We start from the raw sequence: 72089 nt of genomic DNA, 5'->3' as shown, positions 1-72089 counted from the left end.
CTTGTCACAGGTTTCAGGAAGGCAGGGGCTCTGACTGCTTTTGCTCTAATTGTTGACCATTTCTAGCCTTAGGGCTTTAGTGGTCTTGGGTTAGAAGTGGCTTCTCCTGGGACAGCATGGTTGTGAAACCCCAGTAGGTGTTTGCTGGCTTTGGAAATGAGGAAGATTTTTCTACAAGTCAATGCACACCCAAGGCTAGAGGAACCTAGGCTGCTTGGAGGGGGGATGGTCAGGGATGGGACAATGGAAGCATGATGTCTGCAGGCCAGTCCCAAAGGCCATGCCTGTGAACAACAGTCAGAAGCCACCTGTGTGACTACTACAGTGGGAATCAGACCCTGTCGATACGCCTCTAAACCTGAGGAAGGCATGGAAGGCACCGAAGCATACTTCAGCACGGTGGTGCCTGAGGAGAGGTGAGGTGAGGAAAGGCTTGGCAACCTGCCGGACCTGGGTTTCTGTTCTGTGTTCGGTGGCTCCACAGAGCCATCTGAGAGGAGAATTTGACACAAAGTCTACAAACACTGCACTGCAAAAGGCGCTTTTTTATCTCCCTCCCCAGAACCTCCGAGAGAGCCAAGCTTGGTGGCTTGCCAAGCAGACTTCACTCGTTCCCTGTGCAATGTAGACTGTGCATTGCGGGCTAGCATCTTCCTCTTGATCCCATGTGCACAGCTCTAGATGTGAAATGAGGGGGACTGTGGGAAGGGGGGTGGGCTAGAGGAGAAAGGTTTGCCAAGTACCCCTTTGACAATGGGCCGCCAACACAAACAGACTTAGGTAGAGTAGAGGATTGAAAAAGAGAAAAACAAAAAGCCCAAAGGTAAACATTTCTTCCTACTTCCTTTCTTCCTGTGTACCTAATCTGTGTGGACAGAGCAGCAGGGAACTGATTACTGTTTGGGGGCCTCTGATTATAAACCCACTTGTGGAAAGATTAGGATCAAGGGACTCCGAAGTTACTGAACCTCCCCTCCTTCCTTGCCACCTGCTCCTCTTTCCCTAGCTCCGAGGTCCAGACTTCTTCTCTTCTTTAATCTTTGTTGACTGTTAATCCCTGTTTCCTCAGGTGGAGGGCTTGCTCTAAGAATTAAGGGTTGGGGACAAAATTCCTTAGCATCATGTCTCTAATAGATAGAGGGCTGCTGGTTCTAAAATGTCAAGAACCAGACCTTTCTGGATGCCCTCCCACACCTAATACTTCTGCCACACATCTGTCACTTTTCACTGCCACCCTTGAACTGCTGGATCCTTGCCAGTATGTGTGTGTGTGTCTAACCTCTCATTGTCTTATTGAGTGAAATGATGTCCTACGCCACTTCCAACTAATCCCAGGATCCTCCCATTTTGCGTAATTTTAGCACTCTGACATCATCTTGCTGACTTCATCTTTAAGTGTAACCAGGCCCCCTAAGGCCATGGCAGGCACTAATATGAGGTTACCATTACCACTGTCTTAGGGGTTTCTGGATAAGCATAAACATACCTCCTCCACTGATACCCCGAGGCAGACGACACAGAGGCCACGGTGCCACCCAAGCCCTGACAGGAGAGTCCTGCTGCTAAGCCCTGATAATAGGCCAAACAGTGGACGTAGCAGCGTTCGCTTCCTGACCCTAGCCGACAGCATTGTTGTGCCAGGCAACAGCTGTTTGGTATCAAGGCAAGGCCAGACTCCAGCTGGGGAGGGGAGCCTGATTTGGTTTGCCATTTAGATGCAGGGGCAACTCCACTCACAGGCTGTGTCAAGTCTAAGCAGGTGTTAAAATGATAGAGCCTGGGCATGTGAGAAGGCCCAGCGGGCAGAAGGCTCAGAACCCACAGCGGAAAAAGAGCTGCGACCTCTGACCTTCACATATGCATCTTGGCATGCCTCCCACCCCCGAAAATACATCAAACTAAATTAAAACGTTAGTGTGGGAAGGAAGCGGAGCCTGGGTCGTGGATGTTAGTGTGTATGGTCAGATTTGTGTGGTACATTGTATGTATGCATTAATATATGTGGATGTGATAATTCAATGACGGTGGTGCCAGAAATCACACCTAGTGCCTTGTACATGGCGAACATGCATTCTGCCACAAACCTACTTATTTGATTTCTATATTGGATATTTATGATACCAGTTTGTCTCATTATAAGGGATTAATTTAAAATTTTTTTTGTATGTGTCTGCCAAATTTCTCTTTTGTGAAGCTGGGGTTTTCAGTGGCACTGTGCCTGGCCTAGAATGTGTGTGGCCCAGGGTTCAATCCTCAGGGCCCAAATGATCATGTTTTTATACCTAACAGGTATCATGTGGGCGCTCTACAGTTTTCCGTTTCTCTGCAAACTTTTATCTGTTAGTTTTGCCTCTTTAGGTGGCTCTTGAGTTATTACTATGGTGAAAATCAAGTTGTCTGTTTTCTGATGTTATTATCCACATTTGTGGTCATCTTCCTGTTAGCATGAACCTTCTCTTCTCTCATTCATTTTTTTTTTGTCAGTATAGACTTAGGGATTACTTTTCGTTCATGGGTCACAATCTATTGCTCCCGTTGTCTCTTTTGGTGTTCAGATTACCCCAGGCTTCGTTGATATGAGTCCCTTCCAGATGGCTCCTGTTGAGCTTTCATTAGTCTATAGACCTTGTTGTAATTTACACACAGAAGAATCTATACTGTTGAGAATGTCTGGATGTTTTGGCAAGCATCCTCAGTAGTATAACCACCAGGATCACAGCCAAGGTGGAGAATCACTCCGTTGTCTCAGAGACTGCCCTGAGCCCCCTACACCCAGCCTCCTCTCTGCAACCCATGTTTCTGGCTGTCAGTGCTTCAATTTTTGTCTCTTTGGTCTGTTTTTGATAGGGATGTAGCTTAGTGGTAGAGCACTTGCAGAGCATGCTTGAAGAAAAGCACAGATTTGATTGTTCCTCAACACTGAGAAAAAGATGAGGGGAGAGGAAGAACGAGGGGAAGAGGAGAGAATAAAGAAGAGGAGAGGAGAAGAGAAAAAAGGACAAGAGAAGAGGAGAGAAGAGAAGAGAAGAGAAGAGAAGAGAAGAGAAGAGAAGAGAAGAGAAGAGAAGAGAAGAGAAGGTCTGGGGAGGGAGTGGACTCCAGGGCATGCATACTAAACAAATGCTTTACAACAGAGCTATGACCTAGGCCAAGACTATATTTTTTGTTTGGCCTCTTTTTTCCCCAAGTATATTTTGACATCCATCCGTGTTGTATATACCAACAGCTTATTCATTTTTATTGCTGAGTAGTGTTCTGTGGTATAGATATTATACTGACTAATACCTTTGTTCATTTGCTGACAAACATTGAGGCTATTCACAGGTTGTTTTTTTTTTTTTTTTTTTTTTTTGAGGTAGTGTCTCACTCTCTGTAGCCCAGCCTAGACTGGCCTCAAATTTATGGCAGTCCTCCTTCTTCAGCCTCCTGAGTGCTAAGTTTAAAGGTATGAGCCACTATGTCTGTCAATTCTCGGTTTTTTGATATTTAAAAAAAATGCTTTACAGGGTGGTGGCACATCATGCCTTTAATCCCAGCATGTGGGAGGCAGAGACAGTTGGATCTCTGAGTTTGAGGCCAGCCTGGTCTGCAGAGTGAGATTCAGGACAGGCAGGGCTACACAGAGAAACCCTTGAAAACCCTTGACAAGCCAAAACCAGGAAAAGAAAGGAAGAGAGCTGCTATGAACATTTGTGTATCAGTCTTTGTAGATACAGATGCTTTTATTTATCTTATGGCGTATGGTGATGGTGGCTGTATGGTACTGTGGGTGAATGTTTAGCTTTTAAAGAAGCAGCCAAACTATTCTTCAGAGTAGTGGTACCATTTTTTCCCCCATCACCACTGTGCCGGCATTCCAGCTACTCTATGTCGTTGTTAACATTTGATAGTTTTAGGTAGTTCTGATAGGTTCACTGTGCTATTTCATTCAAGCTTTAATTTTCCCTGATAGTCTTTGAGCATCATTTCACATTCTTACTTGCCATCCGTATTTCTTTTCCGGTGGAAAAATAAAGATTAAGTTAAAAATCTTTTGCTCACCTGAAAATCGTGTTTGTCTTCTGACTGTTTCGGAAGAGTTACATTCTGGATCCAAGCTTGAGTGTGACAGCAATCTTAGGCACTGCTTTATTGACGGAGAACATGTAGGTTTCAATAAAGCTTTATTTGTAAAGAGAGAAGAGTGTGTTTACCCAGTAGGCTGTGGTCTGCAAGCTCCTCGGTTTGGCTTTGATCTCCAGCACCAGACAGATTGGACTGAACCCCGCTTTCTGTGCAAGGTCTAAATAGAAACTGCAAGTTCAGGAATTTGATGATCAGGTGCTGGAACCCAACTCCACTTACACATCAGAACCTCGCAATATACAGGTAGGGTGTGCTGTGGCATGATGTTTGTTCTCTGAGTTACTTGTTTGGACCCCGCTGTCTCAGGATGCCCTGTCACAGGAGACAGCACAGCAGGGGAAAGTGTTTTTCCCGGTTCTTGGTCCCCATGCTTGAGAATTTGGTAGTGTTTCCTTGTACGTATTTCTGGACTCCACCAGCCCTCAGGATCTCCGGGGTGGGCTGGATTATACTTTCCTAGTTTTAAAGTGTTTTCCAGGTGTTGCATATGAAGACGAAAGAGGTTCTAAGGGAACTTAATCTCAATGAAGAGATAAGAACAATCTCAAATTACTGCATTGATTTCCTGTAAATAGCTGCTTCCAAACAGTTGACAATAACTTCAAAAGTTAAAAAGTAGCTAAAATGCTCGTTCATAAGCCCTTTCCCCAAACTTGATTGCTATTGGGCTTGTTCTTTTTTTTAACTACTAAAGTGTTTATCAAATTATTTTTAACACAAACTGAAAACAAAACAAAACAACAACAAAAACCAAAGGAACTTCAGAATATCCTCTGATGAATTAAAAAAAAAAAAATCAATTACTGGATTGTATAAATTCAAGCCACTGCCATTATTTACAAGGTTGAGTGACTCAACCCATCATACCTCTGGTGGATTAAATGTCTTTAAACAAATAGTTGGCTGTAATACTGAGGGATTCATATTTTTGTTTTTGTGTTTTGTTTTTTTTTTTCGAGATAGGGTTTCTCTGTGTAGCCTTGGCTGTCCCAGACTTGCTTTGTAGACCAGGCTAGCCTGGAACTCACAGAAATCCACCTGCCTCTACCTTCCTGAGTGCTGGGATTACAGGCTTTTGCCACTGAGCTGGGTGGGAAACACTGTTTTGTACTTTGCATTTTGACAGTAGTGCTGGAATACAGAATATGCAATTTGGTTTGCAACGCAAAAATATATTAGGCAAAACAATGCCTTGCAAATTGCCTTAGAATAAGATAGGGACTCTGCAGATATGTGTTTGTGATGTGCTGATAGAAGACCCTTACATATATATAATACATAATATATAATATCTATTTACATAATATTATAATATACATAATATTACGTATATTATGTATTATATAATTATATATTATATATCAGGCATTATTCTCCTTGTTTTTTTGAGGTCTCATTGGCTTGGAGCTCAGTGATTAGGCTAGGTTTGTGTCTGATTCCTTAGCACGGGGATTCTAAATGTGGGTTCTGGGGTTCACGTGTTCTTGGCAAGCACTTTCCTGACTGAGCCATTCCCCAGCACAAAACTGGGTGATACTTCTTCCTTAGTGTTCTGGAGGCTGGGAAGGCCGAGGCCTGGCAGATCTGGTCTGTGGTGAGGGCTCCCAGTTGCTATAAGTGTTGTTCCCCAACAGGGTGAAAGGATGAAGGGCAGAAGGAGCCTAGAAAAATGATCCTTCTCTGCTCACAGGACCTGATCACTTCTTCAAGAGCCCCGTTGATGATGAAGTTCCAGCACAAGAATGCTGACATTCAGACCATGACAATGACAAGGAAACAGGTTCTGAACTTGTGATTTCATCCTGGGGCCTCACCCGGTTGATCCTTTATGCTATATGCTCTTCATATCGTTGGTGAGGTCTCAAACACCATGAAGTAATGTGTTCACACTTAGACTGTTGTCCGTTAGGGAAGCAGATGGCTTCTGAACGGCGGAGACCTGGTGAGCGTGCCTCTACGGCCCTTGACTCCTTACCCATGTGATTTCTACCAGGGGCAACTTCACACACCTGCTTCGACTCACCACACGCTTTGGGCCTTGGGCTTCTCCTGTGAAACAGCTCTACCGTCGTTCCTGCTTCCCTTGGAGAAGCGCCCCACATTCATCCAGTTATTCACTTAGAGTCAAAGCTTTTACTAGGTCGCCCCAGACGGCCTCAAACTGGAGCTGTTCCAGCCTCCCCATCCCTGTGCTATCATCATAGACATGCGTCAGTGTGTTAGCATGCCTGGGTCCCATTAACTTTAATACATGCTTTGCCCTGTCAAACGTTAGTTTTTTTTAAAAAAAAAAAAGAAAAGAAAAGCTTTTTTGAAACTCTATGTCTTGCTTATTTCATCTTCAGTGTCCAGACAACCTTGCTGGTTTTGTTTATGAATGACTTTTGACCCTATAGTTTATTTTTGAGACAAGGCCCTGCTCTGTATTCCAGCTTGCAGCCCAAATGCCAGGAGTAGAAGCGTGCATCGCCATACCCAGCTTTCTGCTCTCTCCTTCCTGCTGTTGTTAACCCTATGACTTAAAGACTCTCCCCCATACATGACTGCAGGTTTTCAACTGTTCCCACTGCAGGTTACACAATTCTACATGAATAACATGTATAAACTTATGATCCCTGTGACGAAGTGGAGAAACTAAGGCACAGAAAATTTAACTAAGTCGCTAAAGGGCTGCCCACACAGGATGTGGTGGAATGAGGTTCAAAAGTGATGGCTCTGGAGCCAGGCTCTTAGCCATGCTAACATATGTCTCTAATTGAGGCAGCTCCCTGCCAGAGCGCTAACACACCCTGGGCAGGAGAAGTGAGGGTGAAAATAGAGTGCTTTATTACTGGAAGCGTAATAAACTCCCCAGGGAGAGCTTTCTCTGAGACTTGGCAGTGAGTCCGAAGTCACTGTAGCTTTTGAGGCCCCTCGCCTTCCATCAAAAGGCACAAGGGGCTTCTCTGTACTGGATGCTGAGAAAACATTGGAGACCATCAAGCAGAGAACAGGAGGCTTCCAGGAGGCAGGAGCAGTAAGGTCAGAAGGATGCTGGGACATCTGGGAGGAGAGACAGTACAGGAACTTTTGCCTTAGTCCTGTGTGAAGGCTCGCTCAGGTTAGCGCTTTTGTGGGCTTGGGAACTGAGGCGTAGGGAGCAAAGATAGCATGCCCTCTAGCCAACTTTTAAGTCTTTTATATATTGGGGCATAAGGAAGGAAGATGAACATCCATAAGCCGTAAGTGCATAACTCAGTAAACACTGCACTTGACCCATGACGAGGATGGAGACTCAAAGCATCAGCCTGGGAGATGGCTCAGTGGGCAAAGCTGCCCAAGCCTGGTGATGAAATGTGAACTCGGTCTTCTTGTTTTCTCTTTCCTTCTTCACTCTCAGTATCTCTTGTCCTGTTTCACTTGGTGACAGCGTTTCACTACGGGTGGTCTTGAACTCATGGCCCCCTTGCCTCAGCTTTACGTAGGATGTGATTGCAGATTTGAGCCACCACCCCAGGAGTCCATACTTTCTCTTACGTCTTGCGTCTCTCACGGTTTCAAGCTCAAGGTTTTTATTCTTATCTTTGTGGGGGAGGTGACATTCCTTCATTCACTGTGGCATAATGTTCCCAGGGAAATAACATTGTTCTGCGTTGATGAGCACTGAGGTATTTTCCAGTTTCGGGGCCTTTCTTCTTTCAAGGACTCTTAGAGAGACACAGGGTGAGGAGAACTGAGGGCCTTATATTGGTGGGCAGATGAGCAAAAGCTCACCGTTCTGGTATTAGGATTCAAAACCTCAGATTTGGAGGACTGTTTGGAAAGACAGACCACTGTAAAGTGCGGACAAACGCTGACCCATGTGTAAGGGGCTGGTTGCACATCTGCTTTTATTTTCACTTACTGCCTGGAGAGATCTGGGAGCTGTAGGTGAAGAGGTTTGGGAGCAGTATATGAAACACCTTGCCTGGCACCATATTGGCATTCTATAAATGGAAAGCTAGCCACATACTGAGTAGCCATTAACTTTAAATTGAATTTATTTTATGATTTATTATTTGGCAGGTCTGGGGAAGGGAACATATTATGCTGTGTGTCTGGAAGTCAGGGGACGAGTTTGTGGAGTCTGTTCTCCTCTGCTTTTAAATGGGTCTTGGGGATTGAACTCAGGTCATCAGGAGTAGGCGGCTATTTTCTTAACTTAGTGAGCCACCTTGCTGGCCCATTATTAGCTCTCCGATGCAATCTTTACATTTGACAAAAATGGAACATAATTACGAGAAAGAGGAAAATGAAAGAAAAGTCATCAAGAGCACAGCTGTGTGCTGTTAAAGATTCGTATTGGATACCACAGGGCCTTATCTTAGTCCATTGGACTGTGGTCAGGAAACACCACAGGCTGGGCGCCTTACAGAGAACAGAAATGTGTTTCTCATAGTTCTGGAAGCTAGGACTCCAAGATCAAAATGCTAGCAGATTTGGTATCTGGTAAGAACTTACTTCATAGTCTATATTTGTCATTTCTCATTGTGCTCTCACATGGTAGAAGGAGTGAGAAAAACTCCCTTGAGTGTCTCTCTCTCTCTCTCTCTCATACTCATTGTACCCATTTCTCATGTCTTCATTACCTCCCAAAGTCCTTTCTTCCTGGTATTATCACTTGGGGGAAAGGGTAGGAATGCAATCTATGTGTGTTGGGTACCAATACTCAGACCATAGCAGACCCACAGCAGGTCTTAGACCTTCAAGAACAGAAGAAAGTGAAGGGGAGCCCTGGACAGAGTCCCATCCACTCCCTTCGCTTTCAAGGTGCTCAGATGGAAGCCTTAGGTTAGAAAGGGAGGAACAGGGCTCCCAGTCAGGGAACAGAAAACAAAACGCCTCACCCAGGGACTCTGGAGAGCATGGGGATATCTCAGGGTACACATGACAATTCACGTTGTGACAATTCAAGGGTTGTGTTGGAAACAGGGTCAGGAATATTGCAGGACTTTCCATCTCTTGAAGTGGGTTCCCTTCTTAGACAACTTTGTTCCAAGCTGGAAGTAGAGATGCACGTGACCCTGGCATCTCCGTTCACCGCCAGAGAGGGCCAATGTCTCATCCATTAGTTCCTAAAACCTGGGGCAAGATGCTCACTGGTTTGGCTGGGCTGTATACTTCCTCCTGACTTGAGAAGAAATGGTAGAGTGTGTTTTAATATTCTTTAGACTTATATATTTCCCTTGAGTGAGGTGATAAATGGGGGATGGAGGGAGGGTAAGGGAAAGAGAGGGGGAGGAGGGCCAGAAGAAATTCCTAAGTATCCACTATTTATGCAGACACTCTGGGTTGTAAGTAATACACCCAGCCTTAAACTGATATAAACAATAAAGGCAAATTGCTGGTTATTGCACTAAAAAAGTTCAAGGGACACTCTGATTTCAGGAGCATTTGGTCTGGGTTCAAGTTCCTTTCGTCTGTGATTCGCTTTTGCTGGATATTTTCTATTGGTTATCTTGTTTTCACTGTCAAGCTAGCTTCCAGAACAGGAAGTGGTATTTATGTCTTCAGTGGACATTCTGAGATTCATTTTGACTGACTGGACTGGTTAGGTAGAAGCCTAACTGTGTGGCAATCCTCTTTTCCTTGTGGTCCAGGTCTCCAGGAATTAGCATTTTAAAAGGAGAAGCCACTGTGAACCTCATCCTTGACATGACAATGTTTTCACCAGCCATGACAAGACACAGAGGGCCAAACCCAAAGTCAGTGTGGCAGAGACCTGGCAAGGTTATCCAAGTGGGAGGGAATAGGTCAGGAGGCCACTCAGAGCACCCACCATAGTGACATACTTTTGTCCTCTTCAACAGAGCCTTTTATTTTATATAGGGTCATGCTACATAACCCGAGTGGGCCTGGAACTTCCTATGTAGTACTATGTAGTCAAAGCTTAAACTCTTGATCCTCCTGCCTCAGTCTCCTGGCCCACAGGTCTCTTTTTAAACTGTTTCCTCATCCTTGTCATCATTGTGTTGTCATCATCATCATCATCATCATCATCATCATCATCATCATCATCATCATCATCGTTGCTGTCTTCCTCCTGCTCCTCCTCCTCCTCTCTGTGTATGTCTGTGTGTGTGCAGGTGTACTTAGAGACCCAGGAAAACCTAGGGTGTGATTTCTCAGATGCTATCCCCATTGTTCTTTGAGACTAGCCTGGAACTTGTCAAGTAGCCCAGGCTAGATCTACTTGTTTTTGCCTCCTGGATCTGGGACTTCAGGCATGTGCCATCATGCCTGTTTTTTTTTTGTTTTTTTTTTTGTTTTTTGAGCTGTTTTGTTTTGAGACAGTGTCTCATTATGTAGCTGTTCTGAAACTCCCTTTTTAGACTAGAGCAGCCTTGAGTTTCACAGAGATTGTACCTGTCTCAGCCTCCTGAATGCTGGATTCAAGGCATGTGCTATCAAGTTCAGCCATTTTATTATTATTGTTATTATTTTAATGTGGGCTCTGGACTCAGGTAAGCACTCTCCTAACTGAGCTATCCCCCCAGCCCCTAATTTTTCTTTTCTTTGAAGGAAATTACCATTCACAATTAGTCTGCTCCCTGGATAGTGTCTCAGGGGAGGTCTGTTCCGTGAAGGACCTGGGGAGCTGTGACTTGCACAGCTACACAGTTGTTTCCACGGCAGGGTCTGCTAGCTGAGGGCAATTGCAATTTTCACTACTAATTGGTTTTCACAAACCCTCCCAGATGTACAGTTTGTAGCACAGGGTTTTATTTTTTAAAGCTAGGCCAAATGTGAGACAGTTTGACTTGGTTTCTCTCTTGGAATTTTCCGTGGTATGGTGCCGCACATTTTGTCATTTTTTTCTAGACACCCAAAGAATATGTTTACTTTTGGGCATTTTGCTGGGGGGGGGAGGGGAAGAAAGAGGGGGCAGAGATGCTACCTACCTGACCCACTCCTGTGTTTTCATCTAAGGCTGTTTGTGCTGTCAACTGGAAAATGTCTAATTTTTGCTTTCCAAAGGACCTGAGTGATCTGCTGTCTTTGACTAGTTTTGGGCATTCTTTTCCATTCTGTTGGTAAATTTAGCTGCTTTAAAATTAGCATCTTTTCCTTATAAAATGTACCGCCTTTGTTCTATTTTTCTCCTCCTCTCCTTCTGTGAAAGGAGTTTAAACATATTTGGGATTCTAAGCCCCAAGACTTGTCAAACCCAACCATCTTAACAGTCCTCTAAATTTTGTTTGAGGGATATGAGATCTCTTGTTTTTATTTTCTCTTTCCTTTAGCTTAACAGTTGTCTCCACTCAGCCCCACACACGAATGCTGTTTTAAGAACAGTAATTTTTTTTTTTAAACTATCTCTTACCTTTTACTTCAACTACCAATCTGGGCCACGCTCTGATTCTTTTATCTTCTAGCTTGGCATTTTGGAGGGAGTTTGTCCTGTGGTTGTTTAGCTATTTTTCTCATTTCATGGCTCATAAACAAGAAAAAAATTCAGAGTGTGGGCATGCCCGGTAAGTCTTTGTGGTAAACGTGTTTGTGCAAATACGCTTAGTGGCCAAGCACAACTGTGGTGTCATTCCTCATGTGTTATCCACGTTATTTTTTTTTCTTTTTTTTTTTGAGACTGGCCTAGCGCTTTCCAGTTCCAAATGATAACTATTTACAAACAGTTTGTCAAATTCCTATCTTTATTTAGAAAATACAAGTTGGATATTGCTCTCTTTTGGAGGACTGAAGCTGCGAAGATGCCAGGATGTCCCTGGTGACTTTTGGCATCTCTGGGTCTGCAGAATGGATTTCCTAAAGACTCCCAAAGACGTTGGAGGACCAGATCTCCACATTCCTATCAGTCTCACTGAGGTTGTTTGCTTTGGGTTCAGAGCAGTTGAGAAGCACTTGACGGAAGCCAGAGACAATGGAGATGATTTAAGGCCTTTCACAATGGATGGGGGCTTTATACTCTTGGCACATGGGACAGGAAGGAATTTGAGAATTCAAGTCCACTGACTGGTCCTTCTCAGTGAAGTATGATTCTTCCATGGCCTAAAACTGTTTCTGCTGTAGGCAATAAAACGGTGGGTGTTAGGCTATATATTATTTATTATTTGCCCTATGACTGTCACGGTAGTATTATTTTAACCACTATCACAATTAATAAGACACGGACACCTGTTAGATTTATAATTGCCTTATTTACCTTGGGCTGGGGGCAGATAGTTCACCTACACTGTCTCAATAACCTCCCCATCCACCTCCCAGCCCCCATCCAATGCCATTCTACTTAATCATCGTCATCTGGGCTATCTTCCATCCATAATCTTATAAATATGTGAATGTACTCTTCATTTTGCCTTTCCATGCTGTCATTGGAGTCCTTCCTCCCGGCCCATGTGGTTTCTTCTCCTTGTTAACCCAATGTGGCATCCTCCTTCCTCCTCTCTTCCTGTCTGTCTATCTTCTTCCCGTGATTCTCCTCTTCTGACGCCTAGGAACCTTAGCCATGCCTACCCCATTTTGCCTTGCTCAGGTTTTAGGCCTTTTAATCATCCAATCAGGTACAATGTCTTAGGCATGTTTATACAACAAAGATAGATTTATCCAGGCAGTAACCAGAGCTTATAGGCCAGTAATTAGCATCAAAATACAAACAACAGATCAACCCCCAACATGTTTCCATAAGCAATGTCCAAATTTGTTGTGGTTTAACCACTCCTTTTGAATGCCCACACCTAGCCCTACACAGCAGGGTTCATTGGAGGGCCATATTAGGCTATTCTTGTTACTCCATTTTTCCTGAGCCTGGGACAGTTGCCTTTGGGTGTCTTGTGTCATTTGAGGATGGCAGTTATTTGTCTCAACCATCTACATGGGGTGTGGAAAAAGCCATGAGACTGAGCTCTGGAGAATGGAAGATAGAAGTGGTAAGAGCACTTGCAGGTCTGCCCCTGGCCCTTCCTATACCATCCTGTACACGTTTTCTCTCTTCAGGGACATTGGCGGAGGTTACAGTTGCTGGCCATTGCTGCCATCTTGGGAGCAGTCCCACTGAGAGCTGTCAGGGTACATGGAGGAGCCACATTCACTGAGACCTGTCTTTGGTCTAGGTTGGTTTTGAAACTCAGGAGTACAAATGATGACTCTCCTTCAGTTTCATTTCTATATTCCCTGAAATGACACCAGGTTCTCCCTAACTCGAGCTTAAAACAAAATCCCTGCCTTATGACTACCTGCTGCTCTCCGTGTGTAAGTGACAGGCATTTAGGAAGTCCCTAGTGTCTGTGTAGCTTTGACCTGAGGCTGAGACAAGAGTATAGTTTCTCTTCCCTAAGGCTTTGTAAATTGAGGAACAAGAGTTTCTAAACATTAGCAAATAGAGGATCTAACACCTCCTGTGGACAGACTCTATGGGAATTCAGCAAAGGGGAGATTTGTGTGTCTTTGATAGATGAGAGGAGCTGCTTGGAGGCTATGCATTCTACCAGGCCTTGGAGGGAGTGTGAGCACCAGAGTAAGACAAGGCTCAGTGCAAAGCCACATAGTCCAAAAGAACCTGTTCCTTTCTCTTTGGAGCAGGGGTTAGCTTTGGTCCAGTGAAGCTGAGGTTCTCGTGGACCACAAAGGTTCCATTCAAGGACAGTAAGGAAGAGTGACACCTGGGGGGTACACGGAGAATCTGGGCTGTGGGACAGCTCCCCTTCTTCTAGCTTCCTGAGGGGGTGTAACTTTTCTGGAAAGTCCTGCCTGCACATATTCTTTGTCAATCCATGGCATGCTGGAGCTAACTCATATCGGCTTAAGAGCGTCAACTGGTACATTTTCAGGAGTTTTGTGATCCAGCTATTAAATATGTTTATCATTTTAGATCAAATTCTAAAAGCCTTATTGGTCTTATCAGTTGCTTTCGTCTGGATAAATGGCCCCCAAAGACCCTTATGTTAAAAGCTTTGTCCTCAAGGTTGAGGCAGAAAGGGAATCCCTGGAGCAAGCTGCCTAGGCAGACTAGCTGAAAAGAAGAGCCCCTGGAGTTGAGCAGGAGACTTTGACTCAATGTACAAGGTAGAGAGAGGGCAAGGGAAACGTCAAGTTTTGACCTTGGGCCTGATGCCCAACTTCCTACACACACTCTCTCTCTCTCTCTCTCTCTCCACATGCACGTGCAAGGGAACAAATAATAACTATGAAGAGTTTAGACACTGAGAAAGACATGTGGCCAGAAGGCCAAGTACAGGAGAAGAAACAAGAGACTGGGAAATTCAGGAGGAGCCATGGGTTCCTGAATATCATCAGCCAACCACCAGGAGCTAGGAGAGGTCACAGAACAGAGCACATCCTGGTGTTTGACACTCCCAGGAAACGCCAGGCTGTCCATCCTCATCCCCCACTCATCTAGTAACTGCCCATTGTTGATGATTTTTAATAGACTCAGTGGCTGATCTATAAGCAAACACCACTTACCAGGGCTTGATTCACTGCTCTGTTGAGTGTTCAGACAACGATTGACAAGCTTCAGCCTAGGAGGCCAACTCTGGGCTCCTGCCTGTTTTTGTACAAGTTTTATGAGGACATGGCTATGGACAGTCTTTCATTTTGATGTTTGTGGCTGATTTCTCACTACAATGGCAAAGTTGAGTGCTTGTGACAGAAGCTGCATGGCTCACTAAGTTAATGATGCTCTTTCTCTCGGTTTCTTTAGAGCCAAAGCCTGCTGAATCCTTAATCTAGATAGAGTTAAAGCCTGGGACAACCAGCAGAGCCTACAAAGTGGGAGAAAACCTTTGGCCACCAGACTAATAGCTAGACCTGTAAACAACTCTAAAAATTAAATGCCCAAGTCATTGAATCAACAAATGGGCAAACAAATTTGAAAGGTAATTCTCTAAAGAAAGAATACAGCCAACGAATACTTGAAAAACAATCTTAGCCATTGGGAGATACAAATTAAAACTGCATTAAATTTGACCTCATCGGGTCAGGGGAAACAATCTCACTGTCATCAAGGAAATAAATAACAACAAATACTGGTGAAGATGAGGGGGGTGGGGGAGGCTGAGGGGGTTGGGAGGGGAAGATGAACATTTATACAGTGCTCATGGGAGTGTGAACTAGTGTAACTACTATGGAAACCAGCCCAGAAGTTCCACAAAATTAAAAGTGCAACTACTGTGTAATCTAGAACACTCCGGGGTGTGTATCCGAGGGACTCTAGGTCTCGGAGACCCTTGCTCATCGGTTCTTGTTGCTGCTCTGTTCACAATAGCCAGGAAACAGAACAAGGACTAGCTGCCCATCAACAGAGGAGTGAATAAAGAAAATGTGGTCCTAGAGAATTTTATTCCGCCACAGAGAAGAAAGAAACTTACTGGAAACGGCAGAGAGAAGAATGTCATTTACTGGAAAATGGACGGATCTGGAGACCATCACGTTAAACAAAATAAGCCAAATGCAGACAGACAAATATCTAATGTGAACTAACTCTCTCTCTCTCAGAGGAGGAAGAGAACTTAAGGAAAGAGGAAGGGCAATACTAGAGGCTATTGGAGGGAAGAAATAAAAAATACTGTTTTCTATCATATGAATCTAAATTTAACTATATTTTACATACACACAGAGAGAGATATTTTAAAAAAAGAAATGTAATAATGAAACCTATTATTTTTCACATTAAATTAAAAAAAGTAATAAAGGACTGGAGAGATGGCTCAATAGTCAAGAGCACTGGCTGTTCTTCAAGTGGACACAGATTCAATTCCCAGCATCCACACGGTGGCTTACAACTGTCTCTAACCCCAGATCAAGGGGGTCCAACACCCTCTTCTGTCCTCCAGGGGCACCAAGTATTCAAGTGTCACAGACATATATTCAGGCAAAACACTCATAGGCATAAAATAAGATTTAAAACGTCAAAAATTAATAAAGAAAAATAATAAATATTTTAAAAAGAAAGGGATGGAAATAATGTTAAAAAATAGACATAACACGTTGAAATGAGCATGGCTGTAGCCATTGTTTTGTGACTAGCACATACACATGCAGAGAAGTGAGAGACAGAGGGAGGAGGAGGAGGAAACAATCTTCTAGTATCTTCTAATTCGGCAAAGAAGTTGGGTTTGTCATTAACGGTTGAGTGATGCGCTGACATGGATCTTTGGTTTGTTTTCTTCCAGCTAACATAAATGTAACTGTCAGGGCTGGGGTGTAGTTCAATGGTAGAACACTTGCCTATCAAGTGCTAGTCCCTGGATTCTTTCACTACTACTACTGAAAAAAAAAAAAAAAAAGGAAATGTCAATCGATCACCATATTGAAGCTACGCTTGTTCATTAATTGACACCGTAGGCTGGCCACAGATGGAATCTGTCAGAAGTCAATGCAAGCTTATGTAACAGTCAGTGGCTATACGGGCTTTCCAGATTGTGTGTATCTGTAACGACAATAAAGCATATAATTAACACATATGTGCATATGCCCACATTCTCCCCCTCAGCAAGCATACCGCTCCCCTCCATGCCCATGTCCCAAACACCCGCTGCTGGGCGGGGGGATTCCCATTCATGGACCTGCTGCGCCAGGACCACGGCCTCAGTTTGGCTTCAGCATCCTGTAGATTTGCCTAGTCTAGGGAAGTATTCTCAGTAGGGATGAGTTCATCAGAAAAGTCCCCGGGCATCAAGGAGCTGGACTTGCTTGAAACCCACGCTGGGTGGTGAGGCAAACTTGTGCCTGTAGAGCAGGCCGGCTGACAGAGGCCTGAACGTAAATCCAGTTTGGACTCGTTCCCACCAGCCAGATAAACCCTTGGGAGCAACAGAGTGAGAGCACTGATTTAAGAAGAATGGTTTGGTAACCATGGGAAGGACAGATTGAGCAGGAACACCCAGCTCTGGGCTGTTGCAATCTGTGTTTTAGAAAACACAGCTTAGAAAGTCAATGGCTCTGCCCTGGGCCTGCTGTCTGGTAGTCTAAGGAAGTCTTACAAAATGTGCAGGCGCTGATCTCTGCTTGATTATGGAAGTCTCCAGGGGACCCGAGAGCCTACAAAACAGAAAAATAGAACAGCAGTCTGGAAAGTGTTGTCAAATGGCTGCCTTGGTGTCCCAACTCCCTGCTGCACTCTGCCCCGCCCCCCAGTCGATTTTTAGATGCTCCTTTGAAATGAAGACATAGTTTCATAGTTTTTGGTCAATGTGTGTGTGCGTGTTTGTGTCTGAGTGTGTATGTGTCTGTTCATATGTGTTCAGGAGTATGCACAGGATTATATTAGAAGACAGCCTCCAGTGTCTTTCCTCAGGTGCTGTCCACTTTTTCTTGAGATGAGGTCCCTTGCTGGACTTTAACTGGCCAGGTAGGTTATGCTGACTGGCCAGCAGGCCCCAGAAATCTGCCCATCTCCACCTCCTTGTTAGTGCTGGGATTACAAATGTGCACTCCCATCATGTCTGGTTTTTTGTTTTTTTTTAATTTTTTTTAATTTCTAAATGGGTTCCTGAACTCAAACTTGGGTCCATGAGCTTGCCAGCTGAGCACTTTACTGACCAAACAATCCCTCCAGCCTGTTTTTGAACACTTTTTCTTGATAACAAGCAGATGCAAGCAGAGGGCCTCACGCTGAATGCAAGGCCATGGGTGCCTTAGGAGAAAGTAGAGAAGTTTGTGGTTCTGTAGGGTCTGCTGGGGTAGAGCCTCCCTGTGTGCTTTGGCCTGGAAGGACAGGTGCCAGGACAGTTTCTGACTGTGTAGCAAAAGGCTGTCTGCGGCATTGTTGGCCGCAAAAAGGCAGCAACTTCTATCAGCATTCCCCAGACCAAGAGCTTCCTCTCCTCATGCTGCTGCTTCCTTCCAGGCCACATCTAGCATTTAGGAGGGAAATTTTATGAAATTCTATACCCTGGCCAGCAGCCCCCAGTAAGGCCAGCAGGGATGAATGACCTTTTTATCCAGTGTGGGGTGGGACAGCTCTATTCCTAGGGTCCTTAATCACTGCTACAGACCTCTGATGACTTAGTATAGAATTTCCTTGTGTAAGTCCTGTGGCTTATAGTAACGGACCCCCACTCCCAGTCCTAGCCCATTAGGCTTGTATCCTGCTCGCAGATACCCCTGCTGGGATAGCAGCCTATTGTCACCTCCCCACATTCTCTGTTGTCCTTGTCAGGGCTTTTATAGTTATGATGAAACACCATGACCAAAAGCAAGTTGGGAAGGAAAGGGTTTATTTGGCTTACACTTCACATCTTATTCAATCGTCGAAGGAAATCAGGACAGGAACTCAAACAGGGCAGACACTTGGAGGTAGGAGCTGATGCAAAGGCCTTGGAGGGAAGGAGAGAGAAGGTGGGGAGGAAGAGGGAGAGGGCTTAGGTCACCCGGAGACACAATTCCTCTAACAAGGCCACACCTCCTAATCCTGTTCAAATAGTGCCACTCCCTGATGAGTATTCAAGTATATGAGCCTAAGGGAGCCATTCTTATTCAAACCACCACACCCAGCCTGGCTTGCTGATGAACTTTCCTCTTATTCATTCTTCATTGGACTGTAGATATGTAATGGGAAAGCACTTTGAAGTCAGCTGGATGGGACTCAGTACTGTGCTTTACCCCAGGGAGCTGTGCCGTTTCTCCGAGATCGGTAAGGTAGCTCACACCTGCAATCCCAGTGCCGGGAAGGTGTAGGCAGGAGCGGGAACTCAAGGTCACTCTTGGCTTTCAACAAGTTCAAGGCCATCCTGGGCTATTTGAAACCCTGTCCCCAAAACAAATAAGCAAACAAACTTTGATGAATTACAGGTTTCATTTTTTTTTTCCTTTGTTGGCTGAGATTTGAATGTTAAGTGTCCCCCAGACTTATTTAAGGAAACGTTTGATCTCTGGCTTGTGGCGACACGGTTGGATGCAAGTGAAAGGAAATTAAGTCACTGGGGCCCGGAAGCAGATATTGGGGGGTTGGCCCTTTCCTCTTTCCTGACTGCCATGAGGTGAGCAGGCTTCCTCACCCATGTGGTCTCACAGCCATGGGTGCCCCGTTGGCTCAGATTCAAAGCAGCTGTTCTAAGTGACCACAAATTACAACCTCTAGGACCATAAGCCCACGGCCCCCGGATCCCCCTCTGAAGCTGATTCTCTTGGCATTTTCTTATAGTAGTAGAGGTCTAACATATCTGTAACAAGAAGGTCTGAGTACTTGTGGCAGGTGGTTCAAAGGTTGGACAGTCTGCATGAGGTCAGTCCAGATCACTCATAGGACCGGTCATACGCCTCATCTGAGTCCACCACTGGCCCTGGGCTGAGAGGCTGCATGCTTAACAAGCCCCCAGGGGTTGCTGATGCTGGATCCTGACCACCCACTGCACAGGGGGACGTGACATCGGTGTTGTCTATCTTCCATGTGCCTTCACTCTCCAAACCCCGCTTATCCCGGAGGGAGGACCAGAGACCCAGGGTCCTTTCCTTGCTCTTCCATCCAGCCTTGTCAGGAGATGATTTCTGGGCCTTCAGGAGTCATATGTCAGGGGAGGAAGGAATGAAATGTGGCTGTGCGTGGCAGGGAATTGAAAATGAGAGCAGTGAACAGGATGGATGCGGTCACAGGTGTGGGGTTATAGGTCTGTGCATGGACAGGTGAATGCAGTGGCTTTGATTCAGAAAGTCTTAAAAACTAGTGGCTTTTTGAAATTTAGAATTCATGAACTCCAGATGGCTAACATGTGGGAAGAAATTGGAGGGAGGTCAAGGTTTGTCCTGGATCAGATACAAAGTATGGAAAGATTGCCAGAAAGGAGGCCAAAACCAACATGGCGCTTATGTGTGTCTGTCTGTGTCCCTCCTGACTTTCACTTCTGGAAATGTGTCCTTTCTGTACTTCATTTGCCTCTCAATGCTTCTGTCTGAGACTTGGATGTGAATCCTTCCTACACCCAGATGCCAAGTTGTCCTTGTGGCTCTAGGTTAACCCACTGGCAATGGGGCATGGGTTTTTCTATTTTGCTCTAGGCCCAGCATAAGAAGGTGCACGCCTCTCTGTCTCCTCTAATGCCTGCCCTGATGGGTTTTGCCTTCTGCCAGCCTTTCCCTCTGTGTGGAGAAACAAGGATCAGCGGTGTGTCTAGCAGTGTTCATAGCGGATGGTGATGACAGTGATTCCATTGTAGCTAATGATGGGAGACCTGACAGCTGGCTTGGCCTCTATGGTTGGTATTCTGTCTACATCAAGGAGTGTCCATGAATGAGGAACTGAAAAAGAGATTCATGAGCAAGGAACCACACAGCAATTTTTAAACATTTTTTTTTCTTCTTCGAGAATTTCATGGGATGTGTTTTGACCACATTCAGCTTCTTTCCCCCAGCTCCCGCCAGAGCCACCCTCCTCCCTACTCACACCCTCCTTGTATTCTCTCTCTCCTTTAATGTAACAGCCCAATGACTCCAATTTGTGTTGTCCATTTACTTCTGGTTGTGGAACCGTTCGCTGGAGCATAGGCTAAACTACCAGGAGCTGTATCCTTAAAGAAAACGGTTTCCCTTCTCCAGAAACCATCAGCTGTCCACAGCCCCCCAGGTAGAGGTGGCGTCTCATGGACTCTTTCCCACTCCAGGCTGGAATTTTGACTGGCTTGATGTGCAGGTCTTGTGCAGGCAACAAAAGCTGCTTGCGGGTTCAGGAGTCCAGTTGTCCTGTCTTGTTCAGAGGAACTTTTTCTTTGGTTGGTCTTCACTTCTAGCTCTTATAATCTTTGCCTCCTTCTCCTTCATGATCCTTGAACCTTGAGGAAGGATGTGATATAGAGGTCTATTGTGGGTATAAACATATTTTTGTTTTGATCTCAGGTGTAGGTTATGGGACTGATTCAGAGTGTCCACAACAGCAAACTCTTTGCCTCATGTGGGCTCTAAGAGGGGCTCTTTGCTGTAGATGGTTTAATTCTGAGGACCCTGGAGAGGGTTAAATGCCAGAGCCAGGAGAGAGAAGCAGGCTCCGAGAAAGAAGGCTGCCGCTCCTGGTTGCTGTTGGTACACTGTGATAAGAAGAAGCCAGAGATCTCCTGAAATGAATATTGGACTTACTCCAAGGAACCCGAGAACCCTAACCAGCAGGAAGTAGCTAAGGACAACTTTGGCCCTTCTTCCCACTAACCATTTTTCTCTCCTACCCCATATGGGGGTGTTGGAAGGGAGTAGTCTGGAGAAGGGAGACAGAGACATGAGAAAGCAAAAGTCATGCCAAGGTCCCATTCATAGCTGAGCCCAACTCAGTCACTCAATCTTTGCATGTTGAGCAGTTGTGAGTTTCTGCATTAACTACCACCACCATCTACTTCACAAAGAAATTTGTCTGATGAGGCCTGAGAGCTGCACTAAACTACCAGGCAGAGAAATATCAGTTTAGATATTAATTGGCAATTTGACAGTGTGCCCATTAGCAAAGCAGCAGTCATAGGATCATTCCTGAGGCCTGTGAACTCTCCAACCATGGGTTCTTGGTCAGATTTGCAGTTCTAAGCGTGTGTTTCTGAGCCTGTGGAACAGGCTTTAAACCCAGTCAGCAAGTTCTTCATTAACCCTGTAACATTCATGGTGCTATTGTACCCAACGGATATCCTTTCACACCGGTCATTACTGTAGTATCTGCCCAGCTCTTGTTCTACTTTACCAGGCTCACTATAAGGGGTAGATGGTGGTAAGGGGTTATAATTTTCTCTCTCCCTGACCACAGGCCACCCTGTTTGTTTAGGCAATCATGGAGTTTCTGACTTAGATTTTAGTTCATCCTGCTCTTCATAGGAAGCTGGGTGTTGCATAAAAAGAGCCGGCAGGAAGAGTGTATTTTGCAAGCTGAGTATAGTGGCATTGGCCTGTAATCCAGCATCAGGAAGATTGTTGTGAGTCTGAAACCATCATGAGCTACACAGTAAGTACCAGGTCAGCCAGAAATACAGAGCAAGACCTTGCCTCAAGGAAGCAGCAGCAGCAGCAGCAGCAGCAGCAGCAGCAAATGTATCTTCCAGCTGTGGGTTTGTACCACGGTGACCTGGCTCATTGTCAGAGGATCTTTATGAGGTGACCTGTCATCAGTATCTAAATAGGAAGTTCCATCTGCTTTCCCCATGCTCTGCATATACCCTCTACACATGACTGGGCACCCAAGGGCACCTCTACCATGCAGATGCTCTGCAAACAGTTGTCACATTGTATTGTTTTGGGGGTCATGACAAGGAGAGAGTCTGTAGGTGTTCTGCACAGGTGCCTCTCCCCACGTATTTTCTATCAGTGGTTGATTGAGGCCACGGGTTTGGAGCCTATGGTATGGAGGGCTATTCTCAGAAGGGAATTCAGCACGCTTTTGGACCATACCATCCTCATAAAGCCATACTCTTTCAGAGGTTGGTTGTCCTGTCTCTATTTCATTGCAGCTCTCGAATCCTTTCGTGTGATGATGGACAGGCTCTCCATTTGCTGTACCTCGTAGATCCCAGGAATGCCTACCATCTTCACGCCACTTCAAAACTAAAAGCCATTTAGTTTGCTATCTGTGAAGATAGCTAAGCACTCATTTTAACAGTGTTCAAGCATGGCAATGGATAGTCCATATTTTCTTTGGGAACAATTCCTGTGTGTTAGAAAAGTTGACCTGTCCTGGTCTGAGGACTGTTCTCTTCCTGTTTGTCAGTGGTGGCAGGTCCTGGTGATGTAACACGTGGGCCTTTGGTACAGCAGTTTAAAAAAAAAAATCACTAATGGCTCCAGAGGAAGAAAAAGTGGGAAGAAGTTAATTTAGCTATTAAGTCATAAAAACATACACCTCTTTAATTCACTGCTTCCTCCTCCATTCTTCCCAGCAGGGTTGCACCCAAAATTTTCACTGAAACAAGGTTTAGGTTTGGGTTAACTGTTGGGGCCCTGGCTCCAGCCTTACAGTGATTCCCACTGTCTGTGTGGTGATCCCTGACAGACAGAGGTGCCAGGAACAAGCTTCTCTATCCAATGACAGGGACCCTAGAATTCTCCTGCACTCTGTTTTGGTGGGGTGGGATGGGGGTGCTGCTGGCTTGCTGGAGAGGGTGTGGCCATCTGCCGTCTCCTTTTCTACCTCTGAAATTTCACTTTGATGGAGTTCCAGCGGCAGGTATAACTGCTGGCCCTGTTTACATGTGACATTTCCGTAGCAGGATTGGGATCACAGTTCTCCCCTGGTGCCTCTCAAACCCTTGTCTCATTTTAATCAATTAATTAAACTCTTGGAGTTATTGTCCAGTAGCCCAAGCTAGACTTCAACTTACTATGTAGCCCAGGCTGGCCTTGAACTTGCTGCATGTTCTCTCCGTTTCCTAAGTGCTGGGATTATAGGCATATACCACTACGCCTGGCCCAAATCCCCCTTTAAAGTAAACGTTTGTTCTTTTTGAGCCCATGCAGGAAGACTAAAGATGTGGTGGGCCTGTGGATATGTGTATCAGTTACTTAAATCTTTGGTCTCCAACACTTAATAACCCCATGTTGTGGAGTGGAAAAAGATTTAAAAAAAACTCTCTGAGTTTGCAGGCTAATTCTTGCTGAGCAACCCATTTTAGTGGGCTCAAAAGCAGCTCAGTTTCATGAGGAGCAGAGAAATAGAAGGATTTTTTTCCCCCTAGCAATACCTCCTGGACCCCATAGCCAACCTAAGAATTTATGCTTCCCGTGGGAGGCACCTTATTGATTTTCGTTGCTAAGGCTAGAGTTTCACAGTAATGTTATTTTAGACCAGGGATTGAGTGATGAGGTTCTCTTGGTAGTCCATCCATTTATGGCCGAATGTTGACCAGATACCTGCTATGTGTCACGTGCTGAGACCACAGACTCAATGATGCCTCTTTGTCTGTGTGTGTGAGTATGTGTGTGATGTTCAGCGGCCTTCAAGGAAGACAGTCATACAAAGTTCAGATTGTCATGAAATGTAGGCAGTATGGCGGTTCTCTTTGCTATGGGAATGTTTCTAGTCCTTGCCGGCCTGTAGGCCTGTAGGTACAGAAAAGGTCAAATCAGACATGACCAGCCTGTGTTGCTGCTCTTGCAGGGCCCCAGCCAGTTATCTTCTAGAGTCCCTGGCGTCATGGGCCAGCTAGTTTTCTGTCAACTTGACACAAGCTAGAAGCACCTGAAAGGAGGGCGTCTCAACTGAGAAAAGGCTTCCATAAGATCCAGTTGGAAGTCATTTTCTTAATTAGTGACCACTGTGGGGAGTGTCCAGCCCACTCTGGTGGGTGCTGTCCCTGGGCTGGTGGTCTTGGGTTCTATAAGCAAGCTGAACAAGCCATGATAAGCAATCCCATAAGCAGTGTTCCCCCACGGCCTCTGCAGTAGCTCCTGCCTCTGGGTTCCTGCTCTGCTTGCAATGCTGTCCTGTCTTCGGTCAGTGACGGACTATGATGTAGAAGAACAAGCCAGATACGATAAACCCTTCCCCCTCTCCCCCATTTGCTTCTGGTCATGGTGTTTCATCACAGCAATAGAAACCCTAACTAAGACCATCATTTGTATGTGCATTGGTTCCAGGCCCTAAGCTATGTTTTGCTCTGAGACCCATTCCTGGACATGGTTCCCTTGCATGGCCCTGAGCTCCTGCCAGAGGCATCCCAGGACATGCTTCCAGGCTGGTGGGCATCTCAGCACTCAACATCCCTGAGCTAAGGTACTCTCATGAACGTGAGAGGGGAGAGCCAGCTCACCTCTCTTTGGATCACTTGGGTGACTTCTGCCCACCTCTCCTTTTTGCATCTTTGGGATGGATTTCAGATCTAGCTCCTGCCTAAGGATAGCACTCCTGTCAGTGACTTTGAGACTTCTCATACTTTCTCTGCCTCACATCTTGGCCAGATGCCCTCTCTGCTGGCCACTGGTCAGCTTATCAAACACACTCAGCCTTAAGGCTTCTGTGTCCTCTTCTTTCTGTTGGTGTCATTTCACTTCAGGTCCTCCTTACTTGAACAGTTGTTGTGTTTTCCTAATCGTCTGTTGTTTCCCTCAACCCCGTACTTAGAGTCACTTTAAAAAATGACCATCCTTGGATGGGATCTAGTTTAGACCTTCCTTGTACAATATTCTTTTTGCTAGCTAGGGTGTTAGGGTCTCATGAAAATGACATTGCCTCTTATTGGATTTTTTTTTTAAGACAGGAAGTGTATATCGAAGTATGGCTTTAAACTTGATACACAGCTGAAGATGAGCTTGAATTTTGGATCCTCCTACCTCTGTCTCCCTGGTGCTGGGATTGTGTGTGCCACCACACCCCATGTTGTGCTAGGGGTCCAGTCTGGGGCTTCACGTATGCTAGGCAAACACTGATAGCAACAGAGCTGCATCCCCAGCCCAATTTTATCCTTTTATCCTTACAGTACTTAGTGGTAAGGTAAAGACTGTCTGGAGAGATTCCAGTGGGCTGGGTCAGGCAAGGACATCTCTGGGATGGAAAGGGAAATGGCTTGTCTTTAACAAATGGACAAGCTTTAGACAGCCAGCGGCAACCTTGTTCTCAGTGGGGGAAAGTGTGGTGGAGCTGGGAGTGAGACTGACGGGTTCTTCAGATGGGAGGTCAGGAGGCTTGCTATTGAAGAGGCTGCCAGTCAGGAAATAGAAGGAACGGAAGCTTCTAGGCAGAGCAGGGCTTTATTATGAAGGGCTGTGAAAAGCCAGAAAAGAGGTCTAGATTTAACTGCAGGAAGCTGGAAGCCATGGAAACTTTTTTTTTTTTTTTTAATGGGAATGACAATAATGAGAGAGATTCAGAGAAAAAGCCTGGCTGGCTTTGACTTTGTCAGGGGTGTGTGTGTGTGTGTGTGTGTGTGTGTGTGTGTGTGTGTTGTACTTTGAGGGGTGAAGGGCAACCCAGGGGAATTGTAGTTTCATTGAAAAGGGGTATGTGCAAGTGATAACCTTTACAAGTCTAGGAAGAAAGAAAGAAGAAAGAAAGGAAGGAAGGATGGGAGAACAAGGAAGGAAGGAAGGAAGGAAGGAAGGAAGGAAGGAAGGAAGGAAGGAAGGAAGGAAGGAAGGAAGGGACACTGGGTCTTGGGATGGAGCCGGTCTAGCCTTCAAGAAGCCTTGGGTTTGATCCCTGGCATAGCATAAAACTGGGGATGGCGGTGCATGTCTGTAATGCCAGCTCTAGGGTGGTGGAAGCAGAAAGATCAGAAGTTCAAGGTCATCTTTTGATGCACAGCAAGGCCACCTGGGCTTGTGTGAGATTCTATTTAAGAAAGAAAAGAAAAAATAAGAAAAGAAAAGAAAAGAAAAGAAAAGTTGAAGTGTGAAAATTAATTCTTTACAGGAAAGGAAAAGAGAATGATGTTGAAAATGGCACCAAGGACTATGAAGCCTATGAAGACCAGTGCCGCCCAAGAGATGAGAAGCTGGGGCTGGGGAGGGCTGTGAGTTCAGCTTTTGGCTGGAGTAGAGAAGAAAAAAGAGCTAGGATACAGGAATGGGCCTTGGGATGTACACTGAAGAGGAACTTGTAAAGGATAAAAAACCTTTCCAGCCAAGGACACACTGGTCCAGCAGGACATGCTGGTCCAGCAGCTCATGGCTGGAGCACGGCATCTCCTCTTGCCATGGCAGTGCCAGCCCTGGCTCCTGTTTGCTGCTGTGCAAAGCAGTGCAGGCTGTGATTTCAACCATGGCCTCCTTCATCAGCTCAGTGGCCATGCTACCAACTTCTTAAGCTGGTGCTTAAGAGTTATCAGATTCAATTTGATTATTATTATATTTGTAGTTATTTACTTATTTGTGTGTGTGTGTATGCACGTGTGCCTGTGCCACAGCATTCCGGAAGACAACATGGTGAGCATCAGCTCTCTCCTCCACCATGTGGGCCCAGAGGCGGAAGTCAGGCCATTTAGTTCCTGACCTTGGGAACAGGTAACTTATCTGTTTACTTTGATCTCATCTCATGAACACCAGGCTGGCAGATACAGCAAGGAACAGTTTAGGGATTCCCAGATTAGTCTGTCCAAACAATGGAAAAAGCATTAATTTGGTGTAACCAGCCATATCACAAATATTGTATGGTACACACATACCAAAACATGTTACTAGCTCTCTGAAACTCAGATGTACCTGTGCATTCTGTATTCTATTAGCTGGTTTTGTCCTCTGATGCATTTTCTGATGAGGCTGCAAGTATGTCATGTGTGTATGTCGTGTGTGTGTGTGTGTGTGTGTGTGTGTGTGTGTGTATGTGTGTGTGTGTGTGTGTGTGTGTGTGTGTGCATCCTAATACGTGTACGCATGTGATGAGGGCACATGTGCACAAGAGAGGCCAGAGGTCTCTGTCAGGGGGGTCCCTCTTTTACTTCTCCACTTTTTGTTTTGTTTTTGAGACAAGGTCTGTCAGTGAGCCAGGATCTTACTGTTTAGCTATACTGGCTAGCCTGTGAGCCCCAGTGTCTTCCTGCCTCTGCCTCCCCTCAATGGGGTCACAGGCACAAGCCAAACCCGGCTAAATCATGTTCTCCTGCCTGTGTTTTAAGCTCTTTACTGGCTGAACCATCTCCCAGCCCCACCCCCACCATTCTTTTTGAGACAGAATCTTACTTTGTAGACCAGGCTGGCCTAGAACTTGTTAGGTAGCCTCAAATGCCAACTACCTCAGGCCCCCCTGGGGCAGGCATTCCTGGCATGAGCCACCACACCAGGCCACGATCATGTCTTGCCTCAGCTGAGAGGCCTCTTCCTAAGAAACATTCCTTTCTCCCTTTTCGTTCCCTCCCATTGACTCACGTGCTGCTATTTAGATCCAAGAGGCAATTGTTCCACACCTACCATATGTTTGACGGGACACAAAGCATTTTGCGCACGCAGTATCAGCAGCTTGCAGCTTGTTCAGGGGATATAGCACTTGAAATAAGGTGCTTTTGGCAGAGTGTCATGAATTTGAAATAATTTTGCCAACGATCTAAACAGTATGATGGTATTTTCAGGCACGCAATAAAACAGTGTGGTGGAAACCCACATACAGCCAAGGTAGAGCCTTTACGTGAAGTCATTCCTTTGCTGTGTTTGAGAGAAAAATCATTGAACGTTACTTTTATTCTCATTGCATTTTCACCTTCTGCGTGGGGGAGGGAGGGGGGGACAAAGTCTTTGTGCTCCCAGGACAAAGCACAAGTTGTTGGTATCCAGAAGATAAGCCCTTCTGGCGCTTTGTTTGAAAGTCCTCTGGGTAGGGTCTAGCTGGAGGTTCAGAAGAGGGAAAGGGATGAGGGAAAATCGGCACGCTGAAAAAGTTGAATTGGTTTGGTGTCGGCTGGTGAGTGGGCCATTGGAGGTTCTGTAAAGCTGACAGGAGCGACAGGCTCTCCAGTTTCCAAGCATGGGTGGATCCGTCTGCAAAAGAGTCTAGAAAAAGCCACGGTGGTATACAAAAGTTATTTTGAGCTAAAGGCATTTGGCTTCCCATAATGTCTTATCTGCCTAAAAGCAGACACCCCCATCCCCAATTGTCATAAATCCCTGCCCCAGAAGCAATTCTAATCTCTTTTTGGAGACCAGAAATCAGCACCACACGCGATATTATCACAGCCACATTACATCTCCCATCTATTCTCCTAAGGGTCCGTTTATCTTTCCAAAAGGTCTGTTGCTTTTCTCTGAGTATCCCTCCTCTTCTCCCCCTTCTCACAAAAGTACTCCTTTTCCTAGCCCCTATTAAGATGGTAAATAAACCCAGATTCTAACTACCCTCCTGAGACACAGTTCTTTGTGGATTCCAGTGCATTTATACCTAATTAAATCAGTTCCCCCAGTCCTCTGGGCTAATCTATCTTTTGCCAGTTGAATTTGCACACCCCCAGTTATTGAACCCGAGGACAGAGGAAGGCTTTTCCTCCCTGACAGCCCCTCTTGTGTCCAGTGGCTTCTGAGGATTATGGCAAGTTGCTTATGCTATAAGGGATCAGGGGGACCTATGGGTGGCTGGAGACAAAGAAACTACAGAGGCAGGGGCTATGAGGAACACTGGCCATGATGGTGCCCTTCCATGGCCCAGCCTCCTGGCACCTTCCTTCTGTCTGCTTGCTTTTCCATAACCTTGTACTTCACAGTACTTGGGAGTGAGACAGAGGTCCCAGTAATGACTGACAGCCAGACAGGTAGGGACTAAAAACAAAATAACTTTAAGGAAGAAAAAGAAAATTCTTTCCTTGCTTCTTGCTCCTTAGAACTTCTCTTCCCCTTCCTTCTCTTCCTCCTTTCAGTCTTCCTCTTCCTATTGCTCTACCTCTTTATCCCCTTCCTCTTAGTTTTGGAATCAGGTTCTCATGTAGTCCAAGCAAGCCTTGAACTTGCTATGTAGCCAAGGCTGGCTTCAAAGTACTGGGCGTCCTGTCTCCATCTCCAGAGTGCTGGGACTACAGGTGTGCGCCAACATGCCTGACTCCATTCTTGCTTCTCTGTTACAGACTAAGACTTCTTAGACCCTCTCTCACATCCCCCACATTTAGAACATCCTTTTAGTCTGAAGGCATTGGGGTTCAGAAAGTGCTGCCCCAAAGTACTTTGGATTGAACAAGACCTGGAGGATTCAGGAGCCAGGAGGCTGGGCTGGCTTTCCCGATCTTGACATCTTGAAGATGGCAGCAGAGAAATGCTGCTGCCAAATACCCTGGCTGAAAGACCATCAGAAGTCTTACCAGGAGAGGGCTGGCTGCTGAGGAATACCTGGGACAGAAAAGAGGGAGGCTGTGGGGGGCCCTTCTAGCCAATCACCAGGACATCCAGGCCTTTTGTCCAGTTGAATTTCTATACTGTCGTCCATGCTTCTAAAACAGTTTTCCTTGAGTGCTCGTATGCATAAAATTTAGATGAATTAAATTGGGCCTACTTTTCTCTTACTAGCCTTTCTTTTTGTTTTTTTTTGGAGCCAGGGCATAACTAGGTAGTTCTGGCCAGCTTAGACCTTGCTATGTAGACCAGGCTTGCTTTGAACTCACAGAGTTCCTCCTCCCTCTGACTGCCACGTTTGAGTACTGGGATAAAAAGGTCCATGCCACTGAGCCTGGCAGCCTGTCTTTTGTTATTAGGAATGCTGGCTCTGACTTTATGGGAACTATAAGAAGCCACAAACCTTACCACTACAGAAGTTTCAAGAACTATGCAGTTAAGGGAAGTCTAGAGCAAACCTCGAACATTCTACTTGTTAGCATAGTTCCACCTTTTACTCCCAGGGTTATGAAAATGTCACAATTTGAAACTTCAGTTGAGGACCGCCTCAGTTCAACATCAGGAAAGAGAATGAAATCTCATACCATAGGGCTGGACACAGATGCCAACATTCAAAAACCCAGGACACAATAAGCTTATTTATAGACCCACAAGAGCAATATATAGGGAGGAGTAAAAAGAAGGAAGGGGCGAGTCATGGAAATATGAGGCTGAATCGAGGAGGAAACACCTACCTCAAATCTAAGATGCTCCGAGCGTCTTTAGTGGCAAGTTGGGATGACTCACCACATCCTGAACCCTTGTGCTGAGATTCTCTCCCCTCCCAGGTTTCTAAAGCCCTGATTTGTATTAAAAAAAAAAAAAAAAGCACACAGCCTATCAAAGAATGACTATGGTCTATTTTCTTCATATCTCTAGTTCCAAAGAGTTCAATGCGATTGTTCTAAACATCTAAATTTGACTGGCACCTCTGTAGAACGATTTTTTATCTTGAAGGCTATAACTGCTTGAGGGGAATGCCCCCACTGTGGCTGAGGGCAGCGTGTGAGGGAGGGCACGGCATGAAGGGAGTGCCCTGAGGAGAAAGCATTATACAGGAGAGAGCACGCTAAGAGGAGAGGTCACCATGGGAGGAAAGCCATGACATGAGGAGAGGGGCATCATGGGAGTGAAGACACTACATGCTCCTTGTGAGGGCAAGGTGCTACAGAATGCTGCATGAGAGAAGAGCCCTGCATGAGGAGAGGGAGTATCCCTATATAAGGAGAGTGAACCACATACGAAGGTACCACATGGTATCCCTGAGCGAGGGAGACTGTATGTGCAGAGAGTGTGTGTCCTAAGCTTGCATGGGTTTGGTTTGCTTGTTTGTTTTTTCGTGTCTCCCTTGAGTGTGTGAGAGAGTCCCTGAAGTTGTGGAAGTGTGAGCAAGACACTCTCCTCTCTGTTTCTTATTTTGACCTTTTCCTAATGGCCGCTCACTTGGGGCCTTCTATCCCATTCCTAGATAGGTCTAATTTCTTTCTTTCTTTCTTTCTTTCTTTCTTTCTTTCTTTCTTTCTTTCTTTCTTTCTTTCTTTCTTTCTTTCTTTCTTTCTTTCTTTCTTCCTTCCTTCCTTCCTTCCTTCCTTCCTTCCTTTTTTTCCCACAAACTATTAAGAGTTTTTGAAAATTTATTTTCTCTCTCTCTTGCTTGCTCTCTCTCTCTCTCTCTCTCTCTCTGTGTGTGTGTAGGTCAGAGGACAGTTTATGGAAGTTAGTTCCCTCCCTTCACCATGTGAGTCCTTGGAATTGAACTCTGATGATCAGGTCTAGTGACAGTTGTCTTTACCAGCTAACCTGCTTCTCCAGCCCAAACAATTCTTGTTTGATACTGAAGTGACATATCCCAGTAACCCACTCCCCTTTCTGTTCAGGATGGCTGTAGTAATCAGAGGAGGATGCCATAGAGGTACAAGTGTGTGGTCCCATCAAAAAGATTGGGATTTAGTGCCCTGGGTTCAACTTGAGATGAGATCATTTAGAAATGAACCCCTGTTTGATTCCCACATCTTCCGTCATTGTAATTTGCATTTAGAAGATGAATTTTTAAAAAAATCAACCTAAACTGGATTTTCTCTGCCCAAGCTTTCATGATACCTCAGAAGACAGGAGACAGGATACCACAGAAATAAAACTTGGAATTCACTTCGAAGAGAAAAATGAGATGAACATATGTCTGCTAAATTTGCAGAAGCAACAGCAACAGCAAACGCCCTGTTACTCTCCTGAGCCGACAAACAATTGACACTGTTTTCTGTCTCCTGTATACTTGGATATTTGTCAGCATTAGACCAAGAACCAGTCCAGGGCCATTTCTGACGGGTTATTGCTCGGAAGCCTTTGGTGGCGTCAAGTTCTGGTGAAAGACCACAGGTGAATAAAGAAAGGATTCTGCCCAAGTTTAAGGGGTTTTCCTGGGAGGTGATGTGTTTAGGGGCCCAACACTTCATTACTTAGCCTGTAGAGCTGGTTTTCTTTGAAAAAAAAAAAATAACAACCCGGTGTCTGGAACTTTCCATGCTCAGTCCACGTCAGTCTTAAGGTTTCCTGAGATATGGCTGAGTGAAAACAATACTCTCTATGAATGTTTTCTGCCGTTCTTTCTTACCAGGAAGGCTGGGGATGGCAAGGATGCAGTGACCTTTTTGTGCAGTGGTGATGTATATTTCTCGCACCTCATTGTTTTTGTTTTTTTTTTTTTTTTTTTTTTTTTTTTTTTTTTTTTTTAGCCGAATCATTGTTGCCTAAGCAAGGTGTGAGGGGTTGCTGTCTTTTACGGAAAACATTGGTGCGGCCTGATTGTTCTCCAGTCATTTAGTAAGTGTTTATTAACTTCCCCAAACCAGGGCAGGGACACAAATGCTCTAATGCTTCTTAATAGCTTGTGCAAATACAAAAAAAAAAAAAAAAAAAAAAAAAAGAAGAAGAAGAAGAAGAAGAAGCAGGCCGGTTCTAGAAATTTTGGATTCATGATAATGGTCTCTGAGACTATTTTTACCATCCCCTGCCGCCCCTGCTGAGAGAAAGAGCCTGACATGGAGGGAAGGATGCATGGATGCAAGCAGCCTAGTGCTTGCTTCCTTAAAACAACCTTTTGTTCACCAGGGCCAGCAACACAAAAAGGCTCACCTTTTCAATGGCCTTCTCCACCGCTTTGGTTTTCTAATTTAAGTGTGGTAATTCACACATAGCTAAGAGAAAGAAAGGTCCAGGGACTTCGAAGCAAAGGTAGAAGGCAAAAAGGAAATTTCTCCCCTAGCTCAGCCCTCCTGGCTCAGGCCCCCTCTGTGGATAGAGCTCTGAGGCTTCCCTGGAGTTTTGCATCAGCCCTTGGACCAGCCCTGAGAGAAGTTGCATCAGGCATGGCAACTTTGGCCTGCTTTGTTTGCATTCTCCGTGGTGAATGAAGTATTAATAAATGGCTCCCTCAGGAAGCCTGTGGAGCTCACACTAGAAAACAAATTGATATGTAAAAACTCTTGAAATGGCGAAGACTCAGTGCTCTGTTCACAGGTAGGTATCTGTTCTCCTTCCCACCATTTTGGAGGAAAACCAAGGAAAATGCAGAACTGACTCAGTTCCTCATTCTCCCCACGTCCTGTACTCTCTGCTTTCAAACAGTGGGTAAAGCCCCAGGTAGACACTTTAATGAGTAGATAGTCCTCTTTTCACAGAACCCAGCACGGTGAAAAGAATGGTTCATTGTTTGATATGGCAGAAGGGAGGGAAACTGTTATCTAGGTCACTTCCTCTGCTCTTAGTCACTGCTCTGGCGGGGCCACTGAAACACAAAGGGTTCTTCTCTCAGTCACTGCTAAGGAAGACTAGGCTAGGCTATTGAAATGGGAAGGCTTCCTGAGCTGAGGCACTCCTCCTGTTTGCCTGAAAGCAAGAGCTCTCTTGCCCTGGGTTCTCCCAACCACTGAAGGAGACTTTGAGTCTTTGAGGCTTAGAAGTGGTTCTAGAGAGAGTTATATCATTAAGTTTTATTAACTAGCTGTTTCTGTTATCCATTCGCCTGTCTTCAAGTTGTGATTCTCTGTTGTCCTGTCTCTGCCCCTAGAAGGTGATGCAGAAGCTGAAACTCACAGCACCCTGATTGAGAACCAGCTGCGCATCCCCTGAGAGCCTGCCATGCAAGTGGGAAAGACGTTATCATACTCTCAACCTGTGCGTGGGTTCTCTGCTTGCTTTGTGTTTTGTTATAGGAATCTGTTCCAACCAAGACGCATGCTTCTTTCCGTACAGTGCCTCTCACACCGTTAAACTAATCTCTTTTATTGTTTAAGAATGTGTGTGCTAGGGGTGGTGGTGGTCGGTGTGTGTGGAGGCCAGAGGTCAAGGCTGAGCATCTTCTATTGCTCTCCACTTCATTTTTCAGACAGGTTCTCTCACTGATCCTGGAGCTCACTGACTGGCCAGCAAGCTCCAGGCATCCTCCTGTCTCTGCCTCCTAGTCCTGGTATTCTGGGCCCACACGGTTGTCTAGCTCTTTACATGGGTGCTGGAGATCTGAACTGGGGTCCTTACGTTTGTGTGGTGAACACCCTGTTCACTGAGTCATCTTAGTCATCTTCCAGGACCCACTTTTGCCTTCTTTCAGTTGGGTAGAGAGGGTGACCTCCCACGAGTGCCTCAGCTTCAGAGCAGGCCCAGGTGGGCCCCGGTGTAGAAACCTTTGTCTTCCTTCACTTTTCAGCCGTTCACAGTGTCTAACAGACGAATGTGAAGAGAGGAAGTTAAGCAATACCTCAGCATACAGCGGCACCCTTGTGTGTTGTGTGTTCCTCTTAAGCATGTGTGAGACCTTTTCTTAAACTGTCCTCTCGGGGCGGAAGCATGTGCGAGGGGAGAGATGAGTTCCATCTTTGCTGCATTTTATTGATTTGCATCTGGTCTTATTCCAAACTGGTCAGAGGTACCCATGATTTACTCTGTCTTCAACTGCTGTGGACCCAGCTCCAAGTCTTCTGCATTACAGCTTCATTGACGACCTCAGCACGTCCAGAGATGGATAAAGACTCATCTAAGACCTTACCGCTAAGCAAAGAGCCTCCAGGTAGCAGCTTGGGTAGAAAAGAGTGGAAATGTTGGCTACAGTTAAAGTGTCATCAGAGGAACTGGCTGGGTGTTAAATAATTTTAGTGTTCAGGACACACGAAACTGTGGAATGTGGAATGGGAAAAACAGCAGAGCAGAGGGTGTGGTGGGGCATGCCTGTAAACCCAGCACTGAGGCAGAGGCAGGCAGATCTCTGTGAGTTTGAGGCCAGCCTAGTCCATAAAGTAAGTCCAGGACAGCCAAGGCTACACAGAGAAATCCTGCCTTGAAAAACAAAACGAAACAAAACAGAATGAGAACAAACAAACAAACCAGCAGAGGGGCCACTCTCACTCTCACTCTCTCTCACTCCCTCCAATTTTCTCTTTCCCTTTTCTCAAAACTGTCTTGCTATGTAGCCTAAGTTGGCCTGAAACTCCTGGTGATCCTTCTGCCTCAGCTCCCAAGCACTGGAATTATAGGTGAACGCCACCACACCCAGACCTGCGTTTTTTTTAATAATCTGGCTTTTGATATATGGGTCTCAGTCATTAACCTAGAAATGGGTGATAATGGGGATAATTTCCCCCTGTGAAGCAATAGTCGTCAAATGTTCTCTAGGGTGCTGGGCTCTCTGCCATGTTATTCATCAAGGAACACCGAAGATGTACAACGAGGAGAAGAAAGATGGGGGTGGGGGTGGGGGGCAAAACACCGTCAGTGTATGTGGCCAGTTGGAGCTGGCTGGCCTCAGGCTGTTAGAAGGTCTCAGAAACGGTACCTAGGGACAGCGCTGGTCATCTATGGGCTGTGATGTATGGAGTCTGGAGTGTTCTCTACTGAAGTGTTCTAGCCTTGATGACCCATTGTAGGTACCCCAGAACACACTTACATCCCCGGGCTGTAAAGCCTCTGCAGATGTCAGGGCAAGTTAAGACTGATGAATCTGGTGATTCAGCCTTTTCTCCAAATTCTGAATTTATTTTCCCTCCACTATTTATCTACTCTTTGTCACACATATACACACACACACACAAAAAAATTTGCTTTGGGGTGCAATGGAGGAGACTTTTGGAACTTTCCTGACCCATCTTCTATTTCTCTTTCATCACTGTGGTTAAAACATGGGGTGTTTTACTCCTATTTTAAGACTGTGGAATGGAGAAGCAACAAAGGGAAATGTTACACACACACACACACACGCACACACACACACGCACACACCCTAAAGGTTTGGTTCCCTGCCGCCACCAGCATCTCTAAAAAGAATGTTCCCACAGAGCTCTGGTGACACAAACTGGCAGACAGCTGATGTGTGCTCTCAGCAGTATCTCACTGGGCAGCCTTGGTGATCATTCTATTTCTCTCTCCAGGACACTTGGCTCATTTACCAACCTCCTTCCTGGTGACGAAAGTAGTTAAGTGTTAGTATGGGGGGAGGTGCTGCCAGTGGGTGGGAGGCCGTGAGAGGCCAGTTCCCTGACAGCATTTATGTGCAGTGAAAGGGGCAACCCTGAGCAGGCACGTGAGGTCCATGCAAGGCTCCCAGCAAGTTGCTGGTAGACAGATGGTAAAATAGACTCTGTCCACAGGGGTCTCCCGTAGCCAGAGGGTCTGTGCTCAGGGTGCTATGAGCACATCACTTTGTGTTATCTTCATCCTTGGCTACCCAGCGGTAACTCTTGACTATGGTTTTTTCTCTCTCCTTGTCTCTCTACAGAAGTAGCCCTGGTTTTGAGAAAACAGAGGAATGCTCTATCACATTAGGCTTGAACCGGCCTCTTAGTTGTCTTTCTGTTCCTGCTCGCAAGCCTCACATCTCAGCCCTGAATCTAGGCTGCGGGGTGTATTTTACAGGGTCCCGCAGGATGTCTAGGATGCGGCTCCTCTCTCACAACTTGCCTTTCATGCCAACGTTCTTCACTTTTCCTTTGGCCTGCTCTCGCCTGTAAGCGGCTCACGTTGGTTGACTAGACAGATCCATTAAGCTCAAGGTTGCACCTTCCCCTTTCTCCTCTCAGATGTCAGGAAGTTTGGGCTCCTGTGCCCAAGAGATGACGGGGGACTTCCACACAGCTTTCTTCTTCGGTAGCGTTAGAAATGTATTATTATTATTTTTATCCTTTGTAAGTTGAAGTGGATTCTTGCAGTAAAGTCAGACTGTCAAGAAACTTTGTGTGAGCATGTGTACATGTGTGTGTGTGAGAGTGTGCATGGAAATATAAAGACCAAAGTAAGGGATCAGGTGTCTTGCCCAGCCACTCTCCCTTGATTTTTGAGATGTCCTCTCACTGAGGCTAGAGCTGGCCTGTTTGGCTAGATTGGCTGGGCAGAGGTCCCGTCTTTCCCTCCCCAGAATTGGGATTATATGCATGTACTACGGTGCTCAGCTTTTTAAATGTGAGCTTTGGGGATCGGACTCAGGTCCTCACATTGGTATAGCAAACACTTTACCAATTGTGCCATCTGCCTAGCTCCTGAAATGTCTAATGTGTACATTTCACACATACGTGGCTGGCACCTGGGGACTCGGCAAATCTCAAGAAGTATCTCATATACAGTTTTCAATTAAAAAAAAAAACAGTACATTTTCAGAGAAGTGATGAGATAAAGGAAAAGAGCTGTGGCTCTCTAGGGCCAGCAACTTGTCAGAGGGTGGATAAGTGCTGGGTAAAGCCTGGTTAGCGACACCTGTTAATGTAGACTTCTGGTATCTTCTCCAGGCTGATGAGCATCCAAAGTGGTCTCCAGCGGCTCCTCTTTGTTCTCCCTAAAATGAAAGGGTTGCCAGAAGCCTTTGGTTTCAGGCAAATGGAGGGAGAGAGTTTTCCTGTATCTTCTCATGAATTGCCTTCAGCGCAATGATCTCATGTGTATGTATTTGTCTGTGTGTTCATGTATGTAGGGGTATATCTACATATTCTCTCGCACATGCGGGGGCCAGAGAACAACCTCAGCTGTCGTTCTTCAGATGTCGCCCAACTGTTTTGTCTACAACATCTCCTTGGGCTAGAACTTGCCACCAGCTGCTTGGCTAGTGAGTCCAGGGATCCACCGATTTGTCTTCTCAACTCTAGAATTACAAGTATGTACCGCCACATCTGTATTTTTTTAAAGAAACTGAGTTCTGGGGGAAATCAAACTCTGGTAGGTATGCTCACGAAGCTAGCCCTTTACTGACGGCCATCTTCCTGGCCCTCAGCCAGTGATCTTGGGTGGCATATTCTAGTCTTTCTGAACCGATTGGTTCTTCTTTCTCAAGAAGAGGCAGGGTTGCTGTGTCTTAAAGAGTGGTATTTATACATGTGTAACAAAGAATGTATCTGGCTAACTCTTTTCACCGTAGGAACAGGTGGCCTTGCTGTGGGGGCACTTCCTTGGATCTCTAATCACTGATCACATTTGAAAATGCCCAGGTAGCTGACAGAACTAGAGCCAGCAGCGTTGACAAAGCTGGGGCAATCTGAGTAAACCGAGATGCTGAGTGAAAAAGAAATGGTATGCACAGAGCTCTGGGAAAAGGGAGGAGAGAGGAGGCCCAGAAGTGCTCAGAGGCAGATTGCAAGGGCTTAGGAACCCTGTAGAGCAGCTTGTTCTTTTATTTTTAAGGCCAAAAGGGGAACCCCTGAAAGATTTAATGTTAGAGTGATCCGACCATATATGTATTTTAAAAAGACAACCTAGGGTCATAGTGGGTTTTTGAGCAGCAGAGATGATGGACAGTTGGTCTGACTGGGAAAAAACTGAGCAGAAATGCAGAGGATCAATCAGAACTGGGTTTGGTGGGAGGTTAAATCTGAAAGATATTAAAAAAGTAGAATGAATGACACTGATTTCCATCTTGCCTTCCAATTAGCTGTCCTATTGTTTCTGTTAATGAACAGTCCGTATATGTTGTTGGGAGGAGTGAAGAGACCACATGAAGGTTGAAATTACTGCAGCTCCCGTGAAGGAGTACTAACGAGATATCTGATAGGTGGTGGTGGGTGCTCTTAAGGGAGGTTCCCTCAGATGGAGTTGCCTTTATGGCCTCTCTTCTCTTTTGTTCCTGGAAATTGGAAACCACCATCTTATATCTGTGATAGGCTCTAAAGGGTGGGAGCTTTTGGAGAACATGGCAGAGAAGAAGGACAGAGTACAGGGGCTAAGGGTACAATGAGCCCAGCAGTGAACCCTGGATATCTACCTCTGAGCCTTACACTACATGAGACGTGGTATCCCTCCGCCCCCTTGAACACACTGTGATTTCCATCTGTTTCTGTCTAGCAGCCAAACTCAATTCTTGATGGAGACAGATGTTGACAAACTGTATATAGGAAGCCAACAGAAGGACCTGAGCATGGACTCAAGTTTACTACTCAAATGATGGGTAGATAAGGATGCTCACAGAACAAGAAGGCACAGAAGGATTTAAGAATAAGGCTGATGTAGTTTCTCCGTGTTGCGTTTGAGAGTTCTCCACAACAGTCAATCTATGGGGACATCGATGGTATATAGGCCAGGACTAGAGACACACATCTAGGAATTTCCCCCTACAGATAACCATTTAACTCATAGGACTGTATGAGCTGCCACAGGCTGGGTCTCTCTTGTGTCTCTGATGTCAGTGGGTGCTGTTTAATATTCTAGGAGGGCATTTGCGACAAGCCCAGGTGCAGAGCCTGAGGAGCGCAGCGCTCAGGAATGGCTTGTCTATGAGTAGGACAGTGGAAGACTAGTTAGAGAACAAGGAAGAGAATCTGGAGAGAAAGGTGCCACGAACATCAAAGACAGTTATAGGCTGGAGTGGTCACAAATGCTACAGTTAAGGAGGACGTGGTAAACAGAGAGATCACAAGAAGGCAACCGCCCAGAGCAGAGAGCCACAGGTGCAATTTGATGCCAGGGCATTTGTGATTCTTCCAGACTTCTGTATAACCTGTTACTTGTCTATTTTCTTTTTAAACCATTCTCTTCCACAGCAACAGCTCCATCTCCTCAAATATGTCACGTGATGGATTTTGTTTAAGATCAAAGTGAGCTTGCAGGAGCTGATAGTCATTTTAGGTCCCCACTGTACACTGAGGTTCAGCCCAGCCGAGGCTGGATTCTGAGCGCTGCTAATGAAACACATTGTTAGAGTCTCTACGAAGGATTCTGATGTCAGAGGGGAAAAGGCCTTTTACAGGAGTATTTAAAGCTAAACCAAAGGCAAGGCTGAGGGTGAGGGCACTTTGGTGGGCCCTGTGTGCGGGTGGCAGGATGTCCACAGAAGGCCTGGGTCTGCCAGAGGGGAATCCATGTGCCCACGAGGTCTTCATTGGTTCCTGGGTGTTAAGCTGGGCTAGCATGGGCTCAGTCTGTCTCTCATTTCTGAAGCTGAAGTAGAGCACCGTTTAGGGTTGTTTTCCTAAACTTTTAGATTTGTCATCTTGAGCTAAGACACAAGGAGTATGTTTACTGGGGAATGTACTCATATTGCATCAGGCAGAAACTCTTGGGCCCACTCTCCCCTTGGTCCAGGTCCCTCAAGGATGCCCAGAGAACCTGTTTTGGCTCTGGGCAACTTCCTGCTGAGGATGATGAAAATAATTGTTTTCCCATTTAAAGGACAGTAGAATGAGAAGCTGTGAGGCAAATGCATTCCTTTTAGCTCTTGAGCAGCCAGTGCCCTCCCTAGGGAATACGTCATGGTCTTCATCTGGAACATTTTAATTGGGAAGAGCTCTTACTTGGTGTCTTCAAGAGGGACCCCAGGCACCACTTGAATAAGAAGTGCCTTGTCACTTAGGAGCTGTGGTTGTTCTGTGGCCCATTAGCCAGCTCCAGGAGAACCGGCGGCAGCCGGAATATTAATGGACAGTGAACACTTATAGTCCTCAAGATGCTGCACAGTGACAAGCCAAAGAAGTAACACCTGCTCTCAGTTGCTTAAACTCCCAACTTGGATGAAGGCTAGAGCAGAAAAGAATAAACAGTCTAGTTTGTACTCATTGCTTGTAGGATAGATGTCTGTAAGCTTATACCTTCCCATGTAACATTCCCATGTATGGAGATACTATAAATGTTCAGTATATCACCTCAGCTATACAGAAAGCCTGCAGTATCCCTGGTACGATTTTATAGCTCATGTAGACATATAAACACTTATATAAACATGTAGAAACATGTACAAACAGACACACAGACATAAACAGGCACAATAGATACACACACACACATAGACAGACAGACAAGACACACACACACACACAGTTTTTGAGAAAGTCTGGCTTCAAATTTGAGATCCTCCTGCCTCAGCTCCTGAAGTACTGGGATTATATTCACCCTTAGCTCAGTACATGCATTTTATTTCTTCTATTCCAATTTCATTTCCTAGTACTTGGGAGGTGGAGGCAGGAGGATGACAAATTTGACATCAGCTCCTTTTATATAGTGAGCTTGAGGCCAAACTGAGACACAGGAAATCCTGTCTTAAAAACCACAAGTACAGGCCTGGAGAGATGCCCCGGCTCTTTGGATGAGAGCACTTGTTGTTCTTGCAGAGGACCTGGGTTCAGTTCCCAGCACCCACATGGTGACTTACAGCCATCACTAACTCCAGTTCCAGGGGATCTGACTCTCTCCTCTGAATTTCATGATCACCGTTCATTTATACAGTTCATGTACTTACATGTAGGCAAAATAGTTGCACACATAACTAAATCTAAACACAAAAACAAAACCCACAAACACAAATGAAAATGAAATGATATCCCCCAATTTTTTTTTTTTTCCTGCTGAGACAGGGTTTTTCTGTATAGGCGTGACTGTCCTGGACTCACTTTGCAGACCAGGCAGGCCTTGAACTCACAGAGATCTGCCTGCTTCTGCCTCCCAGAGTGCTGGGATCACAGGCATGCACCACCGTGCCCAGGTTCCCAAAGTTCATTTATTGATCCTAAGCACCCTATAACCTCAGCTCTTTCTTCTGCTATGGCAGCAGAGGATGGGGTAAGCTTGGGTCTTGGACATCTCCCCTACTTGTAGAGACATGTGGGGAGAAACATAGAAGGGGGAGCAGAAATCTCAGATACTGTTCATGAAAGATGCTTGCCAGAAAAAGAGGCTTGTATTATATTAAACGGTGAGAGACCAAGCGGTGGAGTTTCATGTTTATTTTAATATATGACATTTTACTGAACTCTATCCAGGGCTTGCTTGAAAGCCTAAAAAGAGGTACACATGCCAAGGTTGGCTTGGCATGAAGTCACACACTTTTAATCCTAGCACTTGAGAAGAGGCAGGCAGATCTTTGTGAGTTCGAGGCCAGACTGATCTACATGGTAAGTTCTAGCACAGTCAGGGTTACATAGTGAGATCTTGCCTAAGACTGACCACCCACCCACCCACCCTCCAACCAACCAACCAACCAAGTTAAAAACTCCCAAACATTAGCAGTGATTACTTTTGGCTGGCCAAACACAGGTGCCTGTTGACATTCTTTTCTTTCTTTCTTTTCTTTCCTTTTCTTTTTTTTTGCACCATTCAAGTACAGTAGCATCTGGTGAAATTGGGACAGAATTTGGATGATAAGTAAACAGACATTCAGCATCCAACAGGATGGAAGAAGCCATTACATACTCTTCATGAATGTCTTCCACAGGGTCCAGAACTAGCCATTAACCCTGTATACTGAGTATGGCTAAATGGAAAAGACCCAACGAGAAAAATAGTTATGTTAGAAAGACCAATACTTTAAAAAAAAGAGTAAAACACTTTCAGTTTCTCCCCTTGTGCCCCTAAAACATCTCAAGGTCTGGGTCTACCTTTACAGTCCTGCATTTTCTTCTAGAATATTTGTTGGGAGAGAAAAAGTCACTGACCCTGGCCAGTACAGTTTTTCGATATTCAGGAAAATGTCGGGGAGAAAATCATTTCTTGGAACAGACTGGTCAGCCTCGGTCTCACCCACAGGATCTTTGGATTCTTTCTTCTTCTGTACCTCTTCAATGTGCTTGTCCTCTGGCAAAGCACTCCATCTTGGCAGCCATTTGCTCCTCCCTGTCCTCTGTGTTGGCCTCCATTTTGTGGGTCAGTTTCTCCTCTGCCATTTTGCTGAAGCTGTTGTTCTCCCCGATAGCTTTTTGGAGCACTCGTTCTTCATGCTCCTGCTTCTCAGCAAGCTGCTTTGAGACTTCCACTTCAGGAGACTTGTGTCTTTCTTCTGCAGCTTCCAATTTCTTCTGAATTTCCCCCCAGGGAAAGATCCTTCTTCTTGGGAAGGTGTGGGGCGAAATTGGGGACAGATTCTTTTGATGGAGGACTGAGAATCAGCTCAAAAGCCTGGCCTGAAGCACGATTCTCCAGTTCTTTCCCCCAAATATCAGGAGATGTCAGGATGAACAGAAAACAAGAGACTGGCTGTGCTAGCTACACAATCCACTGGTAAGGAAATCCCTGCTGCTCCCAGCCGCCTGGCCACACTCTCTGATACTCACTTCTAACACTATTTCATCTGGTTTAGTTAAGCCTCTACCTCTCTTCCACCAACCCCTTAGCCCTAGGTAAGAGAGAAAGAAGGTTACGTTACTTCTCCTGTGTCGATGGGTTCTTTTCTTTGGGGTCAATACCAATCTCCATCAACAGCAAACACAGCAAGCAGTCTCCTTTGTCTATCTCCTCCAAGCCACTGTGCCATGTCACCTCACCTTCTCTTCCTGGGCTGTCATATCTGTCCCCTTCAGAGTCCTAGACCATGCCCCTCCCCATGCAGCACTAGGCAGGCTGTTAGCAGCTGGCAAAGGCCACACCCCACAGGAGACAATTATCAGCTGTGGATGAACTAAAGCCCAAACTAAAATCCCACTAAAATTGGGATTAAAACAAAAACATACTTACATAACATAACTGAGTTTTTAAAGAAACCAAAACTTCTTTTATGGGTGCCCCACCCCCACCTTTTCACCGGGAGCATGTAGGTTTTCCAATTAGAAATGAAACAAAGAAGCGCTGTCCTCTCATTAATTTATTTTTTAGAGTGAGTACAACGGCAAGACTTTATTCTCTTCATGATAAAACAGAAGATGAAACTAAAAACTGGATGTCTTCACCTTTCTCTCCATATCTCCTTTCAGTTCTGGCTGCTTCTAGTCCTCAGTCGCTCAACTCTCCCAGCTCTGTACCTGGTCTCATCTTACTCCAGACTTGTCATACTCTTCTTTGTACCTTTGGTTCCTCCCTCCACCCCTGAAAATTGGCTTAGTTTGTCCCCTGAAGCCATTCTGCTCCATGTCCCGAAACTGTTCTCCCAGGCACAGGTTCCTGTGCCTCTTCCTCTGCAGTATTGCAGGGGATTGGTAAGTGGCAAACTTCTTCCTGGGCTAAGGACCATACACCCTGTTTGGAATGGAAAAGCAAAGTTCTTTTTAAACACCCGTGCCCCAAAGGACGCTGTGAGCCAACACAAATGTTGTAGACTTTGTTCATTTCTTCCTGTCATGGTTACTATTGGTTGCCAACTTGACAGGGTCTGGATCACCTGGGAGTCAAACCTCTGGGCAGGTTGTGAGGGAGTTTCTAGAGGGGGCAAACTGAACTGGGAGGACTTTCTTGAATGTGTGTGGCACCGTGCCATGGCTCGAGGTCCCAGACTGTATGAAAAAGGAGAGAGTGACATGAACACCAACATTCATCTCTCCTGCTTCCTGAGTGCGGATGAAACGTGACCAACCACTCAGGGCTCCTACTTGCTCTGACATCCCCCACCCCTGGCGCAATGGAGCCTCAAAGTGTGAGGTAAAACAAACCCTTCCTCAAGTCGCCCTTCTCAGGTGTTTTCTTGCAGTAACTAGAGAAGTAGCGAGCGTAGTGTCTGTTTAGAAAAGTAGACAGAGAAGAAGCCATGTTAGCGAGACCCATCTAACAAGTAAGTGGGATGAATTATCCACCCCAAAAGGTGTTCTTGACCCATGGAATGAATGTCTTTTTTTTTTCTCTCTCTCTCTCATTTGTATAAAACATAGATGTCCTCTCAAAGACTCCACCCAGCAGGGGATCGAAGCAGATGCCAAGACTCACAGCCAAACTTCGGGCAGAGTGCACGGAGACTTACGTAAGAAGAGGAGGAGAGAGATAAAAGGACCCAGAGAGTAAAGAAGCTCCACAAGGAGACTAACAGAGCCAAAAACTAAGTGGCCGAGGGTGGGGGGGAAGGCTGCAGAGACTGATGCACTAACCAAGAACCACCCATGCAGAGGACCTAGAACCCCTGCTCAGATGTAGCCCATAGGCCGCTCAGCCTCCATGTCGGTACCCTAGTAAGGGGAGCAGGGGCTGTCTCTGCCATAAACTCAGTTGCCTGTTCTTTGATCACTGCCCCCCACCATCCCGTGTGGTGGCCTTGCCAGCCCACAGAGGAAGAGGATCCAGGTAGTTCCTGATGAAACTTGATAGGCTAGGGTCAAATGGTAGGGGAGGAGGACGCGCTCTTTCAGTGGACTGGGGGAGGAGGATGGGGGAAGAGAGGGAGGTGGGACTGGGAAGAAATGAGGGAGGGGATACAATCACGATATAAAGTGAATAAATTAAATTAAAAAAAAACCCTCTGTCTCACAGCACAGTGTTCATTGCATGGTAAATAAATGCTCAGTAAATATTGGTTGGTTGAATGAATTAAGTAGTGATGTCCCAAGGTAGAACTTTAACTTTCTAGAAAATTCTGCTTGTTCCTCTAAATGATTAGGACAATATATATATATATATATATATATATATATATATATATATATATATATTTTTTTTTTTTTAAATATTAACACAGTTGGGGCACTGGTGCTGCACGCCTTTAATCCTAGCACTCGGGAGGCCGAGGCAGGTGGATCTCTGTAAATTCAAGGCCAGCCTGGTCTACAAAGTGAGTCCTGGACAGTCAGTGCTATACAAACCATGTCTAGAAAAACCAAAAGCAGAACAAACCAACAAACAAAAAAAATTAACGGAGCAAATCTACAGTCAAGGGATGGCAGACAGGAGAAGGTTCACACTCAGAAAACAAAGGGAAGTTTCATAGACTTCAGTGGGATTTTGAGAAATCGATTGAAACTCTACAGAGAGGAATGAGGATGTCCCCAGCACATGGGCTAACCGTTGCCAAGATCCGATGGCTGGAGAAAGGCAAGCATTGACGATGGCCAGGTGGTTAATGGGAGCAGCTGGTGTGGGGGAGGAGCTCCCGGCAGGCCCGCTGTTAAAACAGGCTTAACGCAAGAAGCTCATCAGTAAGAAGGTTGACTTCAGATGCTTGCAAAGCAGCTCCTGTGTAAGGTTGCAGGGAGGGGGTTCCCAAAGATGCTCTTGTCCTTCATTCCAGGGGAAAGTTAGAGAATCCTTACTCTACGGAGGAAGCCGGCCTCTTCAGTGCGAATGTCCTCATTTCGCTCCGTCACTCCCGGCAGCCCAGGCGGTCTTAGAAACAGCGGAATGTGGTAGGACAAGTTTGAATGAAGACGCCCCAAGTGTTATAAAGCCGTAGCTCAGCCCTGAGCTCTGCGAGGGGAAGGAGATCTTCTTCCTTAGCTAGCGTGTCTCCTGGTCCCCACTGCAGTTTCCCCGCGCTGATCTCGGTTTTGTTCGGTATGTTCCTCGATCGATTTCTCCACCGCCTTGTCTGTGTGCGTCAGCTGCTTTTCTTGATCGAACCCCTAAGAGGAAGTGACCTGAGGTAGGAAGGGTTGGACTTCAAATGGCAGTTCGAGAAGATCTGGTCCACCCTAGCAGGGAAGGCCTGGGGCTGCTGTCCCCGGTCAGAAAGCAGGGAGAGAAGGATGCTAGTGTACAGCGTGGCTTTTCCTTTTGATTCTGTCTGGGAGCCCAACCCATGGTATGGAGCCCCTCCCATTCAGAGTGAATCTTCCCACCTCTGCAACATCCTCATAGACATACCCAGGGGTGTGTTTTTGTGGTGATGCTAGTCCAGTCAGCAGACCATGAGTGTGAGACAGCGCAGCCTCCTTTTTCCTTCAGTTCTCTACAGATAATGGCGTGCACCAGACTCCTCCCCCGAGTTCCAGCTCTTGGACCAGGGTGTTAGCGCTTACTGTTTGCTTCCATCTTTTTCTTTTCTTCTTTTTCAAAACGGAGTTTCTGTGCACAGCCTTGGCTGTCCTGGACTCACTCAGTAGATCAGGCTGGCCTCGAACTCATAGAGATCCACCTGCCTCTGCCTCCTGAGTGCTGGGATCACAGGTGTGCCTGACTGCTTCTGTCTTTTTCTACCGCCTTCTCTTTTTCCCTATCCCTTTCCTTCCCCTATCTAATTTGTTGCCACAATAACCTTTCTGAAACAAATTGGATTATGTTTTGCTAAAAAACATGGAAGCCTCCCAATTGCCTCCATGCTTCATCCTACCTCTCTCATAGCTTTCCTCCCTGTGCTGGTTTTATGTCAACTTGACACAAATTAAATCATCGGAAAGGAGGGAACCTTAGTTAAGAAAATGCCTTCAAGCATGGTACATGCCTTTAATCCCAGCACTCAGGGAGGCAGAGACAGGTGGATTGCTGTGAGTTAGAGGCCAGCCTGGTCTACAAAGTAAGTCCATGACATCCGAGTCTACACAGAGAAACCCTGTCTTGGAAAAAAAATGCAGATAAGCCTGTAGGGCATTTTCTTAATTAGTGATTGTTTGAGGCGGGTCCAGCCCACTGTGGATGGTGCTATTCCTGGGCTGGTGGTCCTCAGTTCTATATGCAAGCAGCTGAGCAAGCTATAGGGAGCAAGCCAGAGAGCAGCACCTTCCATGGTCTCTGCATCAGCTTCTGCTCCAGGTTCCTGCCCTGCTTGAGTTCCTGTCATGCCTTCCTTCGATGGTGCAGAAGTGTAAGTCAAACGATCCAGTTGCTTTGATCATGATGTTTCACCTCCGCAGTAGGAACACTAAGACATTCCTCTCTGCTCAGAAGTCCATTCACGCAGAGCTGTCCTCTGCGCCCTACAACGTGCCCTAATCCCCTCGCCATGTTATTGCTATCTTGTTTTGTTCTGGTCTGGCCTTCCTCTTCGGCAAACTCTGTCACAGGGGAGCTTGCTTGCTGCCCAACTCACTCTTCCTAGCCCAGTTCAAATGCCCTTCCCTATTCCTTTAGCACACTTCAAGTAGAGTCTGTGTATGGGTGCTTTGTAAACATACAAAGTAAACATACAGTGTCTCTCTTTGTAGATCCTGGTCCTAGCTCAGACTCTGGCATTTATGTGCTGGATCATCCTTCAGAATGTGTTGGTGAATGAACGGATACAGTCCTCATTCTTCTTAACTTTTTCTTCCCTCTCCAAAGACCCCATTTTTATAATAACTTTGTCCTCAAAGGTCAGACAATTAGTATAGTATTCCCTTCTCTTTCCTCTTTGGGGAAGGTGACAACTTCCCTATTTCAAGAGGGAGAGACACGGGGAACAGAACGGATGCCACTGGCCTTGCTGCCTGACTCCTTTGTCAGCCCTCAGCAGAGTGCTCCCACTGGGACCATACAGCCAGACCCTGCCATAGTTTCCTCTTAGCCAGGTCATATGACCTCAGGCCCTCTCCTCTCAGGCCCAGTGGTCATGGCCACCGCTAAGTCAAAGGAGGTTCTACCCACCCTGCCAGTCTGTGACTGGGAGTGTGGGTTCACCTGGGGTTTTGTCTGTGATGGGGGCAGATATTAGAGAGCCATCTGTTTCCAGGTCTTAGCTTCAGACTGCAATCTGCTTTACACAGAGATAAAGTAGGTATTTTATCCCCCTCTGTCTTAGTCTGATTCTTTTAACTGGTCTCAATGTGGAGCTAGATGGCCAGAAGTTAGGAGAGAGAAGAGAGAGAGAGAGAGAGAGAGAGAGAGAGAGAGAGAGAGAGAGGAGAGAATTGGGCCTGGAAAATAATTTGTTTTCTAAAAACTAATACTTAATCTATGAGTCTACCACTGAAATATTCAGTTACACAAGTCTCAGCTATCTCAAGGAATGTCAGGCACATATAATTAGTGAGAAAAGCTTTGCTCTAAAGGGCAGAGGAGGACCAAGGACTGAGCCCCATATATGTTAAATGCCCTGAACTATTTAAGTGGTGGAGTCAGGTCTAGTTTAAACTAATGGATTCTGAGAAGGGCCCTGAGAAGAAATGGGTTTTCCATCTTCATTCTGAGAGGATCAGGTCTGACTGTTCCCCCAAAAGTCATCAGGCCATAGGTCACTAATTCCAGGAACAAGACCATAAAATCCCCTACCCAAGGAATAGCCTGGAGGTGACCACAAGAATGGGAAGGTGTCTTATCTCAGAGTGGGGCATCTGTTCTGGGCAGCAGTAGAACATTCATGGCACAGAAAATACCTAATATTCCTGAGGTCTGTAGATAGCTTGCTCAATGTTAGCCATGTTAGTTAACCAATCACTTTGTAATAAACTCGCCCTTGCTAAATGTAACCCAATCCTGTAACTGCTAAACTAGAAATTTCTGGTCCTTGCTCAAACTCCAGTAAAAACCTCGCCTTGCAGCTGCTCAGGGCTCTCCTCTCTGATCCTCTGTGTTGGTGACGGTGGAGAGAGAGAGCTTAAGTCCATATAAAGCTCTTTGCTCTTGTATATGTGATCTGGCTCCTGGTGGTCTTTGGGGACCCTAAGATCTGGGCATAACAATCTGTCACAAGGACAAAGGTCAAAAGTGTAGTAGCTTTCTGTTGAAGAGGATATTGGAAACTAGTGACCTCAGACACTGAGTGGGAGATGACTGGAAAATGAAAAGAATGCAAGCTGGCAACTTGGCAGCATCTATTTAAGTAGGTGTTAACTTGGCCTTTGACCCTGCCATTTTGTTTTCTAGAAATTTTTAGTATGGATATACTAGCATATGAAAAATGATATTTTGTATAGTGTATCCATTACCATGTCATTAGAAGTATCTAATTGTCCAATAGCTGGGGAACTTATTAGCTAAATGGAGGTATTACTTTAATTTTTTACTGTAAAGAAAAAGAGAGAGTGTATGTTTCTTAGATGTCCATAAAGAATAGTTTTCTAGATACATAGTAAGTAGAACAATCAAAGCAGACAACATTCAGTATGTTCTGTTGACATGAGAGAAAGAAGGAGAGAGAGAGAGAGAGAGAGAGAGAGAGAGCACTGGGTATAGTGGCACATGCCTGTAATCTTGAGAGACTGAGGCAAGAGGATCACAGTGAATTTAGGGCTGGTCTAAGCAATGAAGTGAATTCTAGCTCACTGTACCCTACATAGTGTGATCTTGGCTCACACAAATGAAGGAGGAGGAGGAGGAGGAGGAGGAGGAGGAGGAGGAGGAGGAGGACGAGACCTAGAAAGAAAACAACAACAAACCCAGCATTTTCTTGAATGCTCTTACCTAAAAATATATAGTAGAATTGATAATGTTATTTCCCCTGGGAAGGAGACCCAGGTTTTTGGAGGGACAAGGCTAGGTAGATACTTGGAGATGTACTATTCATACTAGTTTTTACTATTTATACTGAATTTTTAGAAGTCCGTGTTTAATTCAGTTAAAAGGTATACACACAAACACACACTAGCTTTCATTTTTATGAAAGAATATTTTCATTTATTAGGCGGAAATGTGGCATGTGTTTTCACAGCCAACAGTCTCAGGATACAATTCAGGAGGTGGACATTATCAGGAGAGAACTGGACAGAATAAGTGGTCACTGTGCAGGCTCTGAGGTCACACTGCTCAGATGTGGATTGTTTCGAGAAAGAGTGTTAGGACAGTGTGCTAAAGCCCACATTAGTTTCCGGTCACAGTCAAAGAAAGCTCACAAAGAAGCTTGTGAAAAGTAGTGTGTTTTCTGTAGTTTAAGAAGATTCCATGGGGTCGTGTATGCATAGGAGACAGCTAAACTCTTAAACAAGTCTTGGCTTTGGGGCTAGGCTGTTTGTTTGTCTAGTGTGCATGAAGCTCTGGGTTTGAATCCCAGCAGTGCAGAAACAAACCACAAAGGTTTGTTGGCCTTCAACTTATCCATCCTGCACTTTCAATAGCGTTAACTATCACTGGAAACCTCTCCTCCTTCCATTCTTACCTCCCAACAAAAACTTGTGTTCACCTGCTGTGCCTTCTTGGGGCTAATCATTATTTTCTGCCAGGCTATTTTCCATTGCAATTACAAATCACCTTGCCGCCCAGGTTTGCAGTAGCCCCACCCTCATAAGTGGATTAAGGGCCCCTGAACTGAAGCTGTGTAGAAATGCCAAGTGAATCAAGTCAGGATTTTATAGGTGGCAATGAGGGTAGACAGACATGGGAAATGATGGAAAAAAGGTGTGAAAGACTTTATAAATAAGTCTCAGCACCTGGGACACACGCAAGCCATGTATAACACTGCCTGGCACATGAGAAGCAGCCAATAAATCACTGCCACGAGTGCTCCTAACTAACCCTTTCTTATAACCTGATGGTGATAATGACAGCTGACATTTACTGACAGCCCATTACGTCAACTGCAGGTCTGGTGCTTCAAGTGAATTAACTTCATAACGTCCCAACAGGTCCATTCATCTCCCTCATTTTACACACACACACACACACACACACACACACACACACACATACACACACACACACACACACAGAGAGAGAGAGAGAGAGAGAGAGAGAGAGAGAGAGAGAGAGAGAGAGAGAGAAAGAGATTTGTCAATTGTATATACCAACTTGGGGCTGGGGTGTCAGACTTTGGAGCCAGGCAGCCTGACTTCATTTCATTCAGGCCTTTGTGTTAACATTGTTTCTAGGGACCTGGCCAATTGACCCCTTCTGTGCTGGAGGCTTTTGAAGAGTTTTCTCTGCTAATTTCCACAACCCTTAGTGGTATGTAAGGAAACATTAAGGCTATCAGGCACTATTATGCCCCTGGAAAGACAATTGCTTTTATTGTCGGTTGACTTCTGGGAAGGCCGGAGATTCTTGGTCTGGGACCAGAAGAAGGCCTCTTCCAATAAGATCTTAGTTAATGCCTTGGATGGTTTTCTCCAAACGCCTATATATCAGGAAAAATTATGCTAGCCAGATAAGTAGATGCCCATGAACATTCTGGAATATTTGTTCCACAGTCAGTAGTACATCAGACAGCATGTTTTTTAACATATCCGTGCCAAGACATGTCATGTTGTCTAGGTCTGAATCCAGCTTAGGGATTCAACAGAAACCGAGAAGGAGAAGCACACTCCCATTTCCAAGCCCGCAGAGAATAGATTTTTAATATCTAAGCAGACTTAACCTAACTTATGGAAATTTCTCTAACTGTTAGAAATAGAAAACCTTTCCAGTTGGGTGAAGAAGGGCTGAGAAGACAGTGGGGGTAAGTGAATTTTCATTTCTTTTTCTGAGTTCACACCTCTTGGAAGGGGGGGTTGTTTGTGAGGTAAGGTGGTGAGAAGCGGGGAAGAATCCCAGAGAAGCTGAGAGGAGCTCATGCCAAGGGAGCTGGACTCTCACTTGACATGCAGAAGCAGACAGGAGAACATGTCCTGATGGCCTCCCAAGCTGAAGAGAGACTACTGTGGAGGAGATGCAGGCACGAGACGTGACAGTCAAGGGAGTTCTGTTTCGTGATGTCATGTTGTTGCCACATGGAGTTTTCTTTAGCTTGAATATGCTCCCAGAGCTCAGGTGTTGGAAGCTTCATATCCAAGTTTACGTACTGATGATGGGACTCTTCAGAGAAAATTAGGATTAGATGAGAGCATGAACACGGGGCCCCTGTGATAATGTTAGTGACTTGCTAACATTGGTCCCTCTTACCATGTGGTGCTCTCTAGCATGTTAGGATGCAGCTGGAAGACCTTCACCAGATGCTGGCACCAAGCTTTTGAGCTTCCTGAACACCAGAATCATGAAACAAATAAACATCCACTTTTCATAAATTACCCGTCTCATTTACTTTGTTATAGCACAGAAAGGTCACAGAAATATTATTTTAATGGAAGATATAGACAAAAGCTTAAAAGCGGCCTTGCAGAGCTTGCTGGTCTGGTCTCCAAGGGAAAGGCAGAATCCTCCTGAAGAGGACAATTGAAGGCGATTGTTGTGCAGCTACCTCCGGGAGGTAGCTGAAGGTTCAAGTAAAGCTGGGGGTGGGAGTGTAAGGGAGGCCATTAGAAGAGGAGATCAAAGTCCTAGAGCAATGACCAGGGGTTAGTTCCATGCCAGGAAGCAAATGCTGAATCACTGTGAAGCCAAAGGCTAGTGTCTGGACTCAAGCAAGAGGCACAGTAACAAGAGACTATGACCCAGGGCCTCCTTTCTACTGTTCTGAGGAAAGCTATGTCCCCTCCCCTTGGGGAAATATGAGCAGGACCAGACAAAAAGCATTCTAGAAAGCATACAGAAAGACCCTGGGTTTACTTCAGAGGTACCTGTTTTGAGCTGTGTAAAACACCTCCGACTCCCAAACTCTCAACAGAGCATATGCACCCAACTGCGTATGCTCATCTATGTAAATGATGGCTTTGGTGATGCTGGTGGAGAGAGGGTTAGGATGAACTGCATCCTCTGGATTCATGTATTGACACTCCTGTTCCTAATGCAGTTGTGTTTGAGGATGACACCTTTACAGAAACAGGAACAGAAGGTACAACGAGGTCACCGGCATTGGCTCTAGTTTGATCCAGTTGGTGTCCTCAAGAGAAAAGGATTATTCGGGCACAGCCACACACAGAGAGAAGCCACAGGAGGGCAGGGAGAGACAGTATCCACAACCCAAACAGAAAGGACTCAGGGGAAATCAACGCTGTCGACGTCTTCATCTTGGACTTGAAGGCTCCAGAATTGTGTGAGAATACATTGCGGCTGGTTGGACCACCCAGCCTGTGACATTTTGTTATGGTTGTCCTACACAAGCAGATATAGCAACAAAAAGGTATTTCAATAATTAAACTTTAGGGTGAAGCCAACAAATCCGAGACATCTAGAAACGAGTTATTAGTGCAATGTGGATTGTTAGTGTGGAGTGATATTGGTATATTAAAAACAAATGAAGCTATATGACAGGCCGGGATTATTAAATAATACTGCATGTGTGGCAACGAGCCAGCTTAAAATATGACCACTTGATTGACTCGTTATTAAACTTGGAATTTGTTCTTCACGATCTCCACAAACCCAGATGTATAGTGCCAGCGTAATAGGAACCAGACTTTCTTAACTAGTCATTTTTCCCTCATTGCTGTGGCAGCGTATTTGGCAAAAGCAATTTAAAGAAAGACATATTTATTTTGGTTCACAGCTTGAGGGCACAGTCCATTGTGTCGTGAAATCATGGAGGCAGGAGCTTGAGGCAGCTGGCAAGGTCACATCCAGAGTCAGAAAGCAAAGAGTCACAATGGCTGGGATGGCTGGGCGGGTGCTCTGTCCTCCTGCGGAGATCAGCTGGAAGGCAATTGTTGGTTTGGAAGCTAGTAGGAGAGAAAGCTGATGAAGCTTCCATGAGGACACTAAAATCAATGCCCTTAGAGCAATGGCCAAGGACTCTGTTCCAGGAAACAAATTCTGAGTCCCATTGGTCTTGCCACTTTAGCAATCTCACCAGTGAGGACAGAGGCTGATGTCTGAAGGAGACACAGCAACTCGGAAAAGATTGACCCAAGACAGCTGATCACATGACATCCCCAGCCAGGAAGCAAGGAGGGGTGAATGCTGGCATTCTACTTGCTGCCTCCTTTCCCCTCAGTCCAGGGCCCCAGCCCTTGGGATGCTGCCACCCACAGTTAAAATGGGTCTTCCCGCTTCACTTAGTGGAAGCCATAACCTTTGTCACAGACCAGCACAGAGCATTGTTTGTTTCCATGGTGATTCTAGATGCAATTTAGGATCAATAAATCAGCTAACAACCAAGTTCAACTATCACACCTTCACCACATACCCCTGTGCTTCATCGCAGTCATCATTCACGTTAGTCAAACAAGACTCGATTTCAACTTTAGAGGCCGCCATCTGTGTTCCTTCAAAGGGGCTATAGGTTAAGGATGTGCATCTAGGCATCTGGAAAGAGAAGAAATGGTGGTGGAGGAAGATCGCAGTGGCTTTCACCTGCGCTCCAGTGAGAAAGCCAATACTGAGAGAGGGCCATTTCTTCTACTAAGCTGTTTACTCCAAGGAAGTTTTATAAATGGCCCCCCCCCCCCCCGCTTTTTAAATCTGTTCTTAATTCACTAGTGGCTCTGGTCTCTAGGCTGTGACAGACACTGCTTGACTAAAAACACATTGTGATTGATGATCTCCATAAATCACAGAGCCCAGCAGTGTGATTAAACCCCATATTTACAGCTAAGAAGTCAAAGGCGGTGGGTAATCATTTTATATGTAAGGTGATACTAGGTTTTGTGTAAAAACAAAATGTGTGTTTTTTTTCTAGAGTTGGGAAGGCAGCTCTGTTGATACAGCGTTGGTAAGCAGACAAGCATGGGGATCTGAGTTCAGGCCCCAAGCAGCCAAGGAAAAAGCCAGCTGCAACAATGCAATCTCTGCACTGGGAGGTGGGGACAGGAAGATTTTTGCAGCTTGCTAGCTAGCTAGCTAGTCAGGGAGCTCCAGGTTTCGTTGAGAGACCCTGACTCCAAACGTAGAGAATGAAGGAAAGAGGTAAGGGGGTTCTCAACATCAACCTATGGCTCCACATACTTTCACACACTCATATGCATGAACCCCATCCCCTAATATAACACACACACACACACTATGTGTGTGTGTGTGTGTGTGTGTGTGTGTGTGATCTTGCACAATCTGAGGCTGATTGGATACACTATTAAGTCACATATTGTATCCATATATCACCTCCAAAAGCATTACTGTATTGGGCTGTGTGTCTTTTGGCCTGTGGTAGGGAGGATCCCTTGTAGAACTCTGAGATTGTTTCTGTCCCATTAGAAGTTACTTTTTCATCATCTAGGTGGGGCCATCTGGATGAAGTTACAATCATGGTTATACAGTATGGAATCAGAACCGTTACCAGCCAAGAGGTCATTCTTACTTTGTTCTAGAAAAAAAAAATGTCATCTCAAGAGTCGATTAATTGGAACTTCATCTGTTTTATGACAATCTGCTCTTACCCTTTCTCATTTTCCTTCCCCATCTTTGGCAAATCAACAGTTAGTCAAATGGTGCTGTGATGGAGATGCCTGTACTAATTTATTTCTCCTCACATCAATGGTGACCTTTGGCTAGTGAGGTATATTTTTAAAGATTTTTAAAAGACTCCAAGTTTGGTCTTTACCCAGTGTATTGGGGGTTCCATCAATGATTTTTCTGTTACCTGTTTACCAAAAGGCAACTGTAGATAGACTGACAGGCTCATTAGACAGTGTTTCCTCTTTGAATTCATATATACTGTGGTTTTCTTTCTTTCTCTTCTTTTCCTTTATAATAACGGGATCTCAATTCAGCCCACAAGGGCCAAGCTTTATTCTGCCGCCATTACTAATCCTTTATGTCTTTTTATTTGTATTTCATCTGTCATTTGATAGCATTTGAATGGACAGTGTGAGTATAAACCCATTTGTATCAGGTTTGTTTGAGGAGACTTGCTCACACCCAGAGCTTACTTTTTTCTCTCAAAGGGTTCAGGTCAAATCAGCAAGTATTTATCTAGCAGTGCTGAGCTAGATGGTGAAAGGGTCACACTGAGAGAAGTTGAGAGTGTTCCTGACTTTATTGGAAATAAACTGGACTTGGAAAATTGTCACTTGAAAATTCTAGGGTTAGTCATGTAATATAGACTACGGGAGCAACAAGGCTTTAGAGAAAAGCAATTCTCAGAAATTGAGTTAGCCAGGGAAGACTTAACAATATCAAGATGGACTTGATAACCAAGACTAAAACCCATTCACTGGAAGACAGATATTTGGAGCTTATCTTTTCTCTCTAACTCTGAACTACTTGGAAAAGTCCCTGTTTCTTTGGGGATTAATCATGTGAATAGTGCATATCTTTGGCTAAGTAGCAGCTGGACATTATATAATCTCATCTCTTTGCTCTTTCCAGACAGGGTTTCTCTGTGTGTAGCCCTGGCTGTCCTTGAACTCACTCTGTAGACCACACCAACCTCAAATTGACAGATATTGGCCTGCCTCTGCCTCCTGAGTGCTGGGATTAAAGGCATGCGCCACCACAGCCCTGTTTATTCTTATGTGAAGAAAATAATCAAATGTTCTCACTTAAGGGATAGACTATGTCTATATGAAGTGACCTCTAAACAATAATGTCTTCCTCCTCCTCTGCCTCCCCCTCACCTTCTCCTCTTCCTCTTCTTCCTCCTCTTCTTCTTGTGTGCTGATGGCCTGGTTTCCTTTGAAACTAGTTTCCTAGTTTCCTTTGTTTGTGATGAGAATACTCATACAAAAGTGACTTAGAGAAGAAATTATTGTGGAGAAGCCAAGGTGACAAGAGCTTGAAGCAGCTGGTCACACCCACAGTCAAGGGCAAAGAGAGAATATATTCGAGCCTGCTGCTCAGCTCACCTTCTCCTCCTTTATACAGCCCAGGGCCAAGGCCCAGGGAATGATGCTGCCCACTTGTAGGCCGTGTCTTCCAACATCTTTCAACATAATCCAGGCAATTCTCTCCTGACACGCCCACGTGTGTGTAGGTTAACCTGATCTACGCCATCCCTGCTCAGCCGATTGTGTCAACCTGATTAAGAAGCCATCCCATCACAGTGAGTATGCGTGTCCACGTACACAGAAGCCAGCCTCGGACATCAAGGGTCCCGCTCTATCAGTCTCTGCTTTGCTCCTTTAGGATAGAGTCTCCCACTGAAACTTCAGCCAGGCAAGTGCCCTGCGAGGCTCAGCAGTCCTCTCTGGTCTCCTCACCCCATAGTGCTGGAGTCACAGGGACATGCTGCCTCTCCAGCTCTTTGTGTAAGTGCTGGGGGTTCAAACTCAGGTCCCCACACTTGCACGGTAAACGCTCTTATCTACCAAGCCATTGCCCCCAGCTCCAAAGCTTCTCATTGTGGTTGGGAAGTTCAGACATTCTTATAAGCAATTTACTAAACAAAGCAGAAGAAATATTTGTTTTCTAAAGTCAAGAGAACACAGTGTAGCCTGATTAGTATTAAAACATAAAACTCAGTTTTCTTTTGCTATAGAAATTAATGAACATTTAGAAAATCTGAATGTGTTTAAAGTGAGAGCCACCCCTATTTTGATAGGCCAGGTTCCTATGCTGTTTCATGGATATTAAAAGATGTCACTCACGATTCTGTAAGAGTTTGGATCACTGGGTGATTTCTATGAAGGATGTCTCTCTATTTCCTATCTGCCTAATCTTATTTGGATATATAATATGAAATGAAGAAACAAGTATGTGTGTATATGTGTGTGTGCCCATGAGTGCTTACACACACACACACTCATCCACATGCTAAGCTGCTAAGACTTTGAAATTATTCTCATAAACTAGCCTATCCAATGAGTACCAGTGTTTTCTGGTCAAGAGTACACAGAAGTCTTCTGAGAATCTAATTCCCAACTACATAATAACTATTCCTGACATGTACACAGTTATGGGCTGGATAAGTGCTCCCCAAAGGCTTAGTGATCAGCCTGTGCTGCCACTGGGAGGGAGCAGGACCTGTAAGAGGTGGGGCTTTGTGGAGAAACTGAAGTCATTGGAGTGTGTCTTTGAAGTGGATACTGGTATTCCAGCCCAGTCTTCCTCACCCCCTTTGCTTTCCTGCTGCCCTGACGTGAATAGAGTTTCTCCGCCATGTGCTCCCATCATGATGTGCTATGATGCTCCAGGCTCAAAAGCAACCAGACCAAGTAACTATGGACTAAACTCCCAAAAACCGTGACCCAAAATAAACCTTTCCTCTTTATAAGCTGGGTATACTGTGTTCGTTACAGCCATGGAAAGCTGGCTAAAACACGTGTTGTATGTCTTACTTAGTCACTTCTGTATCAGTAGACATTTATTTCTTTCACACATTCTTTTTTGTTTAAAAATAGTAAAGTAGTGAAAAATCTCACTTGTCTGACATGTTCTCATGAGGATCTTTTTAAAGAAACAAAGTTGCTAAGTCAGAAAATAGGGATATATTCAAGGCTGTGGGTGTGGGTATGAATCGACAAATTTCCCACAGAGACAGTCTCCTAGGGTGTGCCTCCCAAGGCAGTATGTGACATGAGCATGTCCACGTGGATGTGTTGTTGTCAAATCCAGGTCATATATATATATATGTGTGTGTGTGTATATATATATGTTTTAGCGGGAGGGGATGTCATTTATCTGAACAATAACAAGAATAAATGTCTTTGAGTGTCCTTTTGTCTATTTGTGTGTCTTGTGAATGTACAGATCATGACCTGACTAGCTAGGTGTTGTGGACATTTTGGTTTATGATATGTAAACGTGTTTTTGTGATAATCCCAGGTGTGTGTGTTTTGGGGGGAGGGTGTTAGTTTGTCTGCATCTGTTAATTGTCTTTGCCAGCTGGAATTAGCTGAATTCTGAGAACTCTGGGGGCTGTAAGTATAATAGCCCAGAGGAAGAAGGCACAGTGGCTTGGAGGAGACAGAGGAGGACTGTTTGCTGAGCTGGCTGGTTTATTGGTTTGCTGGTTGCCTGGGCTTCTGGATTTCCTGATGACTGATAGAATATTGGTTTTGCTCCGAAAACAATCCTACTACCCTACCCAGCAGGAAGAAGTAAAGAAGGCCATGTCTCCTTTTCCTTACAACCTTCTTTTACCCCCTATCTGGGGTTTGGGGTTGGAAGGAAGGTATAAGCTTTAAGTAACCCTCAAATAAAGTAGCGTTTGAAAAACTAGAGCCCACAGCTAGAGTATTTTTTCATTTTGCTATTGACTTGTAAGTACTCAACATATTTTGGGGTGTATGTTTATGTGTGTGTTGCTGGGAATGGAACCCATGGCCTTATAGCTAGTGCTCTACCATTGAGTTACATTCCCTGAAGACATTTGCTTTTTGATATAGTTTTAGAGAGAAAAGTAGGATGAATTTTCATGAAACAGATGTTTCCCAGTGACAGTCAAATTTATCTTTCAGAATGTCAGCCTCTAAGTTTAGAGGTCAACTATAGTAATACATCTTCAAAAATATCCTTTCCCTTTCTTTGTAGCTAAATCTTTTAAGATACAGCTCATGGGCATGCCCCAGTGGTGCTCCTGTCCACCATCTTTACAGGTCAAGGTAGGTATTTCTGGAGGTGGTTTTGTCCTCTCTCTCTCTGGTTCATACTGACCAAGCCCAAAGGCACTCCCAGCTGCTATACAGAATGGGTGTGCCTAGAAGTGAACCTGTCTCAGTCACACTTAAAATGTTCAAGCTTGTGCTCCGAGACCTTGAACTAAGCATGTTGAAAGTATGTTCAGGGTCTTTCCTCACTGAACATGACTTTAAACTGAACATGCTCAAGGAGGAACTCCTTGACTGAGCATGCTCAGAAATGTTATCCTCCGTAAATCTAGTTTTTCCCCATAGTCTCCCTGGGTTATACCCTCTTGCTTCCTATTGCTTTGGAAATGTCTCTCATCTTTTCTATCTGTACTGGTGACCTGGCACAGTAAGGAAGAGTGGCTTCCGGAAGCTTCAGGTCACAGGTTTTCCATACTTAGACAGCTGATATCTTACACAACAGGACAGAGGTCTGGTTTCAGTAGGGGAATTTCAGATTCTCCCTCTGTAGGTAAGTGAATGGGGAAGATATGTGGATTGATGGGGGAGGGGAGATGCACAGGCATTCATTAACAACACCAAACTCAGAGAAAGATCAGGTAGTTGAGGCTTACATACAAGAAAGCAGCACAATGGCCAGGGACAGAGTTCCTTTGGGCACTGGTTGTGATGATTGGCTTTCAGTCTCCTCCTCCTGACAGAAGGCTGATCCTCCCATTCTGGTAAGTCTCTGCCTAGAAAGAGTGAATCCCATTGTGGTCCTTTGTTTGTAAATGCAAACTTTAGGTGATAAAGGAACTTCAGAGGAAGCCCCTTTGTGTGTTTGGGATTTGGGTGTGGAGGGTGGTGAGGAAGTGACAGGAAAGAGTGTAGGCTCCAAGGTACCTTTTCACACCTTCCTAGTCCCCCGAATTCCAAGAGCTCAGCTTGCCTCCTGTGGGCCTTCCTTTTCTTAATTCCAATAGTTCCAACAACAAAACTACATCTCAGCAGAGGCATATGTGATTCTGGGGCACTCTCCTGTGACAGGTGTCTGCAGAGGTGAAGCTTGTGTCTTGTAGAGAAGTGAGAAATGATCGTGAGCGATTGTTACTGTGGTATGAGACAGGAAAGGAAAGGGAATCACAGCAATGGTGCTTAGAGAAGGAAGTGCTCAGGGCTAACTGGGCACCCTCTGTTTGTTACATTTGGCCACTAGTGCAATGGTGGATGAAACTGTGGCAGAGTCTGGGTGACCCATGGCTTTGGGTTCCTGCCCATAGACAAGGCAAAGCTGCAGGGGAGCTGCAGGGGGGGGTCTCCAGAGGGAAGGAGCCAGGGTAGGACCCTTGTCACCAGGGCTAAGAGCTGATTGTTTGGAGACAGTATGTGGATTAATTAGATCACACAGCAAAACCACTTAGGTCCCTGCAGAGTATTATTGTCACTCATTCTCTTCTAGATGTCTGGTAAATTTGCCTTCAGATCTGAAAAACAACCCTTTGGACCAAGCACTACCCGCCCCCCCCCCAAAAAAAAAGGATTTAAGAATTTATCATCCATGAGTTGGAATTTGAATACTCGGTGCGTAGATGGTCTTTTAGAATTCTTCCCACTCCTGTTAACTTTCTATTTTTCATTACACACTCCATGGCCTATGAGCTTTATGCTTAAAAATCTGGGCCTCTAGCTCCCCAACTTCACTGTCTGCATTCAATTGCTCAGTAAATAAGGGAGGAACAGGTGTGTTCAGCATCCTTATTCAAAGTCTGGGCTCCCTGGAGGGCCCCAGCTTTTGTTTTATGGAACTCCACGGCTTCGCCTTTCTCAAATGTTTCATGAGTGTTGTAGGATTTGCATTACTCGATGCAGAAGGGCAGGGACTTGGCTTTGTTTCATGTTCTCTGGTATTCAGCTCCAAGGCTTGTGAGTTGCTGCTGTCTGCTGTTCCATAAATACTTGATGGACTGAGTAGCTCATCATGGGAGCTGAGCCTTCTTCTTGGGAGCTGGCTTCCGTTAGCAACACAGGCTCTATATGTGGCATGTGTACACTGGCTATCTGATTTTCACATGTACCTCTTCTACTGTGAAATGCCAATTAACAAATAGATATGAGCATGTTGTAGTTGCCAGGCCTGAGTCCTGGGATACAATGATAGACAGTTTTTGCCTCCACACAGCTTGTAGTCAAATGTGGGGAGTGAGATCTATATAATTAAGTTACTGTAGCATCTGCCATGCTGGAGGAACAAGTAAATTAGAGGGAGGTAAGGAGCTGTATGGGACAGAAACACAGGAGTAGCCTTGGCAGAATAAGCATGTAGCATTCTTCAAACTAAAACTCCAAAAATATATATTCAACATATAGTCCATTTAGACACAACAAATTCTTTACTGAGAAAAAAATCTTCACACTTTTTTTTCCTTGTCTAAACAAAGAACTTAATGACAGATACCAATATACAGCAGTGGCTTAAGCTTATATTATTGAAATCTTTGAGACCAGCTGCTTTTGGGGGAGACGTTAAATTTACTGAGATTTAGATAATAAGAGCACCCACCTCTCTGCACATCTTCTTGCACAATGCCAGCCCCATTTCTGAGACGGGATGGTAAGGGTCAGGCAAATGGGTGTGTAGCCATAATTAGGTACCTGTTCACCAGGGCGACCTTCAACTCTGGCCAAGAAGATATTGTTGCCATCAGTGACTACTTCATTGATCTCAGCTACACGGTCTATATGTTACATTATGATTCCACCCACTGCAAATTCCACGGCACAATACTGAGAAACTTGTCATCAATGAGAAAGCTATCTTCATTGTCCAGAACAGAGATCCTGGGCTGGAGAGATGGCTCAGCGGTTAAGAGCACTGTCTGCTCTTCCAGAGGTTCTGAGATCAATTCCCAGCAACCACATGGTGGCTCATAACCATCTATAATGAGATCTGATTCCCTCTTCTGTTCTTCATGAACAGAAGAGCACTCAAATACATAAAAAAAAAAAAAAGAAAGGAAGAAAGAAGGAAAGAAATCAGGAAAGAAAGAAAGAAAGAAAGAAAGAAAGAAAGAAAGAAAGAAAGAAAGAAAGAAAGAATAGAGATCCCACCAATATTATCAAGTGGGGTGATGTTGGTGTGGAGTGTGTTGTAGATTCCTTTGTCATCTCCAATACCATGGAGCAGGCCAGTGTCCACTTGGAGGGTGGAGTTGAAAGGAGCATCATCTCTGCTCTTTTGCTGATGCTCTCATGTTTGGGATGGTTATGAACTATGAGAGAAACAGCAACTCACTAAAGATTGTCTGCAAATTCCTCCTGCATCGCTAACTGTTTAGCTCCCTGGCCAGGGGCATCCATGACAACTTCAGCATTGTCAAGGGACTTATGACCACAGTACATGCCATCAGTGCTACCCAAAAAACTGTGGGTACCTCTCTGGGAAATTATGGCGTGATAGCTATGGGGCTGCCAGAACACCATCCTTGTATCGCCTGATGCTGCCAAGGCTGTGGCCAAGGTTATTACAGAACTGAGGCTCACTATCATGACCTTCTGTATTCCCACCCCAATATGTCTGTCACAGATGTGACTTACTGTCTGGAGAAAGGTGCCACATATAATAACTTGGCTGGGTGGTAGTGGTACATGCCTTTAATCCCCGTACCTGGGAGGCAGAGTCATTCAGATTTCAGAGTTAATGCCAGCCTGGCCTACAGAGCCAGTTCCAGGGCAGCCAAAGCTACACAGAGAAATCCTGTAACAATCAATCAATCAATGAATCAAACAACAAACAACTGCACATAATAACGTCAAGAAGATGGTGGAGTAGACATTGGAGGCTCTCCTAACAAGCATTCTGGCCTAGACTGAGAACAAGATTGTCTCTGTCTCTGGGGACCTTAACAGAAACACATACTCTTCTACTTTTTATACTGAGGCTGGCACTGCCCTCAACGGCCACTGTCAAACTCGTTTCTTAGTATGACAACCAGTATGGGTATAGCAACAGGATGATAGGTCTCATGCTCCACACGGCCTCTGAGAAGAAAACTGAGGATCATGTGGTCCAGCAAGAACATGAGAGGAAGAAGGGGAACTTGGGCTGTTTGGGAGGTAGAGAGGAATCCTCTAGCCAGCCTAAGCAACTCGGCAAGCTGTAGGTCCCAGTGTGAGAGACGTAGTCTTAAGAATCAGATAGCTCCTGAGGAATGATCCCCAAGTTTGGCTTCTGATCTCGACTCTGGTACAAGAGCAGGAACCCAAGGCAGTAATACTCACTGTATTATTGGTATTCTTTAGTGCCACTAAGAACTATCAGTTTCAACCAATATTGTTATTCATGAAACATTATTAATTCTTAATTTATTAAGTCTCAATTTTGGAAGGGGAGGGATGTACTGAGGATGGAGCTCGGGGCTTATGAATGCTAAGCAAGTGCTCTACCATTGTGCTACCTTCCTCATTCAGACTCAACTCTTGAGCACGTTTTTTGTCTTTTGTTGTTTTTTTTTTTTTGCTGTTGTTGTTTGTTTTGTTTTAAGTATTTTGAGTGATGAAAAAAGAACTGTGAATAAGCACTATGTCTCCACATTGAAATATGAGAGCTGTAAGTAATTATGTAGTTGTTTAGGTTACTAGCTAAACTAGCAAACAATTTTTTTTTCACTTGAAAGGAAAAATATCTCATTTCTAAGGTTGCTGTAACAAATTACCACAGCCTGTGTCACTGAACAGAAGTGCATTTTTTCTTTCTTTCTGATTCTCTGGAAGTTTCTCTGGAAGCTAAAAGTTTGAAGTCAAGGGCAGACAGAGAGCTGTGTTCTCTCTTTTGAGTCTCTGGGGGAAAATATGTCCCTTGTTTCTCCTAGTTTCTTTGGTAGTGAATAGGCTTTAGTGGCCATTGACTGGTGGTCATATTGCTCTGGTCTTTGCCCCTTTCTTTACACAGCCTTCTTGTCTTTTTATTTCTATGTCTTCTTTTCTACTGTTTGGCTCTCCCCCTTGCTCTCTCTTATAGGGAACTCATCACTGAATATAGAGCTACCTGAACTGTCTATAATAAGCCCATCATTCACAGTTCTTAAGAAAATGAGTATCTCCCTCCCTACTTCCCAATTCTTTAAATAGAAGCATTCAAAGGTTTTTTGTGAATATGTCTTTAGGGTGGTGATGTGGTGGTGGTATACTTTTTCTACTTTTCACAATGACTGACAGATAAACTGTGGTTATTTAGACTTGGATATTTGCCAAACAGTTTCTTGGAAGTGAACAAAGAGGGCTTATCAGTTCAAGGAAAACAACTGACATTTTGGTTACTCATTCTACAATTCTAGCTTTCATTTAAAAAGAATTCTGGGAAAACTTGTGTTTACCACCATAAGCTTGACAGTTTCTCAATGCCCAAAGAGTCTTCTGACAGGATTGTGGGTGAGACAGATATATGGGATTTTTAACAAAATATATATATATATATGTTCTGTAATCAATGAGTCAGCATGTAGAAGTTCTGCATAACTCAGTAGGTCAATATTTTCTAAATGGTTCAGTACTCAATGCTATAAAGTCATAAGTAGGTAAAAATCCATTCAAAATACAAAATAAATCAATAGATTTTAATGTAATTAAGCATGAAAAGTTTGCTGATAAGATTTCAGATTTCAGATTGTAGTTTATTGTTGAAGAAACTATCACTTTTGGGGTGCTGAAGGAACGGCTCACTTACTACTTACTCTTGCAGAGGACTGATCTTCAGTTCCTTCCACCGCATGGCACGTCACAACTGTCCATAATTTCAGTTCCAGGGATTTAATGTGCTTTTCTGGCTTCTGTGGGCATTGCACAAATGCGGTATGCAGACTCACTTAAGCCAAACTCTCACACACTTAAAATAAAAACAAATGTTTTTAAAATGGAACTATCACTTCTAGTGGTATGAGAAGTACAAGTAGGAAATGCGTAGGCTTAGATTCTTCAAAGAAACCAGAAACTTCCACTTCAGGAATGTTTACAATTATCTTATTATCTTACGATAATATCTGTGTGACCAAACTTTCTTTCTCCGCTTTAACCAAAAGAACAAAGACAGAAGCAAAACCAAACAACAACAATGATAATCACAAAAGACTGAATGCAGAAACACATCCGAGAATTCAGCTACTTCTTTTAAACCAAACAGTAAAGGAATTTACACACATCCAAAATATTGCCCCTATTACTATTTTTCATTTGGGAAGATAGAGTTATTTTCCATAAAAATGTGTTCTAATGGTAACAAGGAATATGCTTTATTTTTAATGAGCAAGCAAATATTGAGAAATTTCATTTTAACTAGTGAAAACTAATAAAAATTAAACTATTTATATTGCAGAATTTAACTACTGATAACTTTTTGGTAAGTATAATTATATTGGTAAAATTGCTAACCCATTGGATAAAAGCTCTTTGGGTTCCTAAATAGTTTTGAGTCTGAAAACCAGTGCGTTTGAGAATTGTTGTTTTTGGAATAAGATCGGGCAATGGGAGGTTGAGGCCTTGGGATTTGATCGGCTCTGGTTGGGAGAGTGGCTTTCCACTACATAAGTGGCAGGAATGGAGGACAGAGAAGGTTGTGTTTTGTAGAATGTCGATTAGGTCATGTTACAATCAGCTTTAACTGTCAACCTTACACGGCCTAGGGTCACTGGAAGGAACTCCTAACTGAGGTATTGCCCAAATCAAATTAGTTTATGGGCTCGTCTGTGGGGATTGCCATAGTATCTAATTTATGTAGGAGGACCCAGCCCACTGTGGGGAGCACCATTCCCGGAGCAGGTGGTCATGGGCTGTATAAGAAAACTAGCTAAGCATGAACCTGTGCAAGCCAGCAAGCAGTGTTTTTCCATGGTTTCTGCTTCAACTTCCTGCTTGAGTTCCTGCCCTGACTCCCTTCCATGATGATAGATTGTGACCTGGAAGTGAAAGCCAAACAAACCCTTTCCTTCTGTAAATTACATCTGTCCAAAGTCTTTAACTGTAGCAACAGAAAGGGAACTGAAACAGCCCATGTGGCAGGACTGGATGATGCTGTGACTAATGGGAACTCAAGGTTCTACAGGAGGGTGGAGCCAGGCTGTGAATCTGACCCACAGGATTCCTGCTGAGGGCATAGAAAACCACATGCTGCTGCACAGGTGATGCCAGTAAGATGCCAATAAGTCGCTTCATGTGCAGGTGATGATGCTTGTAAGATGCTGTTAAGATGCTTTGTGTGCAGGAGTTGAGGCAATGAGCGGTCTGAGGCTGCACCATGGTTCAGGCATGAGGCAGTAAGGACCAGGCTCAAGTCAGTGGAGCCTCTGTGACGATATAATGATTTAACACAGAGGGGATGATAAAGGAGAGAAAGGAGACCAACATAAAATCGTAACAGCCACAGGACATTTGAAGTTGTTTTTCCAACCTTCAGACTTTGACAGAAAAAAAATCCTTTAATGCCTTCTCCTTCCGATCCATTTTGGATTCTGTGGACAAATGTTGCTAAGTTCACATGGACTGGCCAATTTCTTGGATACGATGAGACTCTCAATCCTTGGAATGATCAGCAAATTCAATCTCTGATCACTAAGTAAAATTTATGCTAGAATTCAAAGCAAGTGCTCATGTGGAATGGAAGACACGGTTGTGGTGACCAAAGGGAGAATGAGTTTATGGTGAGGAATATAGATGCAGGGTTGGTGAGATGGCTCAGTGGTTAAGGGTACTGGTCATCAAGCCTGACGACCTGAGTTTGCTCCCTGGATCTTACGTGGTGGAAGAGATTGTCTCCCATGAGGTATTCTCTAATCCACACGTGCGCTGCAGTGTATGTGTGAACTCCCCCATAAATAAATAAAACAAAAAACTGAATGTATGTAAAAGGATTCAGATGGGCTGAAGGAAAGCGGGGGTGCACAGGGTTGGGCTAGGGACCCTATTACCATGAATCACCATGCAGGGAATTTTCCAGGGCAATGAGGCATTTGTTTTTCCATGTTCTTTGATTTTTCCATCAAAGCCTTCCTGCTGACCCGATTCTTTACCCTGGAGGACCCCCTCCCTCCCCGATATCCCCTCTTCACTCCTGTGTCCTTACTTTCTCCTGCTTCTTTGATTTTTTTATTTTCTTGAGATTTAATCTCACAGAGCCTAGGCTAGCCTCCGGTTCTCTTTACAGCTGAAGATGGCCTTGAACCCCTGCTCCTGTTTCCTCTATTTCCCAGATACTGGAATTACAGGCATGCACTGCCAGCTCTCATTTTATTTATTTATTTATTTTTTGAAATTTCTCAGAACAGTGTTTTTCTTCTTTGTAAATTCTGTCCATTTTCTGTCCCAGTTATTCTTCCTAAGTGACCTTAACCACTTAATGGTTTTAATTAACTAGAAAATAGATTCCCCAGGGGCAGAGATTTTATCTCCTCCATCGCTGTATTTGTCATAGTTGTTAGGAGTTTTTCAATGAAAGAACGAGGTGCTATTTATGGACAGATTTCACGTGTAATGCTAGCGGAACTTGACAATGTAGGTCCAGTTTAACATACCATACGTTTGTAAACTTGATTCGAGATAAAACAGACTTGCCAATTCTGGTGTGTGAAGCTGTTCTGGAAAGCACTGACCAAGTTAAAGTGTACATGTGCACTCTTGAAGCAGCCCAGCGCTTGCTTATTTTAGTTGTGTATGCTAACCAAAAAGATATCACAAGAATCCGCAAAAGAAATGAGGATGTTTGTTCTAGCATTATTCATGGTAGAAGGTTGGTATCAATTTAGACATCCTTCGTTGGAAAACGTCAAATGAATTGTGGCAGCTACACAAACCAAATCCTAAGAAGTGGTTGGAATAAATACTTCAACACTGAAAACACTGTGCTGTGAAATGAGGCAAAGCAACGATCGCTCTTATGTAGTGACACTTCTGTAAATCAAAGGTATGCTGAGAACCGAGAGAAATTCTCTATGTCTTGATTTGGTTACAGGTGAATGCACTCATGTTGTAAATAATGGGAAAGCTTTGTAATTAAAAGGTGATTTTTACCTTCCTGCTTTAAACTCAATTAAAAAAATTAAAAAAAAACCTATAGAACTGATAAGCCTTATGTAATAACAATCGCCTAAATAAAAGGATATACACGCAACACATCAAAAATATACTTGTGACAGGATAAATGGAGATAGAAGCAAATGAATGAATGAATAAGTGAATTTATTTGGAAATTAAAATGAGACTTTACATTTATTAAGGATGATAACTCCCAGAACTGAGACCTGTGAGATCTCTTCTCTGTATTTCATCTATTTGACTATGAGTTTAATGAACTATGGAATTCTCTGCACATGTCATGGTTTCTAAAATAGTTTCCTTTTTAAACTCTAATTCTGTATGTCCTTTCTCCTTTTAGGCATACATATGTGGATGCTTTTATTTTAGTCATTTTGAGACAACACAAGTGAGAAATGCTCTTCTTTCAGAGACTCTCTTGGCCTGCTCCTGAAGTCCTTGTATCTCACCACATCCTTTTGACCAGTAGAGCATCCTAGACAGGCAGCGCCAGCATCACCCGGAAGCCTATTAGAAACACATCTCGGGTTCTGAACTCTAGTTTTCTTTTGTTAAACAAGATTCCTGGCAATTCCTTTGCTGCTTAAGACTTGAGAAACGCTGCTCTGTCATTTGTTTTCTTCTGTTGCCTGGAGCTGGTCCGTTGTCTGGAGATAAGTAGGGACCTTTCTGGAGATTCTAAGTGGGGTTAAAGACACTCTTTTCAGCCTTTGTATGCACTGTCTGTTAGATGGAGAACGAGGCAGCCAGACATCTAGTGTCTTCTTGAGCAATGACCTTGAAGAGGCTCTGCTTCAGGTGCATTTCAATAGCACTCTGTGTTAACAGAGCACTTCTCCATCAATTTATTAGTGATTCCTTTTCAAACTCTCTACATCATCTTCCCAAGCAATAAATTGTGGGGGATCTTTTTTTCTTTTTTCTGAAAGCGCAAGTAGTTGATGGATTGTGAACAGATGGGTTGAAAAGGTGATGCAGCAGAGAAGTGTTTCAGTGTGCTTCTAGCCATCCTCCATGCATTACTCAGGGAAGAAGCGGAGTTCTCCCAGACTTAATCTTGAGAACATCCTTCTAAGCAGAGAAAAGGAGGGAACAACTTTATGTTCCATTACGTAAACCATTAGTTTGATCACCATAGCTGGGTTTGGCAAGGTGGTCTGTCAATCTGATGACATTAGCAGAAGGCCAACATCAACAAAATTCAGTAAAGGCCTTTCCATCCCTGTGCCCCAGCAGTGTTAAGCTACCGAGTGCTGCAGGTAGTAAGCGTAGTTAGTTCTCAGGCATAGTTAAAGGGCTATCTTGGCATGAATTGCTTAGGAAACAAATAAGACAATTGACAGAAACTCTAGCTTTACTTCTGTATGAACCAATTCTTAAAACCGTGTCCTCTGCCCAGCAAAGAGGGAAAGGTGGCTATAAAGTTTCTTATCCGGGGCCAGAGAGTTGTCCTACCTGTACGGGCGCTTGCTGCCAAGCCTGAGGACCTGAGTTCAGTGCCTGAGGCCCACATGGTAGAAGAGGAGCATTGGCTCCTGAAAATTGTCCTCTGACCTTCACATATGCACTGTGTTATGTGTGCACGGGTGACATACACATTTTCACACATGCAAATAATTTATTTTTTGTTGTTTTAAGTTTAAAGTTCCCTGCTCAGCAGTTTCTACTCTTTAGAGATCTCTTTGAGCCTTTCTCTCTGTAGTTCTATGTCAAAACAATACTTTTGACCTCTTGTTAAATTTAGAGTCAGGTTGCAGTTCCACATAGATACCCACCTACAGCCTGAGGCCAATGAAGAACCCATGATGATGTCTTCATTCCCTAGACACAGAGTCACGGACCCACACCTAGGGTGGGCATCCTGATCATCTGGCTTCCACTCTCTACCAGCTTGCACACCTTGGCCAAGTTTCTCAGCTTCCCCTAAGACGTGAGCAATATGCAGGCCTGTGGTTTCACAGTCAGGCAGTCAACCTCTGAGATGGTAACATCCTCAAAATCAATGTATGCTTGAATTCCAGAAAAAGAAAATTTCCATCAATATGAAAAAAATGAAGCTGCATCACTTGGTCTAATGGGAAAGCTAAACATGGACCATTAAAATAAAAAGGATCGTGATATAGACATAAAAAAGCACCAATATCTAAAACGAGATATTGTGTGTGTGGGTAACAAAAAGGGAGAGGATCAGACAGATATCTTGTGGTGAGCAGAATCCAAGAACCTGCTGACCCCAACAGAATTTCCCAACTGCCTTGCCGGTACCACAGGGCAAAGCAATCATTTTAAGCAACTGTATTTGAGGCCAACTCTGTCATTATCCTTTTAATGATGCTGCTCCAACTACCCAGTTATGGCAGCATTAAAAATAAGAAATGCTCATTTTACTGATACAATTAAGGCATTTTGGAGGAAGATGGCATTAGTTGGGTGTGTAAAGGCCTTTTTTCTTCACCACATCTAGAAAAGGACATTTTTTTGTAAGTGCAGTGTGGTGCAGTAGCCACGCTCAACAAAGGTGCACGCAGCCAAGCAACTGTAGTGGTTTACCGGAAACACACACACACACACACACACACACACACACACACACACACAAAGCATCAATGCAGAGCTTTTTTAAGGTTCGGACAAACATGTTAACAGTGAAGAGTAGGTGGGAAATCACTGTGTGTTCTAAGTAACAAGAGCAGAGCTGGCTTTTGGGAACTTAGCAGGCGGTGTCTCTCTGTAGTCTATCTAGTCTCTTTTGAGTCAGTCGCCCCCAAACTGGGAACAACTGCTTTCACCTGACATCGTGTGATTCAAAAGGGTTCCACGATGAGCTGACAGAAGTCACTTGGAGCAGATGCTGAAGAGGAAAGGGCTGGCAATGGTAAAGGTTAGAGGTTTGCATCATGTCTTTGAGTCACGTGACATGCAAAATGACCCCACAGAGTTTACTCCTCCTGGAACTACATGGGGTCCTGATGCCAAGCTTTTCTTGGGGGTTTTGCT

At 44.7% G+C, this 72089-nt stretch overlaps 1 long non-coding RNA gene and 1 pseudogene across 1 annotated transcript; one reads left to right on the top strand and one right to left on the bottom strand.

Moving 5' to 3' along the window:
* The first annotated feature begins 32565 nt into the window (after nt 1–32565).
* Nucleotides 32566–45387, top strand: LOC132649247 (uncharacterized). Its single transcript, XR_009587681.1, has 5 exons — nt 32566–32655; nt 33902–34008; nt 34755–34897; nt 37784–37963; nt 44862–45387. It is a non-coding gene; the product is annotated as an uncharacterized LOC132649247 (long non-coding RNA).
* Nucleotides 42668–44129, bottom strand: LOC110544816 (stathmin-like; annotated as a pseudogene).
* Nucleotides 45388–72089: the final 26702 nt, after the last annotated feature.

Source organism: Meriones unguiculatus, chromosome 19, assembly GCF_030254825.1.
Source record: "Meriones unguiculatus strain TT.TT164.6M chromosome 19, Bangor_MerUng_6.1, whole genome shotgun sequence".
NCBI classification, from domain to species: Eukaryota; Metazoa; Chordata; class Mammalia; order Rodentia; family Muridae; genus Meriones; species Meriones unguiculatus.
This window is presented reverse-complemented; position numbering and strand designations above follow the sequence as displayed.